This window comes from Hakea prostrata, chromosome 7 (assembly GCF_041222555.1).
Source record: "Hakea prostrata isolate BN-2017 chromosome 7, UWA_Hpros_2, whole genome shotgun sequence".
Taxonomy (NCBI): Eukaryota; Viridiplantae; Streptophyta; class Magnoliopsida; order Proteales; family Proteaceae; genus Hakea; species Hakea prostrata.
Genome location: NC_142606.1, coordinates 42,952,535 through 43,024,623, shown reverse-complemented (window position 1 = coordinate 43,024,623; position 72,089 = coordinate 42,952,535). Strand labels below are relative to the sequence as shown.

General features: G+C 38.9%; 1 protein-coding gene and 1 long non-coding RNA gene across 2 annotated transcripts; both read right to left on the bottom strand.

Annotated features, from left to right (window-relative positions):
• Window positions 1-32,749: 32,749 nt before the first annotated feature.
• LOC149011233 (cytokinin dehydrogenase 3-like) lies at window positions 32,750-35,185 on the bottom strand. The gene is made up of 5 exons (XM_089162591.1): window positions 34,525-35,185; window positions 33,930-34,057; window positions 33,500-33,784; window positions 33,132-33,406; window positions 32,750-33,044 (listed from the first exon to the last, which is right to left on the bottom strand). The coding sequence occupies exons 1-5, from the start codon at window positions 35,174-35,176 to the stop codon at window positions 32,750-32,752; spliced, it is 1,635 nt and encodes a 544-aa protein (XP_089018717.1). The 5' UTR covers window positions 35,177-35,185.
• Window positions 35,186-38,112: 2,927 nt separating this feature from the next.
• On the bottom strand, window positions 38,113-41,030 carry LOC149011232 (uncharacterized). The gene is made up of 4 exons (XR_016174614.1): window positions 40,922-41,030; window positions 38,573-38,631; window positions 38,396-38,461; window positions 38,113-38,262 (listed from the first exon to the last, which is right to left on the bottom strand). It is a non-coding gene; the product is annotated as an uncharacterized LOC149011232 (long non-coding RNA).
• Between the last annotated feature and the right edge of the window lie 31,059 nt (window positions 41,031-72,089).

Genomic DNA, 72,089 nt, shown 5'->3' with positions numbered 1-72,089 from the left:
GAGGTGGACTCCCGACCCCAGCGGTCGGGCCACATCTGACGCTTTATTTTGCAAGTCATTCTCAGGAGATCTAAGGGCTGAGCAGATTTTGGACGCATCAGCTATTTTATAGTCTTTTATAGTTGCCTATTATTATTAATTGAATATCTAATGATAATATAATGGTGTACATCTACAGGTTTTTCTATGTTAGTGTTTCACCTTGTGAATTTTAATGGGTCTAGTGGATTCTGCTACTTCTTCAAGTACTACAACTCTGAGTGAGGATGTTTTTCATATGCATATAATTTTTTATTTATTTGGATTATGTGCCTTTGATTTTTTTTTTCTCATATAATAGAATTCAATTATAGGTTAACCTATAAGAGGGGTCCAAATATGTCTTTGAAGATGCAAAGGATGAATCCAAATGAAATAAGGCATGTCATGATTAATGTATGTGGACAGGGGGATGATGGCTATGTGGCAGAGTTCATTACTTACCTAGGGACATTGGTAGAAATGGTTCTAACCTCCCCTATGACTATCACGATTAGAGGAAAGTACCCATTCACCACAAGGAAGCATTATGGAATAAAATTCAGGTAAAATGATTAACAATCTTAATTGCATTAGTAATTACAACTAAGATGTTTCTTTTTTTTTTTTTTTTTTTTTGTTCAAAGGGGCTTTATTAAGCCTGGGTATGGGGATATTAATATGCCTCAGCAAGAGTCGAACCCACGACCTCTTGACTAAGAGGTGTTGGTTTCACCACTAGAACAACTCTACGTTAGCAAGATGTTTCTTTTTTAATGAATGATTCTTTTTTTTTCTTGTAGGGGAGATATCAAGTGGATATTTTGGGTAAGAAATGGGTATATGTCAAAATGGGGCTGCAATGCAAGGGATTTAAGAAAAGAGTTTTATGATGATGTTGGTAGTATTGATGAACCAATCAATAATTGTCCAGCGGTGGTTCCATTAAATCAGTGGAAAGAACTTATAGACATATGGAATAGTGAAAAGAACACGGAAAGAAGTCATTTATTTGTGAAAATACATTTTATAAATAAGAGTCAATGTTATATAATGCTAATCTTTTAATTGTTTTGTTATTATGCAAAAAATGCGTCATGTTAATACTGGCATCAGAAAGCTCCAAAAGATGACTTATACTTGTGGTCGAAGAAACTATGCACAACAATTTCACATGAAGGCACGTTTCAAAAATGTTACTCTATTTAAATTATTGTGAACATGTATGCAAACTATTAGTTAACATTTTTATCTTTGTTTATTTATTTATTTATTTATTTTGCTGGATTTCTTTAGAAAAAGGAGCATCCTGAAGGTGCAGACCCTACAAGGATAGAGATGTTTTTTGAAACACATAAAAAGAAGAATCAAACTCCTGTTGATCCTACTTTAGCTGAAATAATGGTATGCATTTATGTATAAGATTAATGTCTGCATAAATGATATGATATTAGAGTCTTTAGTGGGCTAAATTGGTTGAAAAATGTTTAATGATCGGATAGCAATAAATGAAGAGTTGGCTAATTTGCTTGAAGAGGATCGAAATGATGTTCCAGTCCTCGAAAGTATCTTCACCACTCATTTGGGACCAGATACCCATGGTCTGGTACGTTTGCGAGGAGCAGGAGTAAGTCCGAAGGATTTTGGGCTAACAAAAACCCAACAAAACAAGAAGTTGGATGGTAGACTTGCAGAGTTGACTAAAAAACTCTACAAGTTGAACAAGAAAGAGAAGAGGAAAGGGAAGAGGAAAAGAGACAAAGAGAAGAAGAAAGGAAATTAAATGCTCAAAAGTATGATGCATTGCAGAAGAAAGTGGAGTTATTAGCAAAATTGTTATTAGACAAGAATCCTGTATTAGGTAATGATAAACCAATATGTTTCATTTTACCAATGTATAATTTAGCAAAGAACTAAGCAAGTATAATTGATTTGAAAATTAATTTTTATTTATGTTGTAATTGACCAATAGCTAATCAAGTTAAATAGGAGTCTAGGTTGAACAGAAGTAATCATAGTTCTTGTTTTGGTAAGACATTATTCATCATTACTTTTCGTGCATATCTAACTTACAAAAATTAATTTATTAGTTTCTTTATTTTACTAATTGGTGCATTTTCATTGTAGGAAATCAAATAGGTTTAGTAATTATGCTAAAGAGGTTTAGATGTTTGCCCTGCTGTACTTGCTGTACTTCAATAACTCCAACTAAGAAGTGCCATGCCCTGTCTTTTCAAATCTTTTCTCCTTGATTCAGATTTGCAGATTATGATTACCTTTTCTGTCTTCTTTTGCTTGGCTGCATGGAGGAAAGTGAATATTACATAGTATTGGTAACCTTCAACTGAAACAGTAAGCAAGGGGCCCCCAAACATCAGAACAGATTAAGTCTAAAGGATTCTCAAAAGCTGTCTTAGAAAGTTCAAAAGTTTATGCCTCTTCCCTTATTAACATGCACCACAAATGTGAGATCCCACCTAACCCTAACCTTGCAGTTGTACCAAATGCATATATACCATATGCATTGTTCGATTTATTCTCTGCTGTACGAATTACCTAGTTTCCTTTGGTAGAAGTTTACCCCAAAGTTGATCTATTCTCTCCACGATTTCTTCTTGTGCCTTACATTCCCTTTGATAGGAGGATGATCTTAAAACTGATCCTTCTATCCCTGTTGTTCTAGAGTGGATCTCCATACACTCTATAACCTTGTGAATTCTCCACATGATGATTTCGAAGAGAAATCAAGTGTGATCTTCATGATTTGTTATTCCTTCTAATTGTTTCAAGACTTCAAGCTTTTCATCTCCTATTCTTCAATCAAAGATTGTAATCTCCCTTGTGTTGTATTGATCTACTCTTGCTATGATTTATTCTTTGAGATTGAGATTATGAAGATGATGTTGCATCCTTGCAACATATTGATCCTTGCAACCATCTCTTCTACAATCTCCTTTCATTCTTAAAGTTTTATGATCTTCATATTTATTTTTGCCATGATCCTTGTGAAATCTTCATGAAGCCATGATCATACTTTCGATTTGATTTCAAAGCATGTCAGATATATTCCTTGTCTCCTTACATAAGACTTATTGTTATTTGTTTTCCGTGGACTTTGGGAAAAGGAAGCCAAGTTAATAGGAAAGTACCCCTGCCTTTTTTGAAACCAAGTACTCTCCCAATTTCGAGGACGAAATTATTTTAAGGGGGGGAGAATGTGAAATCTAGCCCAAACCTAGCCAGGGCACCCTATCTGTTTTGGGTAAAGAAGGGTTAGTTTAACTGTTACACCTTAAAGTTGGACCTTGATTTGATCTTAGCTTGTTGCTTGTAGACCCTTTTGGTTGATGATTTGGTGTTGGAACCCAGCCCATGGACATTGTCGATGATGCCCCGAACTTGAGAGCATTGTCAATGTTAGTTTTGAATATGCGCACCGAAGAGGGGTGAATTATTTGAAATACCTAATGAACTCCTGTGCTCAATCCGAAGGTATTTCCCAAAACTAGACTTCTTGATGGACTTGTAGGAGAAAACCCCACTCAATTTGACCCCATATAACCCTCCAAATCACTGTCTGAAGTTGCTGAACTATGTCTGGCAAATCCTGCTTGCGCATCGAAGAAGGTGAGCCTAGTTGGTGGACCTAATGAACTCCCATGCTTGATCTGAAGTATTTCTGGAAACTAGACTTCTTGATTGACTCGTAGAAGAAAATCTCACTCAATTTGACCCTGTATAGCCCTCCGAATCCCTGTTTGAACCTTGCTGTTTTGATTGGCCGACTCATTGGTCGACTGGACTAGTAGACCAATCCAATCGACCAATGAGTTCTGTTTTTGCTAATTATGTCATGGCTGCTCTATTTAAGTCCAAATCTCGGGATTACTTCGCCTCCTAAGCCTCTGGAACGAGTTAGAACCCTAATCTAATCAATTCCCTTGCATTCCTTGGTGATCTCTCACAAGACTTGAAGAAATCTTCATCCTCCTACAGCAAAGGTATGTGTATACTCACTCTTTCTTCTATCTCTAATTTTCTTTCTTTAATTATGTTCTTAGTTGAGATCAGGAAGAAGATGCTGCACTCTTGCAACCATCCACTCCATGATCTCATCATGTTCCTTAAGATCTATGATCATCATCATGATCTCAACCCCAGCCAGTTGAATTCTTGAAACCCTAATCTGGAAACCCTAACTTTGTGTGGTCATCATGAGAACCTTTTTGGTAACCCCCATATGAGGGAAACCTCATGGGTAATGTGGAGGTTGGTCTAAATTCAATATTCTTTAATACTTCTTGTTGTAATTGGCCTATCATCAATTGCCTCCCTCCTGCGATCTCAACCTTTTCCTGCGAGCCAAAAAGGGTGAAACCCTAACTTCTTGGATCAAACTAAGGGTTCTTGGATCAAACCAAGAACCCTTAGTTTGATCTTGTTAACCTCCAATCAATGTGCTTTTCTTACTAGAATTGTAACCTATCAATCTTTAATTCTTTATCCTTGATCATACTATATTTTCTTCATGATCCATGTTTAACCTAATTAGGATTTCTAAATTATTCTTTCTTCGTTCTTGTTCTTGATTGAGATCAGGAGGAAGATGCTACAATCTTGCAACCATCTATTCCATGACCTCATTCCATCCTTTGAGATCTATGATCATCGTCATGATCTCAACCGTAGCCAAAAGGGAGAGATTTTGAGGGGAAATTCTTGGGTAACCCTCATGAGAGGTTAACCAATTTGGGAACCCTTTTATTTTTGTTAATTCATTGGACCCTCCCCAAAACCTTTCTTGATTGTAAATTCTTTGCCCTAGGGTGAATCTTTATTCTCCCTATTCTTTTCGTGGGATACACGGATCCTTGTTATTAAATCCCTAATCGTATGATTAGAATTTCTTCCCTTTCACTTTAATTGAGAACCTTATTTCCTCTCATTGGTAGACCCTTCCTAATTCCATTTTTTATTTTGAAATACTAATGAGATGTTCCTTTATCTATCTTGGGTTGTTTTTGTGAGAGTTAATTATGGGTAACTCTCTTGAGAGGTAACCATATATGAAACCCTAATATTCTTTTATCTGTTGGAAACTCCCCAACACGTTTTTAGATTGTGCATTCTTTGTTTCTCTTGCCCTAGGGTGAATCTTGATTCTCCCTAACCTTTTCATGGGAGCCATAAAGGTTGAAACCTTAATTTCTTGGGTTAGATCAAGAACCCATCTTTTGACCATGACTTGATGATTTAATCTTCCCATAATGTTTCTATTAACCTAAACTAGAATTTCTATGATTTCTTATTAGTTTCTTGATAACAATCATTCCTTTTCATCCGATGATCTTAACCTGTTCATATGAGCCAAAAGGGTGAACCCTAGCCAATTTAATTCTTGAAACCCTAACCCTTGTATGATCTCTCTGGAAACCTTTTGGTAACCTCCCATGTGAGGGAAACCTCATGGGTCATATTTATGTTAATCTAAATTTGACCTTCTATGATTTTCTTGTTTTAATTGGCCAATCATTAATTCCCTTACATTTTGTGATCTCAACCTTTTCATGGGAGCCAAAAAGGATGAAACCCTAATTTCTTGAATATATGTTTTTGACCCTGTTAACATCCAATCAATGTGTTTTCTTTATTAGAATCATAACCTATCATCCTGTAGTTCATTATCCTTGATCCATACTATATTCCCTTCATGATCTATGTTTACCCTAATTTCTTGGGTATATGTTATTGACCCTGCTAACAGCCAATCAATGTGTTTTCTTTACTAGAATCATAACCTATCATCCTCTAGTTCATTATCCTTGATCCATACTATATTCCCTTCATGATATATGTTTACCCTAATTTCTTGGGTATATGTTATTGACCCTGTTAATAGCCAATCAATGTGTTTTCTTTATTAAATTGTAACCTATCATCATCTAAATTCCTTATCCTTGATCATACTGTGTTTTCTTCATGATCCTTGATTTAACCTAATTGGGTTAACTTTTCGGTTCCAAGGTTGTATCTTGGAAACTTGATTTGATTAATGGTTTGTTGTCCTCTATAGACTTAGATGTTTTCATTAAAGTTTCCCCCTTATTTTGTACCCTTTTGAACCACCAAATTCGGATTCATATTCTAAAAATTCTGATTTTTGTAGGCTACTGTCTCTGTTGGTCGACTCATTGGTCGACTGGGGCAGTAGACCAATCAGTCGACCAATGGGTACAGCAACCCCATTCTTGGTCTGTTTTGATTGAATTGTAATCTTTCCTTCCATGTATCTTTCCTAACTCATAGTATACACTTGTTTAAGACTCTTTTCTCATGTTTAGTCAAGGTCTTACTTGATTCTCTAAGTTCCTTTGCGAATTAGAAGGTAAGGACAGTTATCTCCTTAACTACATAGATTGCATACTCTCTGGTTTCTACTTTACGAAACTATGAGTTGTTTACTGTTTGTACACTTTATATTCTGATGTACTACTGTGAGAACAGTAGCTCTTTATCATGTTTCTTTTATTACGTAGACTTATGTGAGATTGCTTATTACTATATATTTTTATGAATTGATCATGACTTTACATTCTCTTTTATATAATGAGTTGCTGATTGTATATGTCATGACTGATCTGAATGTGTCTGATTAGGTATGGTTTGGGATTGAGAGGTGTCCTTTTGACACTTCTGTCCTTGGACATTATCGGAAATAGTATGGGATGTTTCCGGGGTTGCCCATCGACGCTTTCCCGAGTCATTGATTGTCATACCTAGGACTGTCTAATAGTGTTTGGCTAGGATGTCCCCGTTATATCAGACCCGATTCGGAAGGGTATTGAGACCGAACGACCCGTGGCAGCAATGGGGATTCACGGGCGCTCAAGACCGGTGAGTTATATCCGTGAGAGGACGGGAATCACATTGTGGGGGCCATTTATTGGAGGGTTGCATATGGTTAGACTTGGGCTCATGGGCACTCGAGACCGGTGAGTTATATCCGTGAGAGGACATGAGAGCTTCCCGTTTACCATATGTGGATAACCAATAGGGTTGGTGAGTCCGTATTTGAGAGAGTCGGATACGCTGACTCTAATGGAAAGGACACCGGAAAGGATCCCGAGAGGGGAGGAATGGAAGTATCTGGACCTGACTTGATGTAACTGACTAGATGACTTGCATTGGGCTAGGCTTTTCCCTGACATGCGCCGGTACTTATGCCAAATGGTTGTGAGAGAGTGTGTTGACTTAACCCCCTACCATGGTTTGTCCGAGAGGGATGCCCGGACCCACTACCAACAGGAGCCGTATGCGTGACCTACCCAAAGAAGTACGGTGCTATGACTTAAAGCATGTCTACCATAGAGACCAGCATACATAGAGTTTAGATGCATACATACATTACTTGTTTCTTATTGCATTGCATCTTGTTATGGTTTGCTTCCATGTTATTTATGTTGTTATGGATTAACTTTCCTTACTGAGTTTCTTTCGAAACTCATTCCCTTTTTGTACAATCTGTTGTTAGACTTCTCTACAGGTTCATATTTCTTTGACGATCCATATAAGGGAGCGCAAGGTGAAGAAGATGAAGACTGAAGAAGAAGAAGAAGAAGAGCTGACTGAAGATGTGGAATAGTTTTCTTTACATTCTTCTAGACTTATCTTTTACTTTACTTGTTTTAGCTTAGAGCTTTACTTGGATTTCGATCTACCTTCCGCATGTGTTTGTAGGGTATATTTCTGCTATACTCTACAGTTGTCTTTTGATTTGGTATCTTATTATTCCGCATTTGATATTCTATAGTGATCCTTTAGAGATCCTTTCTTGACTTTTATTATAAATTACTTGAACATTATGATTTGTTCTTGCTTTTGATTATGTTATTGTGCGAAATGGATATGATCGTTCCTAAACTTGATCTTTAGGGCTGTGGATCACTCCCTCGGGTATGCCAGTTAGGGTACCGGCTGGGGGGATGTGACAACAAACCAACAAAATTCCTCTCTTTTAGAAAGGTAACTCAAAATTGGAAATCAAATGCTAAAAAAATTCTAAAACTAGGGAGTCCCATTCTCAAGTGTGAGAGCTACTGGCCTTTTATCCAGTAAGTGCTTGTTTCTAGGTGGAGATATCAAACTGATAAAGTCCATTATTGTTCTTGCCTTGTAGAAGACATTTCCCCATGATGCAATCCTTCACATAACAAATGTCAGAATGGAACTCAAAGATGGCATTCTTATCACTTGTATATTGAGAAACTTGAAGAAATTTTTTGTTAATATCAAGCACTTGCTGACATCATGAAGAAACAAAGAACTACATGGAAAGAGGGGAGCATACCAATATGAACTATCGGCAAGTTAGTGCCGCTGCTGATTTGAACCTGGTCGCTGCTTGGATAGTGTTGAGGGGGAATGAAGCGAATCATAATAAAAAGTCATGTGATGCGTGTCTCCGGAATCAGGGTACCAAGTGGAGTCTACAATAGGAGAACGAGCATAGGATGAAAATTTTGCCACAATAGAGTTATTAGAGCTACTTTAAAACATAATTATTACTTTGACGATAGTCTAATGCATTATGACCACGGCAATTAGAGATATGACAGAACTCAACAGTTTGATTTTGAGGACCATGTTGAGAGGAACAATTTTATTATGGTAACCACAACCAGCCTGGGTTAAGCCTCTATTGCTATGGCCACATCCAAGGAAACGGCCCCTAGCAGGGGGAATGAAGGCTGAATATTCTTAGGGGCAGTGGGGTTTTATCCAACAGCCAAATTTTCCAAAGGAGGTAAGTTGGGGGAGGTAATTTCATCCTTTTATCTGATTTCTTGATTTAGCAACATTGCACATAGCTCATCATAAGATACAGGATTTTTATGTGTAGAAGTAGAGGCGACAAAAGCAGCATATTTAGGGCCAAGTCCATTTAAAACAAGGAGACATAAATCCTCATCAAATAAACTTTTTCCAATAGAAGCTAACTGAAGCAGTAGTTTTCACCTTTAGAAGATAATCATGAATAGTGTTACCTCCCTTTTTGATATTCTAAAGATGGAATTGAAGTTGCGAGACTCGCGCAGGGGATGAGGTAGAGTAGAGTTTTTCTAATTTGTCCCACATGGTTCTAGCATTGGGAGCACCGATAACTCGGGTGTGAAGAGTCTCAGCCAAGGAAGTGACAAGCCAACACATGAACAATTGGTCTTGACGAATCCAGTGATCATACTATGGATTTGTGATTTGCACAAGAGGATTGGTTGCAGATGGTGAAGAATCAACAACAGTTGGAGGTGGACAAGGATCGGTCCATCAACCATACAGGCCATAGGAGCACAGCAATGGACAAGTTGACTCTTCCACATCAAATAGCTACTCTCACTCAGCTTAATAGACAGGAAGTTGTCGAGGGAGGGAAACGAAGAGGATTTGGGAGAACAACCTAGGCATCTGATACCATGATAGAATTCATTTTTTTATGTGAACATAAACACGCAAGAGAGAAGAAGAAAGGAGACCAGATGTAATGTGGTTTTCTTGTATTAACCTACATTCTTGGATGAAAGGTTGTGGTGTTATATATCTAATTTACAACGGAGAAATACAGTATATATAGAGAAGCACTCAAGAGTATTCAACTAGATATACAACTCATGTATTTTACACCCCAAGGGTAGGAGATATTTTTCATGAGAGTCCCATTGAGGATTTTATTTCAGATAAAATTCTGTAGTTTAGGATAAAGATTTCCATTCTCAACTGAGTCATCTTGAGATGGATTTCTTGGCCAAGAAGTCTTCTTATGTAACCGTAGCGATGTATTATGGAAGTCCTTGTGTCTCTTTCGGTTTCACCAACAAGTCTGATTCATGTAAGATCTTGACCCGTCCATTATTCTTTTTTGGAACTTACAAGGGTGCTTTTATATATAGGGTATGGAGATAATTATATATACTATTAGCGAGAGTCAAACCCACAACCTCTTCATTGAGAGGTGGTTGTCATTACAAATTTTCCAACCCTGAAGTAGTCCTTCCTTCTATTATTGCATGTAAACATGAACCACTGGAATGGGTAAAAAGTATTTGGAAGACTTCTTTACAACCTAGACAACAAGTTTTCTGTTGGAGACTTTTTCATGATAGGCTACTTGTTGATGCCTTGTTGACTCGGAAAGGGATTATGTTGGTCTCTCGTTGTAATCTATGTGGTAAAGCTTCAGAGGATATAGGACATCTGTTTCTTCACTTCTCATTTTCACGTTGATGTTGAGAAGCTTTTGCAGCAATGTTTGGTTATAGCTGGATAGTAAAAGATTCGATTGTAGACTTGTTCAAGGCTTGGAAACACCAGGCTTCACAGTCCTGTTTACGGACTGCTTAGATTAATGGATGTTGTTTACTTTTATACTTTCTTTGGATGGTCCGCAATCAAATCCAGTTTGAAAATTTAAATTTCAAGACTGATGAGGTGGTGAGTTTAAGATAGTTTGGCTTTGAAATGGATGGGAGAAAAGTAACTCCTACCATTTTTTTGGATGCAAGAAGACTGGGCCTTCACTTCTCTTTCTTTAGTGCTGCTCATCCACAAGAATTTTTTTGGTGTCCTACTACAGGATGGGTAAAACTAAATATTGATGGGTCTTCTTTGGGAAATCCAAGAAGGTCTGGCGGTGGAGGAGTATTTTGAAATGAAGTTGCTGCGGTGGTTTTCAATTTCAGTATTTTTTTTAGATGTTAAAACCAACTTTGAGGCTGAATTGGAAACTTTCATTCACGGATTACATTGGGCAAGGCATTTACAAATTACAAAGCTTTGGGTAGAAAGTGATCCAAAAGCTGTGGTGACTTTAATACAGCAGAAGAGAATGCCTTAGTATATCTTTCATATGTGAAGAGAATTACAAGAATATTTGCTGACTATAGATTGGAAGATTTCACATTGCTATAGTGAAACTAATACAGTGGCAGATTTTTTGGCAAATTCGGCAGCTAGGACAGGAAGTTATGATATTAAAATTCCTTGGTCAGCTTCAATCCTTAATGCACTTGATGTGGATGCCTCTAGACGTCCTAGATTTCATTTTATGAGTTAGTGTTTTTCTAATCTGAGTAGGAATCAGTGAGGAATGGTGTATTGGGGGCAACAATTGTTGCAGGTAAGGGAGGTTGGTTCCTCATAAGGTATTAATTGATGTATTTTTAATATTTCTTCTTTGCTTAATATAATGATCCTTTTAGCGAAAAAATGAACCACTATACCCAAATCCAATAAATTGGACCCATTCTAAAAATCTCGCAATCTCTTCCATTATCCTGATTCCTTTTTCCGATTCAAGTAAGATCCCTAGCTGCCAACAAGCTTTCCGTTCTAGATGCACCAAACTCCAAAATTTCCTCTCAAACACAAACTGTAAATTGCCTACTTGATTTACCATAGACTCTAGTGAAAAAGAAAAAAGAAGATCCGAAAAAGCTGACTTTTGCATCAACGAAGTTCCTATTGTAATTGACAATTTGTTGGTTGTACAACTTCGAACAAAGTTTGTTTGAAACTTGAGAAGATCTACTCTACTTGCTCTTCTACTCGTATTATGCAACTTCGTCATCGACTTCAAAATATTCGAAGAGGTAACAATATAATTCATGATTACCTTCTTCGTATTAAGAATATTTCTAACCAATTGGCTGATGTTGGAAACCCTGTGAATGATGATGAACTATGTCTCCATATTTTAAATGGTTTGGGAGTTGAATACTCTCCCTTTGTGACTGTTGTTATCATTCGTTCTTCTTCTATCTCTTATGATGAATTACGAGGTCTATTGTTAACTCATGAGATATGGCTACATGATGAAACTCAATAGTATTGATGCTCCTTCTCCAATGGCAACCTGGCAAGCACTGAGTCCCCCACCATTCTACCTCCAAGATAGTACTTTAGGGGGCATTTTTCACAATGGGGCAGATCTGGTTGTGGTAGCTCTTCTCCACATCACGGTCCTATTTGTCAGATATATAATCATCCTGGACACAATTGGTTTTTTGAAACCGGAGGGAAAAACAAGAACACCACAGGCAACCTTAGCCAATTCTAGGGTGCAAGGCTTCAAGAACTCCACTCAAACTCAACTACCTTCTCCACGCATGCAAGGATTCAAGAATCAAACTCAAACTCAACTACTTAAGAGACTCCAATAGATTACATCTTATCCACAAGGGGATCAGACTCAGAGTTATTGTGAAACCCAGCCCTAACCTTGACCCAGAAACCTTGTTATTTGTAGGTCCGATGACCCGAAGTAAAGTAAGAAGTCAGCTTTGGGCCATCCCAGTAGAGGACTTGGTGTCTGGCTTTGAATCCATGAAGGTTGATGATGAGGTCCTATTTATGGAAACAGAATCCTGATGAAGATCTAATTAGTTGATGGACTTGGAGTGCTCTCTATCTTGGGATGAAGGACCCATTACCAATCGGCTGCTCAAGACCGGTGAAATGATCCGTGAGAGAATCCAAGATATCTTAAATGGTTGAGGATGTGAGTGGACTTTCCTAAAGAAGTACGGTGCTATGACTTAAAGCATGTCTGCCAATAGAGACCAGCATACATAGAGTTAGATTCATTCATTCATTGATTGTCTCATATCATATTGCATTTATGATTGTTCCCGAATCCTCGCCATTTGTGTTATTATGGATTTTAATCGCCTTACCGAGTTTCTTTGAAACTCATTCCTTTATTGTACAATGTTGTTAGACTATCCTGCAGGTACTGAGTACTATGACGGTTCCTATGAGGAAGCGCAAGGCGAAGAGACATATCTCCAGGAAGGTGATTGCGGTTACCACAATTACTCTGAAGATCCCACGGGTGGTTATGCTCCGTACAATGCTTAGTCCGACCATTGAGTGGAAGCGTCCTTGTGCTATTTATGAGATCTATACCTACAAGGATGTCGTCTACAAAGTGGAGAATAATTTAGTTACCCAATGTACTTGCTACTGGGATTAGCTTTTATCTAGTTTATTCTTTAGAGCTACTTTTCCGCTGGATGTAAAGTGGAATTGTTGCTTCACTTTACTTATCTCGTTTGACACTCTGATTATATCTATTATTCTAATTCATTTATGATTCATTCTTTCTTTATTGAATCTATGATTTATCTTCCGCACTCTTGTTATGATTGTTCATGATTATGTTATTGTTTATGTGGGAGGTTGATCACTCGATACCGATCTTCGGGCTGTGGATCACACTCTCGGGTATGCCGGATAGGGTACCGGGCTGGGAGGGCGTGATGATTGGTATCGGAGCCCAAGGCTCGAGGAGATCCTAACCACAAAAGACAACAACTGAACATTCTCGAGTCATTGATCCGAAATGACTCTTCTACTCTTAGAAGTGAATAATAGAACACTAAATTAGAAACTTGAACTTTGAGGCATAACAGAACATTTCTGAATAACATACCATAATTATACTTGAACAAATGTCACTAATGCAAGGAAAAGAAAAGTGCATAACATACAATAATTAAAGAGAAACAAAATGAACTTCATTAATTTCAAAAGTTTTTACAATGATTACATCTGAAATGCATAAATGGAAAATCCTAAGGTACAGTCTATCTAGGTGATCTACTCGATCTCTATATGCTCCGAACTCCTCTCGCTAGCTGAGTCACCCGATGCTCTATCCCCGTCTCCGTCGAGACTCCATCCTCTCGTACATCTGCTCCTATCCGACCTCCATCCTCTCTAGCATGGAAGTCATCGATCTCATCTCGTGCACCAAGATCTGAAGTCTCCGGAACCGCATGTGAAGGGCCGCCCGCCTCGAAGTGTGATGAAGGAAACTCGTGATGCACGAGTGGCTCAGCCTCGCGCATATCTCGAGATCATCTCCGGCCCGATCATCACTATCAGGACCGATATCCTCTCCTCCATCCTCTCGATCCCCGATCCTCATCCTCCGATTCATCATCATCCTCACCCTCCGGACCAGGAGATCTCTCTAACCGATGTAGTCTCATCCGTCGAATGGTCCGAGTCCCAATGGGGTATCCCCGTGATCTAGTGTCCATCGGAGTATCCTCGAAACTCACCCCGAAATGCCCGAAGATCAAAGTCGAAGCCTCCCATAGCAAAGGTTCCGCATGCTAGGCCGCAGAACTAAGTCCAAAGCATGACCCGCTGAATGATGTAGGAGAGATCGATCTCGAAGCCCATGTAGATGCGGTAAATGACCAAGGCCTCCATCACCGTGACCCGATGGTGATGTCCGGCTTTCGCATGATGTTTCGGCCGACTATGCGACCGATAATACGTGCAGAACCCGTCATCCGTCCGCTAGTCCACGGTGTGAAGCATCGGCGGCTATCCCATAGCGTAGAGCATATCTCGCGAAGCTCGTACGGCATCGATGGTCTGTCCAGATCTGCTCCTGCAGTATCCACACACACCGCCGTGGATAGTAAGGGACCTGCAAGATCTCGGCCGTTGTCCGGGTAGAGAAGTGAATCCGAGTCCGAAGGACCCCCGCTCCCGAGGACAAGTCCGAGTGGATGTCCCCCGGCCCCGAGCCTCCTCTCGTGTAAGTAAGGTTGCTGAAGAACAACCTCACTAGCTCCGGGTATACCGGCAAATCCTCGGTGAAGAGGTGAGTCCACCGTAAAGTGTCGAACCTCTGCCGGATCCTAAAGGCTCCGAGCTAGCGTAAGTGAAGTAGACGCCCATCTTGATGTTACAATAGCTGAAGTAGGCCTCGCATGCAAAACTCGGCCCGAGGTGTGTCAAATAGGTCCGGTCTCCTAACCTCCTCTCTGGGCTCGAAAGGAACCCGACCTCTGCCCCCTAAGAGCACCTACGATGCGACCTCGACCTCTACCTCCTCCTCGTCCTCCCCTCTCGCATGATGTATCTGGTGGAAGAGACAAGAGACATTCCCAATTAATGCTATTTCAAGATTTGAGCCAAAAGGGTATTTTCGTAATTTTTCGGAAAATTTCAAATTTGGGGGAAATTTGATTTGAACATACTAGCATGTGCACAATACTTGGAATTTCATGTCTATGAAGTTGTTTTGATGAAAATCGATCGCAAACTTGGATTAAAGCGAAAAATTCAGCAAGAAGAAATTTGGGGATTTTGCAATTTAGGTCAAAATTGGATTTTTGAAAAGTTGAAATTGGTTAAATCAAATTGTATGGACCTATCTACAATGTCATCTTGAGCATGTAGCATTTGATCTCGTGCGAAAATTTCAAGCGGTTTGAGAGAAAACTAAATTTTTCTAAAGATATCGATTTCGGTATAAAACTTTGCGAGATGAGCACCAAATGTGTTAAAACTTGTTGTCTATGCATGTCATTGTGTTTAAAACCTAGGGAATATGTTTCTAAGCATTCCTAAGCATGATTTCTAGCATTGGATACAAGTAAAGCATGGTTTTATTGAAATGCAAGCATGAGAAGATGAAAATGGAAGAAAGAATGAGAGATTTACCTTGTTTGTGAAGATGGTGTGTTGTGGTGTTGTTGTTGAAGCACTAAATCACCTCAAGAACACTTGTGGGAACTCTTGGATATTTTCCCTAGAGCTCTCTCACCTTTGGAAGAAGTTAGAATGAGGTTGGAATGTGGAAATGAGGCTTATAATGCGAATTTTCGCATTCTCGTCTTCATTGGTCGACTGATTAGTGGTCGACCGGGTCACTCGACCAACCACTCGACCAATGGTCACAAAGACCTCATTTGCTGTTGAATTTTTGGAAAATGTGATTTTTGCCTTATGGAATATTGTTTGATGACATATGGATATATTTGAGCATGATTTAAGTTTTCAAATCATTTGGTCAAGTGGATTTTTGATGATTTTAAGTAAAGAGTGGAAGCAAGTTGTTGATGATGTTCTTGGATATCTTGCTTCTGATTTGGAAACCAAGGTGACACACTAGGTGGGAAAAGTTAAGGAAGAGAAGGGAGTTTCACCTTGGGGAGCTCCGGTCTTGTTCGTCAAGAAGAAAGACGGTAGTATGCGCTTGTGCATCGACTACCGTGAGTTGAATAAGTTGACTATCAAGAATAGATATCCGCTGCCCGAATCGATGATCTCTTCGATCAGTTGAAGGGTGCAGTTGTGTTCTCGAAGATTGACTTAAGGTCCGGATATCACCAATTGAAAGTGAAGTCTAGTGATATCTTCAAGACAGCTTTCCGAACGCGGTATGGTCACTACGAGTTTAGAGTCATGCCCTTCGGATTGACCAATGCTCCTCAGCGGTGTTCATGGACCTCATGAACCGAGTATTTCATGATGTGCTTGATAAGTTTGTGATTAGTTTTCATTGATGACATCTTGATCTATTCGAAGAGCGAAGAAGAGCATGCGAGTCATCTAAGTTTCACTTTGCAAAGGTTGCGGGAAAAGAAGTTGTTTGCTAAGTTTAGCAAGTGTGATTTCTGGCTTAAGAGAGTGGTTTTCCTTGGTCATGTAGTTTCAGCCGAAGGTATTCGTGTCGATCCTGAAAAGGTCCAAGCCGTGGCTGATTGGGAGAGACCGAAGTCGATGAACGGAAATAAGAAGTTTTCTTGGATTGGCGGGTTACTACCGAAGGTTTATTGAGAATTTTTCTCGGTTGGCTGCTCCTATGACTAAGTTGACCAGGAAAGAAGAGAAGTTTGTTTGGTCTGACGCCCGTGAGAAGAATTTCCAAGAGTTGAAAGATAGATTGACAAGTGCCCCGGTTTTGACTATACCCGATAGTTCCGGTGGTATGACAGTTTATACCGATGCGTCAAAGATTGGTTTGGGATGTGTACTGATGCAACATGGCAAGGTCGTAGCCTATGCTTCTCGGCAATTGAAGGATTATGAGCGGAATTACCCCACTCACGATCTCGAACTTGCCGCCGTTGTCTTTGCTTTGAAGATTTGGAGACATTATCTTTACGGTGAGAAGATTGCCATTTTCACGGATCATAAGAGTTTGAAATATTTCTTTACCCAAAAGGAGTTGAACATGAGACAAAGGAGATGGTTGGAACTCGTCTCCGATTATGATTGTGATATTCAAGTATCATCCTGGGAAAGCAAATGTTGTTGCTGATGCTCTTAGTAGGAAGAACCGAGAAGAAGACTTTGGATTTGAATGCTTTGAGTTTACCATTGTGGTCTTCTATTGAGAGTTTTGATTTGGAGATCGTCCCCGAGAATTCTGATTTTATTCTTTTCGCCATGACGGCAAGATCTCGGTCTTAGAGATAAGATTGTTGCTCTGCAGAGTTCGATCAAGAGTTTTTGACCAAAGTTGAGAAGATTTCTTCGAATCCCGAGTCGGACCCCGACTTTGGTATATCCATGGATGGTGCTTTGTTGTTTAGAGGAAGACTGTGTGTGCTCGCAAACGATGAAGTTAAGAAAGAAATATTGAAGGAAGCACACCAGTCGGTCTTTCTTTATCAGACACCCGGAAGCACCAAGATGTACAAGGACTTGAAGGAACATTTTTGGTGGATTGGTCTCAAGGCGGATGTTGATGATTTTGTTGCCAAGTGTGAGACTTGCCAGCGCAGTGAAAGCCGTTCGACAACCTCCATCTGGATTACTTCAACCCCTTCCTATTCCTAGTTGGAAGTGGGAAGATATCTCCATGGACTTTGTGACTAGCTTGCCTCGGACAAGTAAAGGTAATGACACCGTGTGGGTGATTGTTGATAGGTTGACCAAATCAGCCCATTTCATTCCTATGAAGATCACTCATACCCTGGATAAGCTAGCCGGGCTTTATGTGGATAATGTGGTTCGTCCGCATGGTGTGCCATTGAGTATTGTCTCGGATCGTGATCCTAGGTTCACCTCAAGGTTTTGGAACAGTTTGCGAAGGCCTTGGGAACCCAATTGAACTTGAGTACAGCTCATCATCCACAAGTCGATGGACAATCCGAGCGGACAATTCGGACATTGGAAGACATGCTCGATCTTGTGTGGTGGATATGGGTGGTAATTGGGATGAACACCTAGCTTTGGTTGAGTTTGCCTATAACAACAGCTTATCAAGCAACAATAGGCATGGCTCCATTCAAGGCTTTGTATGGTAGTACTTGTAGGACACCTTTGTACTTGGATCGAGACAGGTGAAAGAAAAGTCTTAGGTCCTGAGATGATTGAAGCTACAAGTGCTATGGTAGATATGATAAGAGAAAGGATTAAGTCCGCCTGACCAAGAAGACAGAAATCTTATGCTGATAAGAGAAGGACCGATTTGGAATTTCAAGTTGGAGAGAAAGTCTTTCTCAAGGTCTCACCAATGAAGGGTGTGATGAGATTCAATGTTAAGGGAAAGCTTAGCCCTCGTTACATTGGACCTTTCGAGATTTTGGAAAAGGTTGGACCTGTTGCGTATCGTTTAGCATTACCTCCGTCTCTTGCTGGTGTGCACAATGTGTTCCATATTTCGATGCTCCGAAAATACATAGAGAATCCGGAACACATTTTGCAGCAAGCACCTGAAGGACTTAGTGCTGATTTGACCTATGATGAAGAACCGGCCGAAATCCTGGATAGGAAGGACAAGCAGCTGCGGAATCGCGCCATTCCTTTGGTGAAGATTCGGTGGAAGAACCATACCCCTGAAGAAGCTTCTTGGGAGAAGGAAGAAGACATGAAGGAGAAGTTTCCTTACCTCTTTGGAAGCACAGTACGCGCTTTCAATTTCGGGACGAAATTTCTTTAAGGGGGGAGAATGTGAAACCCAGCCCTAACCTTGACCCGGAAACCTTGTTATTTGTAGGTCCGATGACCCGAAGTAAAGTAAGAAGTCAGCTTTGGGCCATCCCGATGAGGACTTGGTGTCCGGCTTTGAATCCATGAAGGTTGATGATGAGGTCCTATTTATGGAAACAGAATCCTGATGAAGATCTAATTAGTTGATGGACTTGGAGTGCTCTCTATCTTGGGATGAAGGACCCATTACCAATCGGCTGCTCAAGACCGGTGAAATGATCCGTGAGAGAATCCAAGATATCTTAAATGGTTGAGGATGTGAGTGGACTTTCCTAAAGAAGTACGGTGCTATGACTTAAAGCATGTCTGCCAATAGAGACCAGCATACATAGAGTTAGATTCATTCATTCATTGATTGTCTCATATCATATTGCATTTATGATTGTTCTCGGAATCCCGCCATTTGTGTTATTATGGATTTTAATCGCCTTCTTGAGTTTCTTTGAAACTCATTCCTTTATTGTACAATGTTGTTAGACTATCCCGCAGTGTACTTGAGTACTATGACGGTTCCTATGAGGAAGCGCAAGGCGAAGAGACATATCTCCAGGAAGGTGATTGCGGTTACCACAATTACTCTGAAGATCCCACGGGTGGTTATGCTCCGTACGATGCTTAGTCCGACCATTGAGTGGAAGCGTCCTTGTGCTATTTATGAGATCTATACCTACAAGGATGTCGTCTACAAAGTGGAGAATAATTTAGTTACCCAATGTACTTGCTACTGGGATTAGCTTTTATCTAGTTTATTCTTTAGAGCTACTTTTCCGCTGGATGTAAAGTGGAATTGTTGCTTCACTTTACTTATCTGTTTGACACTCTGATTATATCTATTATTCTAATTCATTTATGATTCATTCTTTCTTTATTGAATCTATGATTTATCTTCCGCACTCTTGTTATGATTGTTCATGATTATGTTATTGTTTATGTGGGAGGTTGATCACTCGATACCTGATCTTCGGGCTGTGGATCACACTCTCGGGTATGCCAGATAGGGTACCGGCTGGGAGGGCGTGACAGTTATACTCAAATACAGAGGAGACATAGTTCATAACAAACACAAATAGATAAGTTGTGTAATTCAAATTCTAGAGTAAGAGTCCAAGATTAATGTTGCACAAGACTCTTGTAACTATAATTATGTAATATTTACTACAGTCAATCTCAAGGAAGCAAATCACATTCTCGTGGACATAGGTTGCAAAGATCAACCGAACCACATACATCTCGTGACAAAGTCTCTCACCCTCTCTCTCTCTCTCTCTCTCTCTCTCTCTCTCTCTCTCTCTCTCTCTCTCTCTCGGACCCTATGGACTTGAACAATTCTCTACCCTTGCTGACCTTTTCAACATAGAAGATCAATTCAATGCACTACATGAAACATAGAATCCATAAAAATATTGAATAAACCATGTAACCTATTACACATTAGATGTAATTATCATTCTTCCACCCTAGGTGTAGCATGAAATCTCCATTGTTACATGTAAGAAAGCATGCCACAAATTCATGAATGGTGATTAAGCATTCAGACATACTAGAGGATTGTATTGCAAGAAGGAGAATAACCAATAATTTAATTCATGTGAAGATCCATCTATACTCTAGAATAGAAAATTAGAACATAATGGAAGAAGGAAGAAGAAGAAGAAGAAGAAGAAGAAGAAGAAGAGGAAGAAATCAAGGAAAACATCACTCTATACTATGTTTGAAGAAGAAAACTTCAGTAGCACTCCTTGCTCTTAATGAACCATAAGCCACAATCCATAATTTGTCCTCCACCCCTCTTGAAATCATCATCAGAAAAAAAAAAAAAAAAAAAAAAAAAAAAAAGAAGTTTTTTCTTGGTATTGATTTCCTTTTTGTCTCTAGGATTTCCCATTCCAAGGAAAGGATTAAGTTGGACAGGACTCTTTGAAAAAATCAAATACTATTTAGAAACTTTCCTAAAACAAAAATCCAACTCAGTGATCGTGTTGCTAACCAATAAAAAATAAAATCCAACACTAATCTAGCAAGCAGAAAATATGGGGTCGAACTATGGGGAACTAAAAGGCTAAGTCACTAAGATAGAATTCAACAAAACTAAATTTAAACTAAATCTACTAATTAATGCAAAAACGTTAACTATGAATACGTGAAATCTTTGGGATTTCGAATCCCCAATGCATATAGAACAATCAAAATAATGAAATAAACATGGTTCATCTACATCCTAAAGAAAATGAACTAGCTACTCATTATCACAAAGTTCATAAGAAAAATAAAGATGAAACATAGGGGGAGAGAGAGAGAGAGAGAGAGAGAGATGTGGTCTTCTTCTTCAGCAATGAGAGAGATGAGAGCCGCGTTCGCCGTCTTCTTCTCTTCTCTGTGGCTGGTTTCTCTTTTATGTCTCCCGCACACAATGAATCCCCTCTCTTTACCCGTAGATTTGACCTTTATTCGTTCGGATTTTGGAAACACTCAAAACTAAAAAGTTGTAGATATTTTCAATATAGTTCCATATAATCTTGAATCACTTCAATCCAAGCTCATACGAGAGAGATATGCCCAGAATACTGAAGGTATGTCTGTTTACCCGATTTTCAGATTTATTACCAATTTTGTTCCTTATACCTCCACCTATTTCCAATTTGGGTAAGATCTCACTTTTCATGATTTCTTGGGCAGCAAGATTGAATGCCATGATTTAAAATCCACCAATATCTAATATATTTGCCAACTTTACTCCATATTATCTTTAATATCCTAAATCACCTTATTCCTGAAAAATACACAAAAATACTCAATTAGCTCTCTTCAATTAAATAAGTATGGGGAATTAAATCAAATAAATAATGGTAAATGCATGCTTATCACTCAGCCATGAAACTAGTTGGCTAGGTGGCATTTCCTTTTCTTTCATTTTCTGATCCAAACTCAAATTCCAAAATAGGGGGCTAGCATAGGTGTGCCTGATGTGGGTTCCTTGTCTCCATATGATTCCCCCTGGCCAAATTTCCTTCAAATACCAATAAAACCATGCAAAATTTGGTTGCTGGGGTCTCCACTAATTTCTCCAACTTTAGATTGAAAGCCTTGAATTTAAACTGCTCTGGATCAAAATCCTTGTTGCTGAAGGAGTCCAACTGCTGAGATGATTGACTACAAGCACAAATAATTAATTTGAATTAGGATTTGCCAGAAAAAATATATATATATAAGTTACCATAAATATAGAAATTTAGAGAGGAATTATATAGTATTCATCTGAATTTAATGTTGGGGTAAAATGGCAGCAAACTAGATGTAAAATAGTTCAAAATGGATAACAATGTAACAAGCAATTATTCAAAATAGTATTTGCGAAATAAGCCTATCGAATTACCCCCAACTTAAGAGTTTGTTAGTCCTCAAGCAAACATTAGAATCAGATCAACCCTTATCTAAATTCAGTGCACAATCACAGTCAAGTTCAACCATAATTCAAGGAAAGGAATGAAGTAAACTTATCAAAAGGTGATTACATAAGACCATAAAATCCAAACTTTGGCCCGTGTGCATCTATAATCCTTAAGCAATCAAGTGTATGTATATTGAGACCCCAAACTCAACCTACAACTCCCTAGTCCATATCAATTCTCATATGTCCAACTTATCATCCCTCCCTCCACTAATGAAGAGTGTCAAGGATAATTATGGTTATTCTGATACAAGGGATAATTTTGGTATTCTAGCTGAACCTATGGTTGCCCTAGCTGCCATCACTCGTCCATGAGTGGAGCCTATTTTTGGAAAGTCCTCCAAAGCCTTAACCGAACCAATCAGTTCAAGCATTTAGATTCAAACTCCATCAAAAACACCTAAAGGGTATTTAGAAGATTACATTGCCTCAATAGGTAAATCATTCTGAGAGTTGTACTCAAACACACGAGACACAGTCACAATCAATGTTAAACCCTAATACTTGTGTAAATAGAACTCTAGAATGTAAAAGTCCTAGACTATTGGTGAACAAGGATTCTATATATACAAATGTAATCTATAACATGGTCAATCTCAATGAATAACACAATCTTTCCTATGGATGTAGGTTGCACTAAACAACTAAACCACATAAAATCTTCTCTCTCTCTCTCTCTCTCTCTCTCTGAAATGCCTCTCATCTTCAACATGTGAACCCTAACTTACTGAACGAAACAAACAATTTGCTTTGGAGATCTCAAATCATGCTCCTTCTGAAGACTTATGAATTTTTCAATATTGTGGATGGTTCTTCTCTTTGCCAACCCTCTTCCTTCCCTGATAAAGACGATGCTACAATCCTCAACTGAATCCTGACTTTCAAAAATGGAAGCATCAAGACCAACTATTGATGCAATGGATTATTGCTTCCCTTACTTAACCACTTCAAGCACAAGTTGTTGGTTGCACCACCTCTAGAGAAGTCTGGTCCAAGCTTGAATGAATCTACTCCACTTACACCATTGCTTATATTATTCAACTTAGACTACAACTTTAAAATATTCGAAGAGGTAAGAATAGCATTCATGATTACCTTATTCTCATAAAAACATCTCTGATCAACTTGCAACTACAAGAAGGCCTGTTAATGATGAAGATTTATGTTTGCATATTATTAATGGTTTGGGAGTTGAATACTCTCCTTTTCTTGCTACGATTACCACTCTCTATTCCCCTTTCTAGTATAATGAGTTATGAGGTATGTTACTTACTCAGGAAATTCATTTGCAAGATGAATTAAGCACTCTTGAACCTCCCCTCCCCCCTCCCCCCAATGGCAAACATGGCCAGCACTCAATCTACTGCTCAGGGATGTTCCACCCCCAATTGTTACTCACATACACAACAACATCCTTCTGAAAGTGGTAACCATTTGTCAGATATGTGATCGCCCTAGTTACAAAGTGAAGGATTATTATCAGTGTTTTAATCATGTGATTGATGGTACCATTTGTGAATATATCTAAGATTTCTAGTGCTTCTATTCCAAATGAGATTTGGAACCCTAACTTTGGCACAACTACATAACCAATGCTCTTGAGAATTTCCATCTTGCTCAACTCTACAATGATTCAGATCAGGTTCAAGTTGGCAATGGAGATGGAGATGGAGATGGAATCCTATTAGTAACACTGGTAACATATATATTGGTACATCCTCCTCTCCAGGCTATCTGAATTTTGTTCTTCATGTGCACTCTATCTGCTAGAACTTATTATCAGTATCACAGCTTGCAAGGTTTAACAATGGTATATTTGAATTTCATTCTAAAATCTGTTTTTGTGAGGGATTGTACGATAGAGAGTTGTCTTCTTCAAGGCAGCATTAAGGATGGTTTGTACCAAATTCGGTTGCCCCCCCCCCCCCAAGGCTTTGGTTGCTGAACATACTTCTTTTAGGAATTGGCATTCGTGTTTTGGGCATCTTGCCTCCAATGTTGTTAACAATTTAATTTCCAATTTTTCTTTATCAGTTGGTTCAAAAGACTTTGTCTTTGTGTGTGATGCTTGTTAGAAAGGGAAAAGTCGCAAACTCTCTTTTTGTTCTTATAAATCTATTTTTGATGGACCTTTGGACTTAGGCTCTTTTTGGTACCAATTATCATTCTCAATTATGAGGTTTTTTCATTATTTTAAGTTGTCTGGCATCTATTATCAGTTTTGTTTTTATTTAAAATAATCGAAAAACTTCAAAAATCCATAATGAACTTTTTGTCTATTATGAATTATGGTGAGAATTTCATTCTCTTCATTTATACACAAGTTAATTATAATTTTATGGTTAAGATGAGGGTAAAATAGTCAATACACATCTTTTTTTATAAAAACCATACTTTTTCCCTTTTTATCACTTCCTCACTATTATTTACTAACAGTTTTTTATTTTGACACCAAACTTATTTTTCATTCCGTAATTTATTTTCAACAAAATTCACCAAACCATTTTTCATTATTGACCAATAATGAATTATTGTACTTATTTCTTTTAAATCGGCATAATAGAGAATGAGAATTGATACCAAAAAGAGCCTTAATCTTTTGGGAAGTTTGGGGACGAAGGCCATCGTTACCATTTGTTCAGTAAATTTATTTGGTTTTATGCTACAGTTGTTAAATCTGAAGTTGTTGAAATTTTGAAGAGATTCAAGTTGCCTGTTGAGAATCTTTTCTCTGCGCGTTAAACGTTTCATAGTGATTGGGGAGGGGAGTTCCGAACTGTCTTCACGTTTCTTCAGGAGCATGGCATTAAATACTGACTCTCTTGCCCTTACATGCATGAACATAATGGATCTGTTGAGCACCTTCATCAGTACATTGTAGAAATTGGATTGACTCTTTTAGTTATGCTTCTTGTCCTAGAAAGTATTGGATGCATACCTTTGAAACTGCAATTTTTCTAATTAATAGATTTCCAACTCAATTGATGAAATATGTTTCTTCATACTTCAAACTGCCTAAAGTCCATCCTAATTATGATTCTTTGATGATTTTTGGATGTGCTTGTTATCCATGTTTTTGGTCATATAAAAACACCAGCTAGAATTTTGGTCTACTTTACATGTCTTCTAGGCATATAGCTCTAGATGTCAAGGATATAAGTGTTTTAATCCTATCATTGTGAAAACTCTCATGTTGTGTTTGATGAAAGGCAGTTCCCTTTCCTTGTCAGTGAGGTCACCAGACCACCCACCACCATTTCCCTCAATTTTAGGAACCCCACTTAAACAAGATCCCCCCCCCCCCCCTAGGGTTTCCCCTATTGACTCCTACTCCCCCACACCATCCACTGGGTCCCACACCTCCTCTCCTCGAGCATCATCTACAAGCCACAACTCTAGGGCTTCCCCCTTGTCTGCTCCTTCTCCCATTGGGTTCCGCTCCCCTTCATTTCCTAGTCCCCACACCTCTAGGGTTTCCTCAACTCTCCTAGCCAAACCTTCTTTCCCCATTCAACTAGTTGTGGACCTCCCATAGGACCCTCTGGAAACCCAACCCTACCCAATCCCCAACCTACTCTCTACTTACATTCCATGATAACTCTAGGGCAAGCCCTAGAGTTCTGTTACTCTCCCGCACTGAAGGAAAGCTATGGATGAAGAGTTAACTACCCTCTTAAGCTATGAATGAAGAGTTAACTACTCTCTTAAAGCATGGCACTTGATCCCTTGTTCCACCTCCTTCATCTCACAATGTAAGTGGATGTAATGTTTTTTTTAAGATCAAGCATAAGGCTTATGGATCTATTGAAAGATACAATGCTTGATAGTGGCTAAGCTTTATAATTAGTAGGAAGGCCTAGATCACAATGAGACCTTCAGTCCTGTTGTTAAACCTACTATTGTTTGATTGGTTTTGGCTCTTGTAGTTTCTCAATGTTGGCCTATCAGACAGTTGGATATCCAAAATGCATTTCTTCAGGGGTTTTTGAATGAAATTGTATATATGAAGCAACCTCCTGGCTTCACTGATTCTCTTCATTCTGACTATGTTTGTAGACTTCATCGGTTTCTTTTGTTTTGAAATTGGCTCCTTGTGCTTGGTTTAACCTGTTTTGCTCTTTTCTCCTTGAGTATCGGTTTCTCTATGTTTTGAATTGGCTGCTTATGCTTGGTTTGACTCACTTGCTCTTTTCTCATTGAGTATTGGTTTCTTTGTGTGTTTGAAGTTGGTTCCTTGTGCTTGGTCTGACCCACTTTTCTCTTTTCTCTTTGATTATGGCTTTGTTAGTTCAAAACTGACACATAATTATTCATTTGTCATGCCTCTACTGGAACTATGTTCATTTTGGTGTATGTTGGTGATATTATACAGACTGGCAGTTCTAACTCTTTATTGACTCAATTCTTATCCAAACTTGTCTTTGTCTTTACCCTCAAGGATTAAGGCCCTCTTTATAATTTTATGGGCATGGACTTTATCTCTCTCAACATCAATATATCTAGGAGCTACTCAAACGGGAAAATATGTCGGCCTACAAGCCTGTTTCTACACTTGTTTCTACCACTAATAAACTGAGCTAGTTCACAGGGGAATTAATGACTCACTGTACAATTTATTGTAGCATAGTTGGTGCCCTTCAGTATGCAACTATGACACCCTAATATCCCATTGCCGTCAACAAGGTTTGTCAATTTATGCATTCTCCTATTCTTGATCATTAGTCTACAATGAAGAGAATTTTGAAGTATTTGAAGGGGATCTCTTCCCTTGGCCTTCTTATTGATCAACAATCTTAGATTGGTTTATCAGTCTTTTTGGATGTTGACTGGGTTGGTTGCCCTAGTGATCAAAAATCTACTAGTGGTTATGCTATCTTTTTGGGTTGGAACCTTATTTCTTGGAGTTCTAGAAAACAACACATTGTGGCCCTCTCAAGTACTTAGGTTGAATATCGAGCCCTAGCCAATGCAATTGTTAACCTCATTTGACTAGAATCCCTATTAAAAGAGTTATATGTTTTTGAAACCACTAATTTGGTACTTTGTTGTGACGATATTGGTGCCACTTATCTCAGTGCTAACCCTATCTTCCATGTACGTATCAAACACATCAAGATTGACTTTCATTTTGTACGTGATAAGGTTGCCAAGGGCGATCTTCAAGTTCAATATCTTTCTGCCAAGGACTAGCTCGCTAACATCTTTACTAAGACTCTCTCACATCAATGGTTTTGCACCTTATGACGCATTTGGTAATGTTCTTAGAAAACATTTTTGGCATTCTTCTGATCTTGGGGAACGGAAGAACAAGTTAGAGGAATTTGTTAAAACAATTTGTTCTCTGTTCTTTAATAACATACCGATCAAAAAAGTGGTTTGAACAACGTCTTTTGCAGAACATCAAAAATATTTTTTACCAAAGAACAAAAACAAAGGTGATAAAATTGGTCCCGGTTGAAACCTTAGAATGAGTTTATCAAACACCAACTTATTCTAATGGAGTTCTGTAAATATTTTTTATGTGGATTTATCGAACGCCCATTTCCATGCATAAAACGGTCTTTTAGCACAAAAGCATTAAAAAATGGTTTTGCATAAGAGCTGGTCTCTCAGAAGGAAAACTTTATCAAACGCATACTTATTGTCCAACCTCAATGTCTCATCTCCGCCCTTGAGTTTGAGGGGGCATGTTAAGGATAATTATAGTCTAGTACTCTAGCCGAACCTAGTGTTGCCCTAGCGGTCATCACTCCATGCGTGGAAGGTATTTTTGAAGGTCTTCTAAAGCCTTGGCCGAACCAATCACTTCAGGCGTCTAGACTTAGGCTCCATCTAAAAAACCTCAAGATCTTCAGAAGATTATATTATCTCAACAAGTAAATCATACTTGGAGTTGTACTCAAACACACAAGAGACACACTCACAGTCAAACAAAAAAAGAAAAGAAAAGTGTGCTTTAATGTTATTATCTCCATGTGAGTATTTCATCCTTTTAGTTTTTTTCTAAATTATTTCCACCTTCACAAGTCCTCTTGACCTTGGATGAGTGGTTGCTCTTTGTTAAAAGCCATCGAGCTAGGGTTCATAGGTTGAAGTTGACAGGCATTTCAGAGAGAGAGAGAGAGAGAGAGAGAGAGAGAGAAGATTTCACATGGTTCGATTGTTCAGTGTAACCTATGTTCATGGGAATGATTTTGTTCTTCCTTGAGATTGACTATGTTATAGATTACATATATAGACAAGAGTCCTTGTTCACCACTAGTCTAAGACTCTTACACTCTAGAGTTGTATTTACACAGGGTAGGTGCACCTCACCTTCCACCACATCCCATCTCATCTTTATGCTTCACGTAGAAAGCAAGGTGTGAGATAAAGAGCTTGGGTGCTGATTAGTGACAATGTTTGAATATAATAATATAATATATAATAAAGTTATAAAATTTAAAGTAGTAATCATCGCATGAAATATAACATTAGTGAGGAATTAGGGATCACTTTTAGCCATATCACATGCAACACCTTCCTCTTTCTTCTCTTTTCTCTCTCTCTTCTCCAACGATTAAAACTTCTCTTAAAACTCTCTCTCTCTCTTCCCCTTATGCCAATTTATAATTGCAAGCTTAAGCCTTGGCTTAATAATTTCTCACTAATATTATATCTCACTAACCTTAATCTATATTATATTATATTATAACCTTATCACTAATCACCACCCAAACTCTTTATCTTACACCTTGCTTTCTACATGGGACATAACGATGAGATGGGAGGTGGTGGGAGGTGAGGTGTGACCTAACTTGTGTAAATAAAACTCTAGAGTGTAAGAGTCCTAGACTAGTGGTGAACAAGGACTCTTGTATATATATGTAATTTGTAACACAATCTATCTCAAGGAAGAACACAATCATTTCCATGGACATAGGTTGCACTAAACAATCACTCATCCAAGGTCAAGATGACCTATGAAGGTGGAAATAATGTAGAAAAAACTAAAAGGATAGAATACATACTGAAGATAATAACATTAAAGCACACTTTTCCTTTTATGTCTCTCTTCATTCATTTTCACTCCTTTTTTCTTCTTCTTTTTTACTTTTGGGCAAAGAATATAACAACTCCAAACACTTCCTCTCTGTTTTTTTTTCACTTCTCAAGGCTACAACCTCTTCCAAGAATCCAACCAAAACATATCCTACACCCGTAACATGGCTTTTAGATAGTCTATATATCCAAGCATTGCAAAGGCCTTTGTCCCTAAGCCCCAATTAAGCGATGTTAACCCAGTGAGAATCCCAAAAGGCTCACTGGAACCTACAAATGCAAGGATGATTTGCTCAAAATTCTTTTAACAATTCCATGTCTCCTTCATTCTATTCAAGTGTCACACAACGTAGGGGAGTCGCCAATTAGATACTAACAAATACCTCATGTCATCTCCATGAAATAGTAGATGGAGGAATATTGTAGTTGTGGGGGGAAAAAAATATAGAAGAGAAAATACATTTTTCAAAATTTTAGCTTAAGAAGAATGGCTTTTATCATATCCGTTGACAAGTGGCATTCTTATAAATGTCATCTCAAGGGGGAATCTAAGTGTATTATAATATGTTGACTGAATAAGAAAAATTGCATGTCTTATTCAAATGTCCCAAAGTACACATGATTCAATAGCAAGGTTTTATGCTCAAAGTGTGGGTCACATAGTCAAGGTTAAAGTGATTCACATATTCATCTGATATTTAGCAAAATTCATATTATTCAAAGAACTATAGAAGAACACAAATAAATCATGAAACACTGAACAAGACTTGAAGTCTGAATGTCGTCACTTCCTCTTGTTTTACTCTACTAACTAGAAAAGTAAGTACTAACCAAGTAAAATGGTTTTGAAAAGAAAATTCCTGAAAAAATCCTGTTTTGAAAAAAAAATTCTGAAAGATTCCAGCATTTAGCATAACAGTAAAATCTATAATCCATATGAACCCAACTTTAATATATGCATTGTCCTCGATGCAATGAGAAAACTAAAAGAATTAAAGTGCACAAAATAGGACAAGCAACAGTAAGTTATCGAGTAGGAAGGAGACTCCCTTATTCATAGCTTTTGAAATGGTGTAGTCTAGATTCAATCTCTTCTCTTCTCTTCTTCTTCTTCTTTTTTTTTTTAAGCCAAAGAGTATATATATATATATATATATATATATATATATATATATATATATATATATATATATAAGAGGAATAATACAGTGGTATTACAGAGCAAATTATAGTCTCATAAAAACTCTATCCCCAGCCTCCTCAACCACAATGGCTTTGAGGTGTTCAGGGAACCCTCCCAGATCAAAAATCATCTCCTTATTATCATTCATCAGACTTGCGAAGAAGTCAGCACCTCTATTCGTCTCTTCTCTTCTTTCCCTAAAAAAAAGAAAAATGGTAGAAAAATAAAAAATAGATAAATAAACAAAAACTTAAAGAAAGTAGAAAAATGAAAAGAAAAATAGAAAACGAAAGATAGAAAATATGGGTTGCCTCCCCAACAGTGCTTGCATTATAGTTCGCCTTGAACTACCTCCAAATTTTAGGTCCGAAATATAAGTGACTTCTGGAGGTCAAAACCACCTCCCAAGTAGTTCTTAAGCTACTATCCATGGTCCTCAATAGAAGGTTTGGGTTTAGGCTATTCCTTCATTACTATAGCTAGGGGAGGTGCAAGTTGCCAAGTAAAAGACTTAACCGAATTAAACTCATTTAACATTATTTACACCTCTTCTAATCCATATTTATCACATGTAGCAATCAAAGTTTTCTCTAGCGGGTCATGGTTCATCAGTGCTTCGGTACGGATTGAATTATCTCGCCAATAACATCCACTCTAAAACAATTTGTATCCTCATCAGGGTATTTGGTAGCCTTGAAAACATTAAATGTGACATTCTCATCTCCTACCCTAAGTGTTAATTTTCCCTATTGAACATCAATTAAGGTCCATCCAATGGCTAAAAGGGTCCTCCAAAAATAATAGGAACCTCATAGCCTCTTTCATCTCAAGTACTACAAAATCAGCAGAAAAAAAAAAAAATTTGTCAACTTTAACTAGCACATCCTCTATAAATTCCCACAAGTACTTAATGGATTATTTTGCCAATAAGAGGGATATTGTAGTTTGTTTAACCTCCTCAATTTCCAATATCTCATATACTAAATAAGGCATTAAATTAATTGAGGCTTCTAAGTCACATAAAGCCTTATTAAATGAAAGATAATCAATATAACAAGGTATTATGAAATTCCTAAGATCTTTCATTTTTTGTGGAGCTTATGTTGAAGAATCGCTAAGCATTCCTCATCAACTTGATGGTCTCATAATCCTCAAGTTTTCTCTTCTTTGCAATGATCTCCTTTAGGAATTTTGTATAACTTGATACCTGGGAGATTGCATCTGCAATAGGAATATTAATTCTCAATTTCTAAAAGACAACTAAATATTTGAAGAAATATTGGCCATCTTTCTTTTTGGCAAGTCTCTTAGGAGAAGGAATAGAGAGAACATTTAATGTGGATTGAGAATAAAAGCATCTAAATTAATAGGGAGAGAATTATCCTATTTCTTGGGTGCTTCTTTTCCTCCTCCACTGGTGCTTTAGGAGTATTGATTTTCATACCATTTCTCAACATGATGGCTTGTGCTCTCTTCACTAGGTTTGGTTTAGTGTTGCTAGGTAGACCTCCAATATGGGCATTCAGAAATTTGATTGGAGAGTTTGTCTATTTGCTTCTCAAATTTGTCTATGGATGCCTCTTCATTTTGGAAATGGACATCTACTTGGTTACTGATTTGGGTTGAGCATCTCAGGACCAAGCCACCCCAGCCCACTTAATTTGCATTTGCACGATTCGTCGATACTGCGTGACAAATTGTATTCGTTACGACCTTTTCCCTAGTCATACCCATACTTCGCTTTTGGCTTGCTTTGCCAAGTTCGAATCCTCTATCCTGGCTGATCAAAGATCTGGACTATGCCTTGCCTAACTTGAATATGAATCTCTTATGAAATTGAATATTTTTTCTTGTGCACCTTATGAAATCGAATCTACTATAATCATACAGATTTGGCAGAATATATACACATTAAACTCCTGAAGAGATCTTACTCCCACCCCCACCCAAAAGGAAGGACTGCACATGGATTTTAGTCTTCCAATAAGGTCGGATCCATGAAGATGGTTTGAGAATATTTTTCTCAGTGTCGGCTTCCAGCCTAGCACGCCAACCCTCCTCCTTTACCCGGGCTTGGGACCGGCAACAAACACTGACAGAGTTAAAGAAAAAAAAGAAAAAGAGAGATTGATAACCCATATAAAACCAAGCGAGAATGACCAAATCTTCTTTTCTATTCTTTTTTTTCTTACATTCTTTCTTTTCTTTTCTCTTTTTTTTTTTTCCCAAGACCCTGAAGAGAGATGTTCATGACGTCTATATTCTTAGCTTTTGAAATTAAAAATCCTTTGACCTGGGGACAGTATGGCTAATGGATCAAACTTGTTCTTCCTTTCTTTAAACAAATCCCACTTCGGGCCAAAATGATTTATCCATTCTTCTATGGTTCTGTATTTGGGAAGATATGGCTTCACTTTAATGCCAGCCTCTTCACAAAAGTTCATTATCTTCTTGTTCTGGTTCTCCAACTCGAGCCAATGTTCTTTACTCCCACACAATAGCTCAACAGTGTAGAAGATATCTTCATCTGGTGTAACTGCTGACATCTTATCATCCCACCTGCAAATGCAAATAGATTTTCAGATTATCAGTTGCACGCAAAATTAATTAATGGTGTTCTTCAGCAATTAATTCTGCAGCACTCACTTGCTTTTAAGCATAGGGTAGCAAAGAATGGGTCCACCGATATTGAGGTTTAAGTTTTGTTGAAGAATACCCTTAAAAACCCCTGCATTAATATCAAAAATCCGAGATTTGGGTACAAAGAGATCAATCCATGGGTGAGGGATGTCCCAAAGTCCTTTTGAACGAAGCTCTAGTTCGCCTGTTCGAACCCTATCCAGGAAATCTACATAGGAAAGATCTTTGACGAATATAAAACCAGGGACGAAGTTCAACCCTTGAAGCAACATTTCTAGTTCCTGAACAAGATAAGTACAAAGATCAATCAATCCATTCAAGAAGAAAATAAAATGAGCTAATAAATATTCATTGTAACAGATCATCACACACACCTTATCAACAATATCGTCAGAGATAGGGTCGTAATACTTGGCCACTTCAATGTAGTAAAGCACATCATGCTGGGTTACTAAGGAAGTAATCTTGGAATGGTCATCGGCAGAGAAGAAAGAAGATTTCCAATTATTTGCAGGACTTTGATTCAAAATAACAAAACCTTCAACGTAATCCAAACCGTTATTCTTCCCTGCTTGATCTCCTCCATTGAGTGTGATCAGATGTTCTTCGTCACTTGTGAAACTAGAGAAATCATCATAAATCATACGTACCCACTTAACCTGCAAACATCATAAATCAGACACAACCCTCTTTACCAAGAAGAAATAAAAATAGATAGCTTTGATTTTAGAATCCCATTAAAAGCAAAAAATGCCAAGCATGCGAGACTAGCAATTTTATACTCATGAATTTTTTATTAATTACACTGGTAGGGGCCGGTGCTAGGGGAATTCTTGCTCTTGTGATAATCCCAAACTGACCAAATCCTCCCAGTACTCCATAAAACAAATCTGAGTTCAAGTTTCTAGAGCAGGTCACCACCTCACCTCGGCCTGCACATTCATCTCAATACAATCAGCGAAACAAAAACAAGTTCTTAGATCTATCAGATTAAGATAATAGTTCTAATACATACAGATTTACTAGATAATCAGCTACCAAATAGTCGGGTGTTATAACTCTTAATACCATGTTGGATATGGAGATATGTCCAACGTCCTAAGTTTTCCAATGTGAGATTATTCTTGGCACCAAAACTATCATAAAATTGAAAACAAATAAAAATAAGAACCCATTTGATACATTTATGAAAATTTTTGCTTTGAGAAATACTTTTGACATAACAAAAAATTGTTGTTGCAACTCTTATTCAAAGCAAAAATTGGGAATGGTTAGGTTTGAATGAATAGTTTCAGGGAGAAGGTATTCCTAGAATTGGTATCCTAAACATAAGAACCCTGCAAAACACTCTCACGGGTCCTTAATGTAAGAGGTAGACGCTATAGAGCTAATTTCATACCAGTGACAACATCCATCTCGTAAACGTTGCAGATTTGAGGACCATGAAGGAAGCTTTGGCCACCGATTCCAGCGTTAGAAAGGGTTCCTCCCACAGTGAGATACAGGTAATCTGTCCATGACTTGGGTGCAACTCCATGCTTTAGGGTTGCATTCAACACTTCTATCCACAACTGTTCTCCACCCACATCAACATAAGAACCTGACTTACAAAGACTAATTCTTCCACTGAATCCATTTCCCTTGCGTTTCTCTTTCTCTTCACTCAAAATATTCAAAGCTCTCATGTTCACGACAACACCATCTTGAGCCATGGCTTGACCATAAATTGAATGAGCCTTACCCCTCGCTGCAATGGTAAACCGGGAAGAAGAACCATAAGAGGATCTTATGAGGGTCACGAGATCAAGCTCAGATATTGGATAGAGCACCGCAGCAGGAATCACTCTAATAAGACTACCATAATCAGTAGAAGCCATGTCAAGGGATTCAAAGTCGAAACGAAGCCTCTGAGAGATTTCAAGAGATTTAAGTTTCTCTAGAAATGAATAAGCAGATGATCTCCTCCTTCGCTTCTTCTCAATCATCGACGTCAAACATTTTACAAAGAATATCACCATGAAATAACTCTTAGCAGTCTTACTTTTACCCATATTTGAGAGAGAGAGAAGAAGAAGAAGAAGAAGACAGTAGGAAAGATTGAGGACTGTTGGGCAGTGTATGGTTGTCTTTTTGGGTATTCTTGATGGGTTATTTAGGGCCTATTTGGTTACATGAATCCAGAGATTTCATGAATGCGAGATTTATACCTGTTTGGTTGTGAAAATATCTAGATTCTTGAAATCTAGATATTCATCTTTTTACACTAAAAACGTGAATCTGTAGATTTATGGGTATGGGGTGAAATCCAGAGATTTCATCCCTACTTTAAAAATGCTAAACATTTGCGCATTGACAAAAATCATAGATGAATCCACATATTTCATTCAACATATTTGGTTAATCAAATAGTTAATTTTATAAATTATGACTCCATAAATTTAAAATCCATAGATTTGAAAACTCTAGATATTTGAAATATTTAGACTCATGTAACCAAACAGGCCCTTATGCAATCTTGGGGCTTTTTTTTTTCTTCCAAAGATATGGTCTGGTGGTGAGTTTGGTTTGATGATGAGGCATATTTTCTTTTTCTTTTTTTTTCTGACTAAAAGCAGAACGAACGGAATTGAATTGAAAGAGACTGAGAGACAGCAACAAGGAACGACAAAGAGGAAAAATTAATGGCTGGTTCAACCAAACAAACCCTCTCCTTCTTAGAGACCAGAAGGAGAGAAACAAGGAAAGCCCAATTCGAACCTGAAAAACTAATCAGAGCCAGGATCTTCCCTTGGCTTGTTCGACTACAGCAGCATGCCATAATAATCATTCAACAAAACCCATATGGTAACCTCCCAAGTTGTTGGCAATTTCATTCATTGCCTTACCTAATTCGACTCCTTCAAACCTTGGAGATCAATACATTGCTTCCAAGAAAGGAGATGTGCATGCTAGTCTACAGAATGTCTCCTAAAATATTTATTCCTTTGCAAATGTGGACGTGATAACTTCTAGAAGGGAGAATATTTTTATTTTTACTTTTTTAATAACCGGGCAAGAATATTATAATAAATTAAAACAGAAAGGTACAAGGAATTATAAACAGAAGAATCTTCTCCCCCAATTTTGCTGAGGTCCTGCGTAATTAATGCGCAGGACCGTCAAGCGAGCCGTCCGATTTAATCGGATGGCTGGATTCATTGATTTATTATTGTGTTTCTACATAGTATTATAAATCAAGATGGTAGCTAATGAAAAAGATATACCAAGAACAATGAGTAAACGGAGTAAAATTCTAAAAATAGAATAAACATCAAGAATTCAAAACATTGTCTACACATATTATGCTTCTTTCCATTATGGTAAAGTGAAGAGAAAATTATCAAAATAATGGAAGGGAAATCTTAAAACCATGAATGACCTAAAATAAGAATATAAAAATATGATTATTAATAAAATGGTCAAAAAGAAGGCTCGTCAAATTCATAATAAAGATTGAGGTACTGATTTCACAAAAATGCTACAGTTAATATTACTCTAAAGCTTTTGTGGGTTGATATGGTGCAGAATTAGACACTCATGTTGCAGGCAAAGTAAGAAGTCTAAAAAAACGTGTCCTAGCCAAAAACTAGAAACAGACACATGATTAAGAAAAAGTCGACAAGTTAGCAGCAGAAAGAGATCCAAAACTACAAGTAGTGAGAGGTCAATATTGAAGAGACCCAATTGACCTTTTCATCACCTGCCCCATCCCCAAACACATTTGGAATCAGCCCCTTGCTTCCATCTGGCCCTGGTGTAGACATCCCCAGCCCTTTGAGATGGATTGCTGCAGGCTCACCTCTTCTTTTGGTGTTTCCTCCATTGCAGGGAGGTTGTTATTTGGCGCTTGAGTTTCCCACATTTGGTTGTAGCGAAACCTTTGCAGATGGACCCCCAAATCTCATTCCCTTGAGCAGATTTGGAAAGCCATCTGCAAGATGTCAACTCCAAACCTTCTTTCCTTAATCCCAAACCCCTATTAGACCCCCAAGGGACATATTGTTGTTACCTGATGCCTAGATCCTTCTTTATTCTTTTTGAGGCTCTAATAGCCTTTGTGTCCCCCCCCCCTTTTTCCCTCCTTGTATTTTTCTATCTTTCCCTTTTTGGCTGTTTATATTATCTTTTTTAGAGCAAATTGCACTTGCACCCCAAAATGGAGGCCTTAAAGCACGGACACCCCACTTTATGTTTAAAAAGCATAGAAACCCCAAAATTGGATTTTCAATGGATATATTTGTCCAATTTGTCACTGAAAACCTTTCAGACACTGTTTATTATACGGATATTTTTTTTAAAATAAACAGTGATTTAATTGTTTTCAATAATAAATTTGACAAATATATCCAATAAAAATCCAATTTTGGGGTCTCTGTACTTTTTAAACATAAAGTGGGGTGTCAGTGCTTTAAGGCCTCCATTTTGGGTTGCCAGTGCAATTTGCTCTATTTTTTATTCACACAAAAAAATATCAATTTTTTTTCAACACATGGGCACTGTAAAGCTCGACAATACAACATGCACATAATCACGCACATACATAACAGTGGCAACACATATTACATGGATAAATATATGAGATTTGGTCCCTTTTTTCTATCATAAGAAATATTGAGTATCCAATTTAGGGTAAGTCCATTAACATTTCTGCTAACTCTATATGGTCCCCAACAGAGGGACAATGGAATTTGTGTGAAGACTCCTACCAAAACAACCTCTAGTTTCAACTAATTTTGGCCATAAAAAATAAAAAATAAAACCAAGTGAAAAAGGAACATCACATTTCTGATGGATGACTGAATACAAGAGATGTAACAAGAAATTCACACACAATAAAAGATCAAGTTGAATATAATATTATAAAGGAAACTGAATAATTGACAAAAGACCCAAAGAATTGAAAAAAAAGGTAAAATACTATTATCTAAAGTATGAAGCCTTGCTTTCTTTGAATAATATATATGTATGAAGAATCAACAAAATAAGTGCATTGCATAGAATTTCTTTTTCCTATGGAAGTAGAGGATGAGCTTACTCTTTTCCAATAACTCGCACAAAGTAAACTTCCATTGGTGTCAGGAAATCAAAATTTCCATTACTGTGAGAAAATAAAGTTAAAGGTCAACCTCAATTCAGATGAATCTTATAAAATAATACAACAGAAAAATATCACTGAATGATACTTCAATTTAAATGTAAGAACAAATAAAGAGGATTGTATATGGGATTACCCCAGTGCATCATGTCTAGTTAAGGTTCTTCACCAATCTTCATGAAATTGAATCAAATATATGTACCTGTAAATTCAAGTTAGAGTTCTAGAATTTACCTTGAATACCAAACTAATTGAAACACCAACACTGAAAAGGAAAAATGGCACTGCAAAGTCTGCAAGGGTAACACCAAACCATGGGGAGTGATTAATGGATGGAAATGCTCCACCAGCATCATCAACTAGAATCATTAACTGGATGAATCAGAAATTAAAATCTAATCAAGCTAAGTAAACAGAAATTAAGCACAAAGCCATTAATCAAAACAATCCAAGAATGAGGTTGATGAGAAACTGTATCAAAATAATCCAATTCTAACAGTTAAACACTAACATCGAGGTTGACTATTAAGTAGCTCTAAATTTAGCACTATCTTTTAGTAGTCATTGTAATGATCACCACATGCATGGCTAGTTATAATTTGTACGTGTGCCAAACTCATGTAGAATCAAAATGTATGGCACAGGAAAAGAAATAATTTGTACGCGTGCCAAACTCATGTAGAATCAGAATGCATAGCACAGGAAAAGAAAATGCAACATTACACTTTATGGTATGACATACAGGACTCTATGGTTCCAAGGAAACACTATAAAAATAAATTGATTTGAGCTAGGCTCTCAAAACCTAGGATGTGGTTCTTGATGTAAACTTGACTTCAAAATTAAAGAAAATGAGTTTAAATGAGACAGGCAAAAAGCTTTAGAGGCTGCATATTTGATGAAATTAGAATATGAGTTATTGATCTGAATTTCAGCAGGAAAACCTTAAGTGTTTTGATGTAAGGAAGCTAGGGTTTCAGAAAATTGCTTGGATTTTGACGAGAGAAAACCTGATTCAAAGCTCAAGCTAGAACTTCAATCAAGGGAATTGCAATGTAATTGCATAAAATTACAAACAAAAAGAAGAGGATGTAGTGATGGAACTTATCACACCTAGGGTTTCCAGAATCAGTGAGGTCTTTGGGTTGTCATATTCAAGACCTGGAACAGAATCTCATCTTCACCACCAATTCTGAAAGAAGAGGAAAAAACCAAAATTGAGAATAATTCTCCAAAACAATAGTAAAATATGGTCTGGGCCAAAACATTTTTTATTGAGCTCATCCAATTAGACATCTCATTTATCATCATGGGTAAAGAACATAGAAGTATATAGAGATACTTGACATGATATTAAGCTAGAATCCCAAAATTGAAATTCTGTCACATTTCTATACATAGTAGATATCTAGTCAATTATAAAATTAACTTGAATTTACAAGATTTTGGCTCCGTTACTTAGAAAATCAAAAAAAGACCAAAATGAAGCAGAACGATGCAGTTCTAGATCATCATATCCTACCCAAAGAAAATCTCTAACAATAACATCAAGATTTTAATATTAAAAAATAAAATAAAAAAGAATAAGATATTTCTGATGTTTGAAAAGTAAATGGATGGGCAAAGCTGGAACCTGTCATAAAATACATTGAGTCTCATCAATAAGTGAACATAAATTAATCTAAAAAAAATGCTATCTACATTTGAACTAAAAAACGAGCACAAAGTTCTAGGGACCCTTGATCCATGAAAGAAGCAGATTGACACAAGTAAATAGCCATCTTTCAAAAATTATGAGGTTAATTGTAAAAGGTTGAGTAACTAATTATAGGCATTAAGGAAATGCCTTTTAGACATGCACATCTGCGCTTTGAGATTAGGGTGCAAGTTCTTATTAGTGAGATGCATTTTGTTCTTCTTTACCTATTTCTTTTAACAGGTGAAGTTTAATTGTTAAACTATTGTAAAGGAGAGTACAGCTATAAACTTTGGTTACAATCAGCAGATAGATGAGGAAGACTAAATAGTTGAGGTTAAGACATGATGCCATTCTACAAAGAGATTTTCTTATGATGATATTGTGCTCCCAACCCTAATCAACACACAATAAGCCAATTCAAAGGTCACATTTGTTGATGATGTCTTGAACAAAACCCACAGTTTCAGGTGACTAGCCGGGCAAAAGAAAGGAAGGCAACCAATATTTCCACCAGAATCTGTTGTGGCCCAAGCCACAAGAATACCATTTCTGCAGGCCTCTGTAGGTACATAAAGAATCATGAATGGCGACTCCCGTCCAATTTTTTCAAGTTTGATGTTCTTGTTTCCTATATTATTGTTACTCTGCAGTACTTGAATAAAAACAGGCGCTTGCACTGCACTACACAGAAAAGGTTTAAAATCGCTGCTAATAAGAAATCAACAAGCGACTCTGAGAAAATCCTCATTACAGTAATGTCTCAAATGTTTTAGTAGCTAAATTTCCGTGTTATAGATACACTAGACCGATCACACATAAGGCGACAAAATTACATAAAATTCTAAGTCTGTAACTAACAAAAATTTTGGGGGTCAACGAAGTGTCTGAACTCTAATTTCAGTCGGAGTGAAGAAAATAAACTTCTCAAAGAATTGTAGCTTGTAGGAAGATTGAGGTGTATACCGCAACAGTAAGACCTCGAAAGACATCGAGGGAGACAAGCCGTTGATTATGATTGGCAGTAGCAGGACTTGCTCGGTCTTGCTCGTTAGACGATGAAGTAGGAACTGAAGAAGACTGTAAAAGGGGAGTTCCGTGCGACGATCTTCTGCAACCTGCCGGCGGGAGCAGTTAGTTGGTTGTCGTGGTGCGGTGCTGAAATTAGGGTAAATGGCAAAATGAGCAAGAAGTGACATGAATAATGTAAACCAGGAGCATTTTAGGAGAGAATTTTTACATACGATTTCGTGTTTCTTCTTTAAGATCAGAACGCTGGAACGAGAACCCAGACTATGGCTTCTTGTTCTTCAAGCTGCTGCTTCAAGCTACTTCTTCTTCTTCTCCGTTACAGCTTCAAATGATGTGTTTAACATGAGAGAATCATGCGAGCAAAGCTTGGGATGAAGCTTCTTCTCTTCTTCTCCGTCAAAGCTTCAAGCAAACGCTGGGTATAATTCTGAAATGAGGTCGTAATACCTACGAGGTTGGGTTTTGTGTTTTCGGTTTTTCAACCGTATATTTTGATTCAAATTTTGAATTCGTAGGTTAAATTTTGAATCAGGTATAAAATACCTAAAATGATGGGATACGAACCGCTAGTCTTGAACCGACGGTTTGCGCTGAACCGAACCGTCACTTGAATCGACGTTTTAAAAAGCTGGATTTCAGTTTTTTACATTATTTTAATAGAACAATGAATCTAGCCGTCCAATTAAGACGGTCTTGCGCATTAATTACGCAGGACCTCAGCAAAATTGCTTCTCCCCGGCCTTTCTTCTTCTTCTTTTTCTTCCTTTATTTATTTATTTTTTATTTTTTTGAAGCCAAAGAGTTTATATATGGGGTTGGAATCAATTGAACAAAAGTTTTTTCATCTCGCCCAGTTCGCTGCCCAGGGAACTGGGCGAAGATATTTCGCCGATATTTTGCCCCCCTATTTGGAAATTTTCGCTTCCATTTTTGGGTTTTTTTTTTTTTTTTGTCAATAATTTTGGTAAATTTGATGCATATCCTAATTTAATGCAAATATGTGATAAATTTGAATTATCTCCTACAAATTCTTCCATTTAAAATCTCCTACCTAGCCACATTTAACATATTACCACATTTGTCATGTTGACTTTTGAGCACTGATTATAGAATATAGTTGGTAAGATTGCTCATTAATCTTGAAGATTTTGCTATAAAATGTCTTCCTATCTATAAATTATTCTATGTAGATTCTCCTAATTACATTTAACACGTTGACTTTTGATTCTTGAATCATTAGGATAGAATTGGTAAGATTGGGATAGAATCGCAAGAGAAATGACCTAAAAATTTCAACAAATAGCATAAAAATTGCAACCAAAAAAAAAAAAGAAAAAGAAAAAAAATGATATTTTCCGATATATCGCGAGAAATGGCAGAAAATGGGCAATATTCCGCCAATCTCGTTTCGGGGGCCCTTTTTAGTTCGGTGATTACTGATATCACGGAAATTGTTTCATGGGTGGAATGTTACTAATATAGGTGCCGCCGGATGGGTGCAAACCCAGGATCTCCTGGTAGGAGGGTGGGCTTTTAACTGCTCTACTAATCCACCATTGGCACCCTGGCCTTTCTTCTCCAATGAAAAATTGAAGAGAAGCTGGGAGGCAACTTACATCTAAATGAATCTCTTCCACAACAAGGACTTAGCCGGCAAGAACAACTGTAAGAATCCCTTACTTGGAGTGGATGATCATGATCCAAATCATGATCAGGTGGCTCATAACACACCCACTCGGGTTAGAGATAGAAGCCCATGTGGCCGAGTTAGACAGCAACCTTCTTCTACTACTCTGCCATGAAAATTTGTGGGTTGGAACTTCAAGTAAACCTGTAAATAGATAGCCACCTCTAATTGATATTTGTAATTATTTAAGGGTCCAAATTCGGAATTTTCTTACGGAAAGATATCCAAATTCATTTGATAAACAACAAGATTTGGATTTAGATAATTGCTTCTCAGGTTGGATAAATATCGGATTAGAGTAAAATGTACCTTTTTCTAATAAACTAATATAGCATGCTTACGTTTTAATCGTTCCTCACCAAATGACATTTTGTCACTCCCTAAAGTCTATACCAAAACCCTAGTTAACATGATGAACTCACCCTAAACTATGGAAAAACCATTAGATAATACATTTTTTTTCTCCAAGAACGCTGGTAACTGGATACCGTAACTGGATACCAAAACTGGTAATCAAGCAACCGCATTTGGAAATCAAAGACGAAAAATGACAGTCGACAATTAGAAATTATATAGTTGATTGGATCCGATAATTATTGGATATTTGATGGAGTTTCATATTTGAATTCCGACACATTTTGTAAATATCTATTGGAATGGAATCGGATAGGGTTTTTCTTATCTGACCCGAATCTGATCCAATTACAGGACGTCAGGGGTTTGAATAATTCTGGTAAACAGAGAGCCATTATGGTTTGGATTAAGCAAACCAACTTTGGGTTATTTGCTCTATTGGAGACACATGTCAAGAAGTTAATTTTTGAGAGTATCTCATATCAATTTAGCTACATATGAAAAAAGGATAACCACTATTGCACCGCCTACTATAGCTTAATTATTAATCTAACCATTTTCTTTATGAAATTACTATTTTCCCCCTCACTTCTAACGGTGTTGGCTGTTAATATTGGATATGTCATGTCAATTTTGTCCTCCATTAAAATTAAGAAAACAAAATGCAATATTACCCTCATTTCTATCATTTGGAATTTCTTTTTTTAGCAAATTGCTCCAACGCCCTAAAATAGAGGCCTTTAAATTGATTATGTATAACGGTTGAAAGACCCCCTTGACCATTGAAACTATAATTTTATCTAACAGTGCCATTATGTTTATTTACTTTTTAAGTGTAAAACTTAATATAAACTACAATTAGAAGTCCTAAATTGATATACTAAATTCACAAAAGAAGGATTAATTTTCGGAGGAAAAAAAGAATCACTCGATGCCCAAAGAGTCACATGAATTTACTGTCTCAATAGCTTGAAATCTTCAATCTCCGATAGTTCCCAACTCAAGCTTGACATTGTCTTCAAGAGATCCATGAATTTGCTTCTCAAGTTTGATTGGATTTAAGTTGAAATAATATAGGGCAATATCCACATCTGGCTTTCCTTTTTCTTCTTGAGAATAATCTAGGTATGTGATTTGCAGGAAGCTTATTTGATGGGATGGGGAAAAAATATTAATTAGATAAATCTGGTTCATTTGCTAAAACATAGGCTATGGGCTTATGCCTTGATTTTCATAACTTGGTGAACATGGTCTCTTTATTACTTTTGAACATCATAGGATTGTTATACATGCTTTAGAATAGTTGTATTGTGATTTCATATATTCTTGTTATAATGATTAATTATTATTGTCACTTATACTTATGATGAATCATTTCAATATTATGATTGAACTTCCATTATGATGATGTATCAAATGTATGTGAGATGTTGGACTTGAGTATGTGGTTGCTTAGGTATAATTTGGGACTGGGGAGTGTTCTATTGACGCTTCTGTCCTTGGGCATCGGAGGGAATAATATGGGATGTTCTCTGAAGGTGCCCATCGACACTTTTCCGAGTTATTGGATGGCATACATAGGATTGTCTAGTTGTGTGGCTAGGATGTCCCTGTCGTATCAGACCCGAATCGGAAGGGCATTGAGACCGAATGACCCGTGATAGGGAATGGTTTGATGGGTGCTCAAGACTGGTAACCAAACCATGAGAGGACATAAACCATACTAGGGATACCCGAAAGGGGCCATTTATTGGTAGGGTTGCAAATAGCTAGACTTGGGCTCACGGGCACTCAAGACCGGTAACCAACCCATGAGAGGACGTGAGAGCTTCCCGTTTACTATTTGTGGATGACCAATAGGGTTGATGAGTCCGTAATCCAGGATTACGCTGACTCTAGTGTGAAGGATACCGGAAAGGATCGCCCAGGGCGAGGAATGGACGTATCTGGATCTGAGTTGATATGACTGAGTAGATGACTTACATTGGGCTAGGCTTTACCCGACATGCGCCAATACTTATACCAAATGGTGATGTGAGCGAGTGGTGACCGAATCCCCTACCATGGTTTGAGAGGACTTTACCCAACTACCACGGCAGACCCAAGATATGGAATGGGTTGAGGGGGAGTGACTGATGACCCAAAGAAGTATGGTGCTATGACTTAAAGCATGTCTACCTTAGAGACTAGCATTCATAGAGTTAGAATCATACTTGCATCATGTGTTTCATAACATATTGCATCATGTTGTGGTTTGTATCATATGGCTTATGTTTTATGGAATGACTGCCTTGCTGAGTTCTTTTGAACTCACTTCTTTTTGCAACATATTTTGTTAGACTTTTCTGCAGGAACTACTACTGTTGACTGTAACGGTCAACTCTCTGAAGACCAAGTTAGTGACTCGTACCACACTGGTTGCGGTGAACACATTGATAAAGACTAGCAGTCCGAGACTAATATTTGTCAGGAGTAGATTCGGCCTGGCTTAGTTTCTTATGATTTTGTTATTTAGGAAACATTGTATAAGCTAGAAGAAACTGTAATTTAGTTGCTTACCTGTTCTTTCCCTTCTTTTGAGAACCAGTTGTAACCTTTACTTTTATTCGATCTACCTTCCGTTATTGTTGTAGAGTGGGTTTCCGCCAACTTCCACATTTCAATTATTTATTTTATTGCTATCTTTTCCGCACTCTGATGTTCCTTGTGATTCTTCTGATATTCTTTCCTTGACTTTGATTATTAAATTACTTGAAAACTATGAATTGTTCTTGCTTTTGATTAAGTTATTGTGCCAAGTGGTTATGATCGTTCCTAAACTTGATCTTTTGGGTTGTGGATCACTCCACCGGGTATTCCAGATAGGGTATCCCCTGGGTGGATGTGACAAGAACTGTAGTCAAATCTATAAGCTCTTGCTAGAAAAGATGCTCTGGGTTTGTATGCATTGCCTCAGCATAGAAACATGGAACATATCATGCACACCAACCAATGAAGGAGGAAGGGCTAATCTAAATGCAACTAGCCCAACCTTCTCAATGATTTCAAAACGTCCATATACCTGGGGCTAAGCTTCCCTTTAATGTTGAACTTCATCACACCTTCCATTAGTGACACCTTTAGGAATGCTCGTTAACCAACTTGAAAGTCCAAGCCCGTTCTTCTTTTATCCGCATCGGACTTCTACCTAGATTGTACAACCTTAATCCTTTCCATTATCATATCAACAATAGAACTAGTGGTCTCTATCAATTTAGGACCCAAAATTCGTCTTTCTCCCACTTCATCCTAGTTGAGGGGAGTCCTACATGTACTCCCATATAAAGCATTGAATGGGGTCATGTCAATTGTTGATTGATAGTTGTTGTTGTAGGCAAACTATACCAAGGCCAGGTGGTCATCCTAGTTACCACCCATATCCAAAACACAAGCTTATAGCGTGTCCTTTAGTATTTGGATGGTCCTTTCTGATTGTCAATCTGTCTGAGGATGATGAATTGTACTCAGATTCAATTGGGTCCCTAGTACTTTCTGTAGGTTGTTCCATAATGAAGAGGTGAACCTTGGATCTCTATCCGTTATAATATTAACTGGTACTCCATGTAATATTACAATATTATCAGCATACAGTCTTGCCAACTTGTCCATAGTATAGGCAATTTTGGTTGATGTGAAATGAGTTGATTTGGTCAATCTATCCATTACTACCCATACCATATCATTTCCTTTTCTTGTATGAGGCAACCTTTGATAAAATCCATAGCAATGTCTTCCCACTTTTAGCTAGGTATAGGGAGTGGTTACAGGAGACTTGACGATGCTTGTCTAATAGCTTTCATTCACTAGCAATTACTACATTTGGCAACAAAAGTCTTCAACGTCATTCTTCATGCTAGGATGAATGCTGAAAACAGACTGATGAGCTTCACCTAGGATCTCTTTCCTAATTTCTTCCATTGGTTGTACAAAAATTCTTCCTTTGAGCATCAAAGTACCATCAGGTTCAGCTGAATTGATATGGCTGCTAGGATAGCTTTTGAACCTTCTAGAAAAACCTCTAATCCACATTCAATGAAGAAGTATAACAAGGGCTTCCTAAGAGATGGTAGATCTACAGACTGTCGGTTTCTCTTCCTACTTAAAGCATTGGCAACCACATTTTCCTTCCCTGGGTGATACTGAATATCGCAGTCATGATCCCTTATCAATTCCAACCATCTACCTTGCCTCATGTTCAGCTCCTTTTAGGTGAAAAATACTTTAAGCTCTTGTGGTTGGTGTATATAGTTATTCTCTCACCATATATATAATGATGCCATATCTTTAAGACAAATACTACTGCTGCAAGTTCCAAATCATATGTAGAATAGTTATTTTCATAGTCCTTCAGTTGCCTACAAGCATATGCGACTACCTAGCCATGAGCCATTCTGCGTCAAGTCACATCCCAATCCAACTTTGGATGCATTTGTAAACACAGTCAAGCCTCCAAAATCATCTAGTGTGAAATCCAGCCCAAACCCTAACTTGGACACCCTGTCTGTTTTGGATGAAGAAGAGATTGTTTGTTGTTTGACCTTGAAGTTGGACCTTGAGCACAATGTTGATATCTACGGAAGGTCCTAGGAATTCAAGTCAAACCTCTCCCTTAGTGTAGATCCAAAGACCCGAAGTGAAGGAAGAAGGCTTTATGGGCCATCTCAGTGGAAGACATGGTGTTTGACCAAAAACCCATAGAGATTGATGATGGAGTTCCCTCTTGGAAACCTTTTCTATTTTGGATTTGAACTGCATCTTGATGTTGAAGAGCTTAGTTGATGGACTTGAAGCCTAGTTGGACATGGTTTGGAAGGTCCCTCAATGATTGGTAAGTTGCTTGTAGAGTTAGGAGAAGCCCCACTGAAAATCTTGAGGTTTGGAGCTTCAATTTCCTTGATCTGGGCTTACTGGTCACCTGTGTCGACTGCTTGGGTCGACTGGGCCATCGAGCCATAGTGTTAGGGGCAATTTGGTAAAACTCTAATTTTTTTTTTAGGGTTTTGATGCTCTATTTATTGGGATTTCGTGGTAATCAGCCCCATTATGTTTCTAAGCCTCTAGAGAATGTGGGAAGGACCTTAGAACCTCCTCTTCGAAGCCAAGGAAGATCCCCAAGCATCCGTTAGAGTTTCTCCATCGAATCTTCTTCTTCAAGTTTAGTAATCAATTTGTTTCTCTCTAGATCTACTCTCTCTACTATTTCTTCTAATTGTTTTGATTATGAGGAAGGTATTACACTACTGTAATCTCTGATTCTCATGGTCTTAGAGTGAATCCCCATTCACTCTATGTTCTCCCTTGAAGCCATATGGTGATGTTCCATGTTTTTTATCTTGCCTAAGACCATGAGTTACTATCTCCTTTACTTTCTACCTATCTTTATGATTATGAGGAAGACCTCATACCATTACCATGACCTTTCCTTATATCCCCATAATTTTTGGGTGAATTTCTTTCCCTTTTCTCTTTGTGAATCTGCGATGGGTTGTTTTTGAATGGAAGTTTTAGGGTAACCTTCAAGAAGGAGTATCCATTTGAAGACCTTGTTTTCTTGTTCTTGTTAGACCCTTCCCAATGCCAATTCTTGATTTTGAAATACTATTCTTTCTTTCCTAGAGTGAAACCCCTTTCTCTTTAGTCTTCCCATGAGATACACAAACTCTCTTCGGTAAAACCCTAATTTTATGGTTCGATTACAATTCTTTTCCTTTGATTTTATTTGATGCTTGAATCATCCAAGATAGTCTGAGTATGTTTCTGGGAACTCCCCTTCGAATTTCAGAGTAATCGGACTTCAAACGAAGAAGTTATGACTGATTTAGGGTTTTCTATCCTGTATTGTTCGCTGGGTCGACCGCCTGGATCGATTGGGCCAGTAGACCCAGCCAGTCAACCCACAGAGTCAGTAACTCCAATTTTGCTCTGTTTTGCTTCCGTTTTGTCTCTAATCGTTAGGGTTTGTTCCTTATGTTCAATAGATGTTTGTTTAGGGTTATTTTGGTGATCTTGGACTTGCCCATTGATCTCTTTCTCGAAGTTTACGAAGTTGAATTCAAGGTGAGTACTCCACTCACAACATGCATATTTACATACCTTGTTATGATGTGATTTGAATGTAATGATTTAGCTACTATTATGTTACCTTTTTAACATTGTATTACTTCTATAATTACAGTAGCATATTCTACTGGGATTTACATATTAGAATTGATTATGAAGTAATGTGAATGTGATTTGGACTATGATGTGAATGTGAATGTGATATGTATGAAAGCATGATGTGATGTGAATGCCTAGGTTGTGATTGGGGAATGGGAAATGCCCTTTTGGCATTTCTGTCATTGGGCACCATTGGAGGTGGTACGGGACGCATTCCTATGGTGCCCCTTGGCGCTTTCCCGATTTACTGGTTGACATACCTAGAGCATGTCTAGAAGTGTTTGGCTAGGAATACCCTATTATATCATACCCAATTCGGAAGAGAATTGAGACCGAGTGACCTGTGGCAGCAATGGGGGTTTGTGGGTGCTCAAGACCGGTAACCAACCCATGAGAGGACATGAATCACATTGTGGGGGCCATTCATTGGTAGGGTTGCAGTAGTAGACTTGGGCTCATGGGCGCTCAAGACCGGTAACTAACCCGTGAGAAAACATGAGAACTTCCTGTTTGCTATTTGTGGATGACCAATAGGGTTAATGAGTCTGTAGTCCAAGTTGGTTGTAGCCATAGGATACGATGACTCTAGTAGGAAAGATACCTGAAAGGATTGCGAGAGGCAAGGAATGGAAGTATCTAACCCTAAGTTGATATAACTAAGTAGAGGACTTGCATTGGGCTAAGATTAACCTTGACATGCACCAGTACTCATATCAATGGTTTTGTGAGAGAGCGGTGACCTAAACCCCAGCCATGGAATGTCCGAGAGGGGTGCAGGACCCAATTACCACCGGAGAACCCAAGATACCAAGATGGTTGAGGGAGACTAATTTGAGACCTACCCAGAGGAGTATGGTGCTATGACTTAAAGCATGTCTGCCAGTAGAGACCAGCATATGTAGAGTTAGAAGCATACTTACATCCATTGTCTCATATCATTGCATTTATGATTGCTTTGACTGTGAGTGAAGAAGTTTGTTGTGATTGGACTACTTGCAAAATTCTTTTTGACCTTACCCTTTAGGGGACTTGTTTCTAGATGCTTTTGCAGGAATGGAAGAGAACTCATGCTTCAGTATGGAGGACCCTTCCTTACTTGGTTCAACTTTGGAAGTCATTGGAGAAGGTCATGAACAGTGGTGTGACCAGCTCAAAGTTTGGACTGCACGGATGACTCCTATTGATGGCAACCGGCATCATCTTGTTTGCCAATGGGTCATGAGCTAGAAGCTGACCCGGAGTTACAAGAGTACAACCCTAAGGTGAAGAAGATGAAGACTGAAGAAGAAGGAGAGCCGACAGAAGATTTTGATTTGTTTACTTTGTTCTTCTAGTCTTATATTTTAATTCTAATAGCTTAGATATTGCTTTAGATTTTTGATCTACCTTCCGCTTTGTTTGTGGAGTATATTTCCTCTATACTCTACAATTATCTTTTGATTTGTATCTTGTTTTTCCGCACTATGATATTCTTTTGTGATCCTTCTAAGATCCTTTCTTGATTTTATTATTAAATTACTTGAATACAATGATTTTTCTTGCTTTTGATTATGTTATTGCGCTAAGTGGATATGATCGTTCCTAAACTTGATCTTCGGGGCTATGGATCACACCTACGGGTATTCCAAATAAGGTACCGGCTGGAGGGATGTAACATCTAGTATTGTCAACTGTAGAACTTAGTAAATCTCATCTTAAATTCTTGGAAATTCTTCTCACATGATTCATTCCACTCAAACTCAACTATTTTCCTAGTAAGCTTTGTCATAGACCCAAAAATCTAGATAAATTCTCAATGTAACACCAAAATATTAGGGCATACCCAGAAAACCTCTAATTTTTATGACTGTCATTGGTTAATCCCAATCTGCCACAACCTTTACCTTTGATGGATCAACTCTAATACCTTCATCTATTGTTATATGTCCCAAAAATACCACTCTAGAGAACCATAATTCACATTTACTAAATTTTTGCAAACAACCTCTTCTCTCTCAACTGTTGCAAAGCAAATCTCAAGTGCTCAGCATATTCCTTTTCATCCTTCGAATAGATCTGAATGTCGTCAATAAACACAATTACGAACTTGTCCAGCATATCTTGAAATACTTGGTTCATAAGATCCATGAATGTTGTAGGCACATTAGTGAGTTTGAAAGGCATAACCCTAAACTCATAATGCTCATATATCACCTTGAATGCAGTCTTGCAAATATCACTGGCTTTCACTCTCAATTGGTGACACCCATATCTTAGATTAGTCTTTGGGAACACTATTGCACCTTTCAACTAACCTAATAAATCATTGATTCTAGGAAGATGATACTAGTTCTTGATAGTCAACTTGTTCAACTCACGATAGTCTATGCATAACCATGTACTGCCATCCTTCTTTACCAAAAGAACCAAAGCACCCCATGGTGATAAATTGGGTTGGATGAACCCCTTTATCAAGTAACTCCTTCAAATGAGCTTGTAGTTCCATCAATTTTGTCAGTGTCATTCTATATGGAGTGAAGCTGAATGGCTAAGAAACATGATTGCAGACATACCTCTATGGCCCAAACCAATGCCACCTATATCGCTGCACTGTGACAATAAAGCAGCTATAGGAAGGGCCAAGAATCAGGTATATAATGGGAAAAGAAGACACATACGTCTTCGACATAATCTTATAAGGCAATTCATTGATGAAGGAACAATAATTGCAATTGATTACGTAAAATCAGAGGAGAATTTAGCTGATATGTTCACTAAAGCTATGCCTACAAGAGCTTTTAATGAAGCAGTTACGGGAATGGGATTAAGAACTGTGACATAGGTCATGTGATGGACACCCAACCTATGTGAAGAGGTTAAATCCTGAATTAGGTTCAAAGGGTAAGCAACGAAGTCACTAGATGACCTGTTTGTACTACTAAACCCATTCTGAATAAATATAGTAAAGTAGTACCACCATATCGTTGATAGGATGAGTGCCTGACTCTTAATCAAGCGTAGCTCACTAATGTGGGGGTGTGTCAGATGTGGTGCACACCTAATGCTGACCTAAACAGATATAGAGGGTGAGGCCGCCTTCAGTTGGAAATGTTACACAAGCAAACTTCCTTAAATATTTGTGAGACCAAGATTCGAGACAAGGCCGATAAAATGTCTATTTCTCTTTATAAAGGGGTTGTAGGAAGGTTGACCAATTGGATATGAATGGTGGAGTAGCCAGCTACACTGAAGAGGATAGGTTCAAAAAGTCAGACTTCACCGGTACTCTATAGCGTGCTTTATCAGATCTAGTGTAGATTCAAGTCCGAAAGACATCTACAACGAAGTGTCCTATTGTATCTAATGTGTTCACTACTGCTTGAGTCTTCAGCCTTTGTATTTGAAGTTTTAATTATTGTGGGGGATTGTTGTAAATATGTTTAAAACTTATTTTATATAAATATCTGTTTTAATTGTGTCTTTTATACATGGTTTTATTTAGTCCCACATCGGGTTGAGAGGATCTGATTTCGTTCTGTGCTAGCACTATTTTGACCCAACTTTATTTGTCTGGTTCACTCCAGAACTAATTTATGACAATTCGTTTTCAGAGGCTGACTTTGCTTGCTATGACTGTTATATTAATAACACTTGCTAACTTGAAATCTAACGGTCATGTGATCTTTCCATGAATCTTGCTAAATCCACTTTGACTTAGTTAACATCACTTAATCGCCTTTCGCTAGTAACTTGCTACCCAATTACCTTTAAAAGAAACGAACAAAAGAACACAGTATGAAAGTTGGAACTTCTAGGCGCATCACAACGTCGCTTTCCTTAAGACGTAATTCGCCCTCACATCAAGGTGCTATGAGGTACTGCGAACCGTCTCCCAGGATACAAAGAAGCACAACTTGAGTTGAATCTCCCAAGTTTTGCTAAGCACAAACAAAACTCAAGAACAAAGATATTTTCATCTATCTTGCTGTTGTGAAGCTAGAATGTATTTATAGGCATTGAGGTGCCTCTTCTGAATAGTTTATGACTCTGTTCGTATGAGTGCACCTCTCTGTAGGGATACGAATGCTGACGTTCAAATATGAGCCGTTGGATCATTCGGCCGCACGATCTAACGGTCCATATTGAACCATCAAAAAGGATATTTATGGATCTACTTCCATCGCCCTAGATCAAAATACACGGTTCAGATCTGATCTCGCTCGAAGCGATGCTAAGTGCTAAGTGCTAAGTGCGTGTGCCATAAACGCCTTAATAGCCCACGCCACGCATGCGTGTGCGCGAGCGCACTCGAACGGTACACCGTCCTCGCTCATACACTACACACACATTGGCGTGTCTGATTACTATAAATCAAAGTTAATAGGTGGTACCTATTAATTAACCTGGATTCCGACACCTTGGTTTCCAATGTGGGACTATATAAAAAAACACTTTCCTAAAATAAATTAAGGAAAGTTTTCCGCACTTACAAATCCAATAAAATGAAACATATATTATTTTATTATATTAAAAATAATACAACATTAACAACTCTCACTTTTAACTTGCTACCCAATTACCAACATGCAACATCTTGAATTTGTTGCATGGCTACCATTTGGCTCCTGCAATCATGACAACTGACGGCCCTGCGGCTTTGAATCTGAAGGCTAGTCTTATGAAATCTAGGAAATCCCTATTGGCTTCCGGTGTTTGTACAAGCATTCTAACCTCAACTGATTCCAAAACAATCCTTGGCCCTAACTGCTTTTAGTCCCCTGGACTACCCAACTTTCCCCTCCATGGGAAGAACACCTTCTAGCCACCCTACATCCCCCACAATATTACAATTTTGAAATGTTTTTAATCGTTTTTGGGCTACCCCGCTCAATGCTTGGAATCAATGGATTAGCCAGATTCGCAATAGTACATGGGGATCTCACTTCAAAGAACTAAGTATCTTTCAGGAGATTATGCTTTCTACTTTCTCTATTGTCCCAGAGCATCATTGCTCTGGGATGACTCGTCCTATTTGAGTTTCCAATACCAATATATATACTCCCACAAGCCTTGCGCTTCACCCTCCTTGTTATGGTGGATGACGTATTTTGATTCCTGCAAATTTGTGGCTCAAGTGATGTCTCTATGGCTTTTGGCTTAGCTACCTCTTCGTGAGAGGTCATGACTAAGCAGCCACCACTCAAAGGCCCACCAAGTAATTTTTTCGATAGCCTTTAGTGGATTCCCTCTTTCCAGAAATTTTATCTTTTTCTTACCTTCTACAACCTCACTTCTCAGCTCCTCTTCATGGTGCCAACTAACCCAAGGAGGGATCAGGGCCACAACTTGAGAAACAAAAAGGGTCCTCCCCCCCCCCCCACTGAGTTTTCCCCTAAGGACAAGGCCCACTCTTTGGTGTGATCTCTTTTTTCTTTGCTTAAGGGTTCCTAAGACCATTCTACTCCCTAATGGCTTGGTCTCCAAGGATGAGATAGGAATGCCACACAAAGACATCTGGACGCTTCAAGATAGAGTAGGAGCTGAGGTCATGCACAACGCTTAACTTGAAAGTAGGATCATGATAGGATATCTATCCATCTGGCCCTCCCGGACTAGCTTTCCAAGTTGTCCATCTGCCCTTAAAAAACTTCAAATGCATAATGAATGATAAGATGCCCTATGGATTGTCCTTACCTTGTGTAATTTCTATCCATAAAGGGCTTCCCAAACTCAAGCTTCCTAAGGCCGTAAATGGTATACAGCTCTTGCTATCCTCATCCGAGACTCCAGGTGATTGATACTCACGCATGTCCTTGGTAAAAGGAGCTTTGTCCATGTTCTCCAAGGAAGTCAAAGGACCAAGATGGCTCTTAGTTCAAGTTGAGGAAGATTCATCCAAGCTTAGGGATGTCACAGCCTAGCCTCTCAAAACTAAAGATAGGCTTCAACATCTATCCCACTGAGACATACTAGCGTCCAACAAAACCAAAGCCCTAAAGGCCACGATCGTCGAACTGGAATGCACCAGAGTCGACTACAACTCGTAGATCTTAGCTGTCTGTGAGGAAGCTCAAGGCTTAAAAAACCTCCACGAAGAGATAAGCTCAAAGCTGTCCGCATGTCATCCTAAGGTCATAGGTGTCACATCCTCCCAGCCGGTACCCTAACTGGCATACCCGAGAGTGTGATCCACAACCCCGAAGATCAAGTAATGAGGAAATCATCCTCCCACATATACAATTACATAATCATAAACAGGAAATAATCAGGGTTTAAATAGTATAACAAAAGATTAAAGCCAAGAAATGAATAATCAATATAATCAGAGTGCAAAATGATACCAGATGTAATCACATCAAAAGAAATAGAGTGAGACGGAAACTCACTCCACAAAATACAGCGGAACGCAGAATGTAAGTCTAAAGAAATAATATCTAAAACAATGGAACTAAGAGAAAATTCTAACATCAGGGTTTTCTATTCTATAAATAACGTCTTCAAAATAGTGGACTTCATCAATCCATTTGAGACGTTCCACATATACGTTGTCTTTAATTGTAGTACGCATCTTGATCAACTGAGGGATCATCAAAGTAATCTTGATGGTTGCCAACACCTTGCGTGTAGTACGCTTCATCGGCTTGCGCTTCATCGAACTGTTCGCCATAGAATTCAGTACTTGTAGAATAGTCTAACAATGTAAAAAAGGAATGAGTTTCGAAGAAACTCAGTAAGGCAAGTTAATCCATAACAACATAAACAACATATGGCAAAACATAACAAGATGCAATGCAATATGAAACAGATAATGTATGAATGCATCTAACTCTATGTATACTGGTCTCTATGGCAGACATGCTTTAAGTCATAGCACCGTACTTCTTTGGGTAGGTCACACATACGGCTCCTGTTGGTAATGGGTCCGGGCATCCCTCTCGGACAAACCATGGTAGGGGGTTAAGTCAACACACTCTCTCACAACCATTTGGCATAAGTATCGGCGCATGTCAAGGAAAAGCCTAGCCCAATGCAAGTCATCTAGTCAGTTACATCAAGTCAGGTCCAGATACTTCCATTCCTCCCCTCTCGGGATCCTTTCCGGTATCCTTTCCACTAGAGTCAGCGTATCCGACTCTCTCAAATACGGACTCATCAACCCTATTGGTTATCCACATATGGTAAACGGGAAGCTCTCATGTCCCCTCACGGATATAACTCACCGGTCTCGAGCGCCCATGAGCCCAAGTCTAGCCATATGCAACCCTCCAATAAATGGCCCCCACAATGTGATTCCCGTCCTCTCACGGATATAACTCACCAGTCTTGAGTGCCCGTGAATCCCCATTGCTACCACTGGTCGTTCGGTCTCAATTGACAACCAATGATTCGGGAAAGTGTTGACGGGCAACCCCGAAAACATCCCATACTATTTCCGATAATGTCCAAGGACAGAAGTGTCAAAAGGACACCTCCCAATCCCAAACCAAACTTAATGAAACACATTCTCAGATCAGTCATGACATACACAACCAGTACTTCATCATATAAAAGAGAATGTAAAAGCAAAATCAGATTAAGCAGCAATAAGTAATTCATCTAACATGAATAATGAAAAAGATGATATAAACAAGTGCTAGTGTTCTCCCAGTAGGAGATCAGAATTAAAGTACAACAACAGTAGGTAATCTCATAGTTTCACAAAGTAGAAACCAGAGAACAAGTAATCTATGTAGTTAAGGAATTAACTGTCCTTACCTTCTAATTCGTAAAGGAACTTAGAGAATCAAGTAAGACCTTGACTAAACCTGAGAAAAGAGTTTTAAACAAGTGTATACTATGAGTTAGGAAAGATACATAGAAGGAAAGATCACAATTCAATCAAAACAAACCAAGAATGGGGTTGATGTACCCATTGGTCAACTGATTGGTCTACTGCCCCAGTCGACCAACAGAGACAGTAGCCTTCAAAAATCAGAATTTTTTAGAATATGAATCCGAATTTGGTGGTTCAAAAGGGTACAAAATAAGGGGGAAACTTTAATGAAAACATCTAAGTCTATAGAGGACAACAAACCATTTATCAAATCAAGTTTCCAGGTCACAACTCAGGAATCAGAAAGTTAACCTAATTAGGTTAAACATAGATTATGACGGAAAAATATAATATGATCAAGGGTAAGGAAATAAAATTAATAGGTTACAATTCTAGTAAGGAAAATAAAGTGAGAGTCTTCTAACATGATCAAAATAGGGGTTCTTGATCTTACCCAAGAAATTAGGGTTTCACCCTTTTTGGTTCCCATGAAAAGGTTGAGAGTTCCGGATGAAGGGAGGTAAATTGTTAGGTCAATTACAACAAGAAGAATTAAAGAACATTGAATTTAGATCAACTTCTACATTACCCATGAGGTTTCCCTCACATGGGGGGTTTACCAAAAGGTTCTCCTGATGACCACACAAGGTTAGGGTTTCAAGGGTTAGGGTTTCCAGGATTCAATTGGCAAGGGTTGAGATCATGATGATGATCATAGATTTCAAGGAACATGATGAGATCATGGAATAGATGGTTGCAAGAATGCAGCATCATCTTCCTGATCTCAATCATGAACAGATTCAAGAAAAGAAAATCAAAGATAGAGAGGAAAGAGATCATACACATACCTTTGATGCAGGAGGATGAGGATTGCTTGAGTTCTTGCGAGATATCAACTAAGGATGCAAGGGAAACGATTAGAATAGGGTTCTAACTCGTTCTAGAGGCTTAGGAGGCAGATGAGGCGGAGTATTCCCGAGATTAGGCTTAAATAGAGTAGCCACGATTCAAATTTCGAAAACAGAATCAATTGGTCGATTGATTGGTCGACTGGTCCAGTCGACCAATGAGTCGACCAATCAGAGCAGCAACTTCAAAACAGAGAATTGAAGGCTCAGATCAAGTCTAAACATTAAGGGGTTTTGCACACACCTAAAGTGATATACCTAGTTGGTAGAAATGTCTTCAAACCAATACAGAGAGCACTCCAAGTCCATCAACTAATCCAATCTTCATCAGTGTGCAGTTTCCATAGCAGGGGCATTGACATCCATACTTAAGGATTCCACTCCAGCCATCAAGTCTTCAACTGAAATGGCCCAAAGTTGACTTCTTGCCCTACTTCGGGTTGTTGAACCTACAAACAACAGGGTTTACAGGTCAGGGTTAGGGCTGGGTTTTACAATAGGTGCTTCTAATCAATCGACAATGCTTATGGCAAGGGTTGGAAAAGTACTGCTTGCCCTTCGTCCTTTTACCTACCTTTTGGCCCAAGTAGTTACTAATGAGCACCACTCGATCAAGGGTTTAGTAAAAGTGTTGTAAGCAAGAGCATTTTTTCTCAGTTGTTAGCTCCTAGATTTTTGTCATAATTTTTGAGTCTCACGAGCTGGGCATGTAGGCCTTAAGGAATTTTCTATTTAATGAATCCAACCATCTAGGTCTTGGAGCCTGTATATACCCCCTTTTTTGACTTGGGAAATCCTCAAAGGGTGCTCCCAATTGGGTGACCACTTAGCAAGCTTTGGATCCTTTATCTAGATGAAGAGTACTGGTTTGAGGACCAAGTGAATCCGGATCATCACCCCCGACGGGGAGCACAAAGTGCTCCCCGACGGTTTTTCCACCACAAAAAGTGGTGGGCCCCACCTCAAAAATGTAAAAAAAAAAAAAAAAAAAAAAAGAGAGAAAACCCTCCCATCACCACCCTGGTCCCCCCTGTTTTTTGTGGTGGTAAACTGTCGGGGAGCACTTTGTGCTCCCCGATGGGGTTGCAGATCCGGACTCGAACCAAGTCCCCTTCCTTTGAGTTCTTAGTCCTTATTGTCCAATCATAAATTTGTGCCACTCTACGCTTTTGAACTTTTAGGATTTCCAAGGCACTTTCTTGTCCAGATCGTTTGACTCAACCATGATAGCATATGAGTACTTGTCAGGGTTTAGGCCATGTTGTTGTGCCACCCTTAATGATTGCATTGTTAACTCCATGAGTAATACCGCCTCATGCTCGTACACCAAAGAATAAGGGTATACTTGAGTGCTGGATTGCTTGAAGCCCAATTGGCCCATAGCATAGTTTATAATTAAAGAAAAAAAAGGTAAAAGTAAAAAGGGCGCATCCAATGACCACTTGAGCAAAATAGAATTACCTTTATAATTTACTCAAGGCTTAACCACATTTTTTTCCGCTAAAATGTCATTTGTATTAATAAGTGAAAAATACTCAAGGCTTAACCACATTTTTTTCCGCTAAAATGTCATTTGTATTAATAAGTGAAAAATACTCTAGTATAAGTAGATTAGATTACAAGGATCCTTCACTCATTCTTGCAACATCAGTTGCCCCATTTACACCCAACTTCACTGGGTCGTGATCATATCAATTGGCTCACAAAGAATAGGCACTGTTGCATCTTGATCAAGCTCCCTTAGAATCAATGCTGTCCAAGGAATATCTTCTATAGAAATACCCAACCTAGCTGCCATCTTCGCCAAGAAATCAGCAGCCATGTTAGTCTGCCTATAATAGTGTGAAAGTTTCAATTTCACCTTCTCTAAATATGAAGTCAGGCCTCCTATGTTGCAAAAGAAACCAAGGAATTTTTTGTCTTTGTATGAGAAAACTACTGCCACATATTCACATTCACCCCACAAACACTAAATATTCGAGTATTTTACCCATTCAAGGCCATGCACAAGAGCCTCCATTTCAGAAACAAAATTTGTTTTAACACCCAAAAGTATGCTGTAGTTTGTGAGAATACTTGCTGACTTAGTCTGAAATAAACCACCGGCAGCTGCCTTTTCAAGATTCCATGGAGTAGCCGTTTATGTTTAGGTTTACCCACCCAAGAGAGGGAGGCATAAAGAACACGGAGTTGCTCTTTATATTGAAGGTTAATCCTAGCTGTCTAGACTAGGAGTAAACCTCTCGAATAACCTTCCTCTCCTCAATGTCAATAGCATAATGTGCCAGATCAACACGAATTTGTCTCATCCCTGTGAGTACAACACATCATCAAGTCTCTTTTATTTCGGACAAGCCAAAGATGGTATAGCATGAGTAGGCATTCGTTCAACCTAGTTTCCCAAAAGGAGTTGACCTAGCCTACTAAAACCACCACATTAAATTGTCTTGAAAGGTAGAATGAACTACCCAATTGAAGCCAAACATTGCTACAAGACCTTCCCCGTAACAGCGAGCAAAGGGACAAGAGAGCGTAAGATGCATCAAGTCTTCCTAGGCTGCCGTACACAAACTACAGTGTGATAAGGTGCTTCAAGTCATCCTGGGCTGCCATACACCGATACACAAACTACAGTGAGATACTAGAGCCATACCCTCAGACATTACCAAATCATCCAATACAGGAAGTTTACCATCGAAAAGATGCCAAGCAAACACTTGCTGCCTAGGCAGGAAGTGCAACTTCCAACCCAAAGAAACCAACTGGCCCCCATTTAACGTAATAGATATTTTTGAAGATAATAGCATCTCATGAAGCTATGCACCCCACCTTTCTAAGAAGTCAAAACTTCTCAAAAAAGAAAATAAAGACCCCAATAGAGTGGTGTCGTATGCTTTTTTAATATCTAGTTTCAACCCCATTCCACGTCCTCTATTATAAGCATGCAATATATTGGTAAGTTCTGATGCAATAGAAATATTTTTAGAAATTAACTTACCTTTCTAGAAGGCACCTTACACCTCTAGATCAGCGATGGAAGAAGAACACTCAGGCAGGCAGTGATTACCTCAGATATAATCTTGCAGAAAAAATTTCCCATGTATTTGGGTCTGAATTTTTCCAAAGTGACAACATTCTCCACTCTAAGCAACAACATTGTTATTCACCTCTTTTGGTATTTCTACTATCCTAAAATAAGACTGAATAGCAGCCCCAAAGTCTTGGTGAATAATTTCTCGATATTGTCTTTAAAAGTGATGAGCACATTTATGTGTGAAATGTTAGAACATAAAGCATGCATTTTACACACTTAGAGTGGAGCTACCTTACGTTTTATGTTGTCTTTGCAGATTTTATGAATATTTAGGACCGGAACAAATATTTGGAGTTTTGGGTATGAAACATACAATTTTACATGTCAAGAGATGAAGGTTTTGCAATATTGAACATGTCTCTATACTTTATCCTTTAGTAACAGGAAAAAGGAAGATGTGAGATGGAGGAGATGGAAGCTCTAGGAAATTCGGAGGTGCCTAGGGAATCGGTCTCCCTGCGTTTGAAGCCTCCAGAGGTGCCTACCAATGGGGACAAATCTTATGCGGGAGTAGTGGGGAGTTCGTTGTTGCCTAAGATTGATTCCCTCCCTTTTCCTATACAAGCGGGTAAGTTTCGCAGGATTGTAATCCCGCAATAGGAATACGAGCTGCAATGAAATCAATTCCATTTTTCGTTGATTGGGTGAGCTAATTTTCGCATCACTACCATGGATGAATTGCGAGAGCTAGCTAGGGGTGCTTGGAAATTGTCTCAAGGGGTGATCTTACATTCATTGGGAAAAGGGTTTATCATCTTTCAGTTTCATAGCGAGGCAGATATGACTGAGGTGTGGCGCAGAGGTTTCTGGAATGTTGGAAAGCAATATATCCGTTTTCAGCGATGGAGGCCGGATTTTAATATCCACTTTCCTCAACCAGTGGGTAAGTTGGTGTGGGTTCGTTTTCTTGATTTACCTCTTGAGTATTGGCATGAGAAAGTGCTTCTTTCTATAGCAAAATGTGTTGGGAGACCTGTTTCTCTTGATAGACGAACTCGTCTTGGTTCTATTGGTCATTATGCTCGAATTTTGGTTGAATTGGAAGTCGATGTTGTTCGAGTGAATGAGGTTCAGATTGAGCGCCTTGAACCAGGAACTCTTCGAGTTTTTAGTTTTCTTCAGAAGTAAATTTTTGAGGATGATATTCTGCGGTGCTCACGGTGTAATCGAGAAGGCCACTTGGGTATTCATTGTAGGTTTGCTTCAAACGATTCTGTGGATGGTTTGCAGGTTCAGCCCTCTATCGTTCCTGTAGAAAAACTCCCAGCAGATAATCCTATTGTGGATGGGATTCCTATTGACAGTGTGAGAGTGCAGACTCCAAGCTCACTCCAACATTAGATTCGTGTGGCTCTAGAGGTTGCAGGTTTGGAGGACTCTATTTCATCCAATGAGGATGCGGCAAATTCAATTTCAAATTTCAATTCAAATTTCAAATCAACAAGGTTGGTTCCCTCTAATGTGGTGATCGCGTCTAGCGAGAACTCTTCTCTTTATCTTTCTCTCTCTCTTGAAAGTGATCCTTTTCAACTTCAAAAAATTTTAGATAAGGGCAAGAGTTCGATGTTGGTTGGTAATCTTTCAAAAAACGTGGTTACCTCTATTGGTCCCACGACTAACCAACTTCCACCTAATTCGGCCACTAAGGATATTGGCTCTTTTGAACTATTTGAAAAGCTTCTTGAGAGGCCTTGTGGGGCCTTGCTAAATTCGGTTAGAGTGGAAGACTCTTCTACCGAACAGAATTTGGTTTTTGTAGAAGACTTTTCTACACAACAAAATTCGATTAGATTGGAAGAAGCTGCATTGGACGTGAACTTTAGTTTGGAGCTTCAAGTGGGGTCATGCGGGGCCCAACAGAATTTGAATAATTTTGAAGCAGCTTCTTTGGCCGTGGACTCTAGTTTTGAAATTCAAAATTCCTTAGAGGCGGCAAAGTGTTATAATTCAATTGGTAAACTTCCTTTGAGGAGTTCACTAGTGGGACCTACAGATAAGCTCGAAAGTGGTTCGGCCACTCCATTTGATTTTCAAAAAGTGCATGTTGCAGGTAAGAGTTCTAAGCAAATTGGAAACCCTTCTTTGGGGTGTTCATTGGTGGGACCTGAAGTTGCAAATATTATTAGAAGTTCGGCCATTGAAGGAACTAGGGAGGATGATTTGGACTGTTGTGGGGCCCATCAGAATTCGGCCAGGTTGGAGAGTTCGGCCAATGATGAAACTTTGCAATTGAAAGTAGTTCTTCCACTTTCGTCTTTGTCTATATCAGTTCGGGCTGAAGGTTCTCCTCGTCGGAAACCTGGTCGTCCGAAAAAGGCTCACGCAGTGAAGAAAGTAGTAACAAGTAAAAAAGGTTCTATAGCAAAGGAATTCAAGAAGGTAGATGCAACTTTAGAGAAAGTATCCACAGTGCATCAGAGCCTCCCATTGGGAGAGGATAGTGCTGCTTTATAACTATTGTTATGAAGATTCTCTTAAATATCTTGATTTGGATGCATCTAGACGTCTTTCGTTTCGTTTTTGATGGTTTAGTTGTTGTCAATTATAAGTAGGAACCAGTGAGGAAGGGTGTATTGGGGGCAACTGTTGTTATGGGTGAGCAAAGTAGGTACTAATTGCTGTATTTCTTTTCATTTTCTTCTTTTCGTTATAAAATGACTCTTTTAGCGAAAAAAAGATACATGTCAAGAGATCCGTTCAAATTCTCAAGTGCGGAAATGGGCCTGATTTGGAGCATGATGGGCTAGAGATGCAATTATGGGCCAACTCCATAATATCTTATAAAATTAGATTAGGATTTTTATTTTATTTTTCTTTATTATAAATGAATGAATGTATGGGCCCACAAGTAGTCAAAGATTAGGATTTTCTATTTTTTTAGAAGATTTCATTTTTTTTTTTTAAATTTCTCTAATCAGTTTTCTCTCTCTCCCCACTTTCTATTCCTTTCACTATTTTATTTTATTTCCTTAATTAACCTAAAATCACTTTTCTAAAATTTTTCCCCCTTCGTTCCTTCTTACACTCTTTCTTTCCTTCTTCCACTTTTTCTCCACTTGAAAATCATGTTTTATTTATTTATTTAATTCTCCACTTTCTCTCTCTCTCTCTCTCTCTCTCTCTATTCCTTAGGATCTCTAACGAATTTAGCTCTTTCTTTATTTCTTTTTCTTTTTCTATTTTACTTCTTTTTTTATTATTATTATTATTATTATTTTATTTTCTTATTTGTAAATCATTCTCCATCTCCTATAAATATACCCTCCCTTCTTGGGTCTAGTTTACACTTTAATTTCTCTTTAGTTTATGTAAGTATTGCCGTTTCTATTCTCTTTAGCTTGTTCTTGGTTTTCTCTTGTTCTTTGGGTTCTAGTTCTAGATTGAATGTTTAGGTTTTAATTTTCTATGTAATGCAAGGAATGTTGAAGTTGTGTAATTTATTTTATGCAAGTGTATTTCCTTTATTTTTATCAATGCAATTTCAAGTTCAACTTAAAGTGTCAAGTTTGAAGGTTCGTTTTTTCTCTGGGTCTAGCAATTGCAGATCTAGATTATTCTAGATTTGGTTATTAGGGTTGGTTGAGATTCAAATCTTTTATTCAAGTTTTTTTGGAGATTCAAAGATGCAAGTAAGTAACCTTCACCAATAATCTTCTCTCCCCCCTCCGTTGCCTCTTCTATCTACCCCTCCATATTCTTTACTTAGGATTTCAGCATTTATTATTATTCTCCTTTCCCCTAGGTCTTTGATCAAAGATGCCTATAGTCGTGCATCTCTTTGTTTAAGTTTTATTTTTTCCTTTTATTGCTTTGTTATTTACTTTCTACATTTTTTTCTCTCTTTAGTATTCGTTCTCCCGATTGGTGGACTATAAGCTATGGCTAAGGGTCCACAATCAATGTCATTATAATTATACTCCCCTTCCCTCAATCTAGAGCTAACACTTGAATCACTTCCCTTTTTTTTTTTTTTTTTTTTTTTTTTTTGCATTTTTTTCCTGCTTTTATTTATGCATTGGTTGTGTTAGTTTTATTTTTCGTCTCAATTCGATTGCATTAAATGTATGGATTAGGATCACTTTAATTTAATTAATTAGTTAAAATCTTTGAATCATTGCACTCTCGCATTACTATTAAGAGGTTAAATTCTAAGTGGCATATCTCCCTGAGATCGACCCGTTAGATACACGATATTGTGCGCTTGCGGTTATTTTATTTAGCAAACAAAAAGCTACCTGGAAACTATCAGGACCAAGAGTACTTTCTCAGATCAAGTTCTCATATCACCCTTCTAATTCCTTCATCAGAGGGAATCATTTAAAGAGTAGTATAGTCAGCCTCTTTGACTACCTTTTGAATTACATCTAGCAATTCCTGGTGTATCACATAACATAGAATTTTTCGTTCATCCTTCCCTTTCGTCCAAGAACCATCCTCTTTTTTCAAAGACTTGATTGAATTTTTCTCTCTAAGTACATTGGTTGTTAAGTGGAAAATTTTAGAATTCCTATCACTTTCTTTCAACCAACATACCTTGGCCTTTTTTTGAAGCAAGAATTCCTTTAATTGTAAGGTTTTGAGAAGCCTTGTCTTCATCTCTGCCTCTTCATCGAGAACTTTATTAGACATTCCCTGTGGATCAATTTGCAGCTGAATTTTTTCTAACTCCATTTCAACATGCTTGCCTTCCATAAAGATGTTGGGGAAGGTCTTATTTTCCCACACTTTTAAAACCCCTTTTAACCTCTTTAGTTTATGAGATAGAACAAAAGTAGGGACTCCCACTACTTGTTCTTTCCAAGAATCATCAACCATATCTAAAAATTTCTCACTACTCATCAAAAATTATTAAATCTAAAAGGAATGTTAAGAGGTTTCTCACCTTGTTTAGACATCATCAATGTCGGCTTATGATCTAAAGCTTGCATGGGAATAAAACATTCTAGCCATTTTGCATAATAGAAGCTTCTATCCAAAACTCTTTTGCATTTCCATGACTACAATGGTTCAACCATGTGAATTTTCTACCCTTAAAAGGAAGCTCTAGAAGGTCGCGTGCATCCGCCATTGCTTGAAAGTCTGCTACAGCTCCCAAGTTAAATCTTCCAAGCCTCCATCTTTTTGATGATCTCAAAGTAACATTAAAATCTCCGATTACTGTCCACAATAGTCTTGGCATCTGTAAGCCAACTAGATCCAACCACAACTGTCTATGGTTTGCACTAAAGCAGCGGCCTTACACCATAGTTTAACAAAAATTCATTCCCTTACAGATGAACTCCATGGAAATATGTTGATTAGAAGAGGCAGTAACCATGCAGGGAGATAAATGTTGCGGCTGACTTCTTGACACTCAGAAGGTCTCAATTATCTAAAGTTAATACTCCTTGGTCTATCCTGATCAAGCACTTAAATAAACATATACACCCCCCCCCCCCCCCCCCCCCCCCCCCCACCCCCCCTCCTCACCACACAAAAAATTTTTTTTTAGTTCTGCAGGAGGGAAGGAAAAAAACAAAAAATAATATTAGAACTTTATTTACCTAAAAAAAAAACAAACAAATTTTTTTTTTTAAAATTTTAAATTTTTTTTTTTCCTCAAAAAAAAAAAACAAATAAAGAAAGGAAAAAAAAAGAAAAAAAAACCCCCCCAATAATTTTTTTTTTTTTTCCCCCCCACAACCTCCCCCCCCCTTAGATCTCCTCGTGATGTCCTCGCAAAACGAAAGCGTCGATGTGGCCCGACCGCTGGGGTCGGGAGTCCACCTCCGAAGGCTAAGTCGAGTTGATGAACTTTATCACAAACGGCTCGCTAGAAGCGCAGAGCTAAGGAATGAAGAACTCGGGAAAGGTGATCTAGATAGCAGATCGCCGATAGTTTAGGTCTATCAGCATGTATCCGAACCCGAGTCTCGGATAGTATTCTTTTTTCGCTCCCCTCACCTTGTATGGTAGTGAGGTTTATATAGAGTGTACCTTCGAATCTCCTTCGTTGGATGCACTTGAGCCTTCTTCGGGTAGTCGTTGGATTTTATCGCTTAGATCCGTTGAGCAATAGACTTCTACTAGTTTGGGCTAGTAGAGGACTCCCGAGATAACCTTTAGGTTATGCGATGATTATCCCTTCGATAATGATTATCCGCAGCCGTCAATTCAAGTCTGCCATCATTAGGGTGATTACCCTAATCCATAAGTAGGATTAGGGCATGCTTGTAGCCGAATAAGCTTTCTTCTCCAGCAAGCCATCTTCCGGATCCGGTTCGCTCGGGAACGAGTCGGATCTCTCCGTCTCCACCGGGGTCGAGGGTCGGACCAGGTATGAACCCGGTCTGATCATAATCTCTCCATATCACGAGCCCCCTGCACTAAGCCGTCCGGTCGATCCCGAGGGCTTGGTTTTTAACTGGGGTTCGTCGTCAGTGATAATCTCGGCGTGCTTCATTAAATGTCATATCACATTTAATGCGGTGGTCACTTTTCCTCGAGCGTTGTAGAGTGTAAGGCCACATATCTCCTTGCAGCTTGATCCGTCGTGGCTCACGTCATCCAAGCGACGGTTTCCGAACGCCTATTTCGGATTCGTGAGTTCAAACTTTCAAAACGTCTTTCAATCTTGATCGCTGATTTTGAATCAATCTCGATCGTTCAGATTCCCGAACACTCGTGCGGGAGTTTTAAAAGTGGTTCGTTGTCTTCATAGGTTTCATTCTTTCTGTCTGGAATTTGAGCCTTTGTTGTCTGCTTTGCGCCTTCCTGCTCTCAAGCTTCCGCCTCACTGAATCAGTAAGTTTACTAGTCTTTTTCTTTTAGTAGTTTATCAAAACAAGTAATGGCGGACGATAGGGCTTCTCTCGGTACCCAAGTGTTGGTAATAGCGGTGAGGCTTTTGCTTCTCCCCGCTCCCGAACAATCGGATAGTGATAACAAAACCCTAACTGTCCTCTCGCGCGAGTTTCGCTGAAGTTTCTCAAAAAGGTTTTGAAAGAAAAACCGAAACTTCTCCCCGTCCTTCTCGAGTCCGGATCTTCCAAGATTGTCGAGTCTTCTAGGCAGCCTCAAACTTCCAGGTCCGATGGTGGACCTGGCTCTGTTCCCTCCATTTACGATGAGGAAACCCTTCTTTCAGCTGTCCAAGATTTTGATCTTCCTTCCTCATATCAGGTTAGGGCTCCCCACCCTGATGAGAGGGTTGATTCATCCCTTTCGGGTGAATTTTCTCCGTATATAGATGCACCGGAAAGCGGGGTTCGCTTTCCCTTTTTTAATCCTTTGTTCTCCGCAGCTTCAAATCATTGGAACATTTGTCCCGGAATGCTCCTCCCCAATAGCCGGCGTCTTATCGTCGGCTTCTTGGGTTTGTGTTTTGAACTTGGCATTACGCCATCTCTTTCTCTCTTTGTACATTTTCATGTTCTTTCTATCTCCCATCCTCCCGGATGGGTTTTTCTGTCCAAACACAATAAGGTTGAACTTGATTGGAGGGGCAACATCCTTGTCAAAGGAACTTGCCCTTCTAACCACAAAAGATGGCGCGAACGATACTTTTTCTGTCGAGCGCCTCCATCAGATCTTAACTTCCCAACCACCTGGAGGAGGTGTACTTCTTCTTCCGAGAATAACCGAGGCCTTCCCTTATCCAGAGAAGACGAGGCGGCCATCAGGAAGATCAAATCCATTCCGTGGTATCAAGAGATACATGGACTTGAAGTGGAGTATAACTCCATCCTTCAGTACTGGGGCTTGGCTCATTGTGAGCTTCTAACCACCATCCTTTAATTTGACTGAAGTGATATGTTTTTAATTCTAACTCTTGTCCTTCTTCTTTGCAGTGCCTCCAAGAATGAACCCTGAAAGCCTGCGGGTGAAGGCCGCCAGGGCCGTTGTGACAGCCGAGCAACGATCGCCCAGAGCCTTCATCGTAGATCAAGAGGCTTCTATTCCCTCTCCCGACCCCTCTTATAGGGGTATCAGGAATATCAGGCCCGTGGCTGATGCTTCGGGTAAAGGGAAGAAACCGATGGTGGAGAGGTCTAATGTCTCTTCCTCCGCCCGAACCAAGAGGAGGCATGACACAATTGATGCTCCCTCCAATAAAAAATCCAAAGCTTCAACGGATGGTGAGGAGGTCTTCACCCCCCAATGGGACCCTGAAGCTGACCGACAGGGTGACTCGGGATCCCGAGAAAGCCGCACGGAGCTCCCTCGCCTTGCTCCTTCCCGATCGCCAGAATTTGAAGCCCCCGGATGACACCTCCCTTGTTAGTCAATCTACAAGGTACCGGTCTTCTTGCTTAGTTATTTTTTCATAATTCCTTATGACTTCTTCTGATATTTTCCGCCTTCCCAGGAATGCTGTGTTGAGCTTTTATCAACACATGGAAGCATTGAGCCGGGTTGGTCGCACCAGCTCCTTGCTGCAAACCTGTGAAGAGAATTTGGCGAAAGCCAATTCTGAAATAGACCAGCTGACTGCAGCTGCCGTGGAGCTGCAGAAAAAGCATGAGGAAGAAGTGATCTCCCTCAAGGAGGCCCTCGAAGCGTCGAAGATTCGTGCCGCTGCTGCCGAGCGCGAGGCCAGGAAGCAAAAAGCAGCTGCCACGTTGTTTGGTGACAGGCTTGAATTCAAAAGTAGGGAGCTCGAAGAACATCCGAAGTTGGCGATCCCTAGCAAGCCCGAGCATATAAAGCCAGAGCTTCGGAAGGAGTGTGTTCGGAAATACCTGAACAGCGTACCTTTCTCCGAGCTGCTAGGTATCTACAACCTTCAAGCTTATCGCTTGGGGCAGAACGACGTTTGGGAGCGAATCCTCGGATCAATCCCTGCCTTCGACACTGCTCCTTTTTCGTGAGGTGTGCCACAAAGAGGTCTTCGGGAAAGTTGGTATGGATCTCCCGACCGGGCTCGGGAAGAAGATGATCCTTTTCCAGCCGACCCTCAATATGAGGCATACCTGGCCGACGAGCCGGCACTTCCAGAGGAGAAATCACAAGCCGAGTCTCAAGTTGCTGCTGTAGAGGACTCAGCCGATGCCATTCTTGAGGAAGGCTCTTCTCATGATCCTGAGAAAAGTCCTCCCGACTAGGGTCCCTCGGGCAACAATGAAGAAAAGGCTTAGGGAGTTATCTTTTTGTACAGATTTACCCTCTATTTAATGAATAGACATTTCTTTCTCATGTTGGCCTTTATATTTCCCCGTCTCCCCGCCGAAATCTTGCCTTGAATATCAAAGTATTAATGATAAAACTCATCACTTAACTTTACATTCCTCGCCGAATAATAATCTTGTAGAAATATTGTGAAGATGCGTTTCGGGAAGATGCATTAATCTTCCCCACTACTTCATTTATTGCAAAGTCCGCACGTTTCCCTTCTCGCGAAGTTCAAACGTTTTCTTGCCTTTGTATACCATTCACTAGTTTCCAATGAATCGGAAATACATCCATTATTTTAATGGCGGTGCGACGATTGGAGGTATCTCTCGCATCAGGTGCTCGCTTCCACATGTTTCCATGTGGCATCCCTCCGACCGTTGATCTTGCTTTCTCGCGGATTTCGAAGCGTCATTTCGATCTAGGTCGTCGGTTGTCCTTAGCCTTCAACCGTCGTCTTAATACCCGAGGCTATTTAAAGCCTTCGTGGGTACTCTCCATCTATCCCGTCTTCTGCAAGTTAGATTTGCTAAAGTGTTAAAGCGACCTTTCGTCCTTCGGCCTCGCTTCCGTATTCCTCGTACTCCAACAATAGCTCTATCAACTTCTCGAACAAGTGAGTTTCTTGATTACTCATCTCTTTCCCCACTTCCCCCCGAGTAAACCGCACAGAGTTATACTTGGGGTTTAGTTATTTGGGTTTGTTGGAAGTAATAAAAAACTAGGGTTTTCCCTCTTGTTGTTGTCGTTTATTTCCAGTACCGATACGGCTTGTTTGTTTGCATAGTGGCTCCCAAGATCAACCCGAACTTTATCGAGCAAAATCTTGCAAGAAAATCGTTCCGTCGGTGGTGGTTGGGGCCAATGTGGTGGTTTCAGCTAGTGAATCCTCCAAGCGTAAGGCGATCGCTGCCGGTGAATCTTCAAGTCGATTCCCACAGCTTTCTATTGATGTCGTCCCCGCGCCTCCTTTGCCCGAAGTGATCGCTCGTCTTTCCCAGGAAGATCTTGATCACTCCGTTGCCGATGGTGCTGCCGACGCCCCCGCCGGTGAGATCATTGGTGCACCCCCGAAAGAGATTCTTCGGGCATCCGAGGCAACTATGTTGGCGTCTCGATGAAGGTGTGGTCCCAGCAGGTGTTGCTCCTATTTCCAACTCTAGTGCTTGTTTGGCATCCTCCCTCCTCTCCTTCCGAGTTGGAGGATTTTGCCACTAGGAAGCGCCGTCGGGTGACAAGTGATGCAGCTCATCCTTCTCTTGGTGTAGCTCATCCTTCTCATCCTTCGCTCGAATTAGTGTCAAACGAGTTTGACAGAGCGTTGGAATGGTGTACCGCTGCTCGAATGACTTCCGAGAGCGCAGCTTCTTTCCAAACTTCCGGATGAAGTCTTTACGAAGTCACCGGTGATGTAAGTCTTTCTTCATTATCCTCTCGATTCTGAAAAATTACTTTTCTCGCTCCTCGCTAACTCGGAAGTTGTTTGCAGGAGTCTTGCTGGTAACTTCCACAACCAAGTGGAAGCAAGCACTAGGCTCAGAGATTGAGCAATGAAGTTTCTAGGCTTCGGGAAATCTCCGAAGCTAAAGATGTTGAGATTGCTCGCCTTCGAATCTAGCTTGGGAGGTGGCAGAGAAAAAAAATTCGATGATTGGTCGTCTTCGGTCGTACTTGGATGATGCCAGGGAGAAGATCCGGCGATCGGAGCGAACAGCTTGGAAAGTCAGAGCCAAAGGATCTGAAACGTTACCCGAAAGGCAAGTCTGTCGTTCCTTTGCCCGAATCCCTTCCAACCGATGTTCGCAGAGCCTCGCGTCTTCAAGTATTTACACAAAGAAGCCTTTTGTTGATATGCTGAATGCTTATAACTTGCAAAGCATCGGGATGGTGAGAACGAAGTATGGGAATCAATATTAAGG

Coding starts and splice junctions, on each gene's coding strand:
- LOC149011233 (XM_089162591.1), bottom strand. CDS start 35,176: ATGGGTAAAAGTAAGACTGCTAAGAGTTATTTCATGGTGATATTCTTT. Junction 33,407..33,499: donor CTGACGATATTGTTGATAAG/GTGTGTGTGATG, acceptor TATCTTGTTCAG/GAACTAGAAATGTTGCTTCA. Junction 33,045..33,131: donor TACCCTATGCTTAAAAGCAA/GTGAGTGCTGCA, acceptor TTGCATTTGCAG/GTGGGATGATAAGATGTCAG.